Here is a 60,054-nt window from a genome sequence, read left to right on the forward strand (position 1 = left end):
GAGGAAACGCTGAGACCCATCTCTGCTCTGAGGAAACTAAAGACGTCAGCTGATGATGGAGACTAGTTTCCTGTCTCAGTAGCAAACACTCAGTATTCAGATCTTAGCTTCTTTTTTGTCACATTATGAATTATTTTCAGTGCATCTTTACACGTTTTAACAGCTGCGGCTCCAACACTTAAATCCATGTTTGGCCTTCCTGATCAGTTCCCATGGAAACGGGAAGCCTGATGTTTCCTGTCAGTACAAACAGGATCAAACGACTAAATCTGAGTCATAGAGGGAACTCTGGAGGTCAAAGGTCACTGTACAAAGGCCAACAGTCTTCACTGAGTCAGAGCTCAAACCTGCATATAAATCATCAGACTGAACCTTCACAGAAGGTAAAACAGTCGCTCTGAATCTGGAAACATCTGGAAGGCTACAGAGCCATGAGGTCACCGATACCTGCTCTGTGCTGCACACGGAAGCATCTACAGTCTGACTGGTTCAAACATGAAAACAATGAAACACACAAACACAGGATTATCACACTGCAGCGCTATAATCTGTGAATACCTGTATGAGCAGCGGGCGGCACACCTGTGAGGAAAAAACTGCTTATTGATCAGGAATAATGACACATGGAAAACATGTTTCCTTTAATTGGATCCATTTTATATTTAATGCTGATTTTCTTTGAAAGAGGCCAGTTTTACCTTTATGTACCTGTTTGAGACGCACAGCTCTGAGCTGACTGCTGAGACTCTGCAGATCAGAGGTATCCAGAGTTACCTGAAGTTATACAAAGGCAAAATGAACTAAATACTCAGCAGAGTGAGAAGAAACAGCTGCTGATACTCAGCTCTGAAACATCTGGGTATTTACTCTCTGGGATGGACTTCAGTGCAATACCAATTTGTACCATAGGATGGTGCACTGAGTCAGTGTTACCTTTATTTAACCAGGTAAGCCACTCAATCAGGGTCCCAAAATATCAACTGGGCCAAAAATGTGAGTGGATTTAATCAATAATCAGTTTTATATCATGGAAACCATCAGGTCTGCAGTCCGACCGTGACTCAGATTTTAATGAGCTATGAGCCCAAATTAAAACAAAGCCATGAAATATTTCAGAAAATATAAAGTTTACCTTTTTGAATTATGAACATAAAGAAACATTCTGATGGTATTATATTTTCAGATGTAACAGTATGATGCACCTTCATAGGCAGGCTGCTGAAACTCTCAGGTTATAATATTTAAAATATCTATTTAAAAAAAACTGTGCTGATAATAAAATCTAAAGAAATCCAAAGACCTAAAAAGCTCCGTTCATAAGAAGCAGACAGACGGAGGTTCATAACTTTATCTAACGTGCTCAGAGACAGAGGAGGAGGATCTGACTCTGAGACGCTCTGAGCCAGCTGAACATCAGCTGGCTCAGAGCGTCTCCTGAACCTCATCACAGCTGGATGAGGTTCAGGAAACCAGCTTTCACATCCTTCCTCTGCTGCAGCTCTGACGAGTAAATGATTTCTACGTATTTACAGCAATAAGAATATTTTATACTCCTCAAAAACTCAACAAAGTGATGAAGTGAAAGCAGCAGCGGAGCAGGAAGTTAGTCACTTCCTACTTTAGAAGCTCCACAGAGGAAGTTCTCAGTTACAGGTAGAGTCTGTGTGGAGCTGAATCAGAACGAGACTAATTTAGCTTTCATTTTTGTTTCTCCTCCAACCAAACGAGTGAAAGTCACTGCTGAACAAGGCTCGAGCTGCAGAGATCTTCCTCCTTCATACAGCAGTGATGGAGGTGACACGGAGCTGCAGAAGGTTCGGCTGAAGAAGAAAGAGCCGTGAATAAATCCAGAGTTTAAACCTACAGTTTGTTCCTACAGATCTGAACTTTAATGCTGTAACTGTGTTCTGTATGTTTCAAAGCTTTTATTGTGTAACATTGAATTTATTGAGATTTATATTCGTGACAGATGACTGCCCCTCCCTGGGCCTGGTTCTGCTGGAGGTTTCTTTTCTGTTAAAAAGGAGTTTTTCCTTCCCACTGTCACCAAGTGCTGCTCACAGGGGGTCGTTCTGACTGTTGTATTATTGTGGGGTCTTTACCTCACAGTATCAAAAGCACCTCAAAGCACCTCGAGGGGACTGTTGTGATTTGGTGCTTTATAAATAAAATTTAATTTATTGAGCTTCACTTTGAGGCTTGTTTTTTAAGAATGGTTTACAGTCATTTCCAAACCATCGATGAGCACAGTTTATCATCAAATATGTGTTTACACCAAGCAGGAACCCCAAACATGAAAAATGAATCCAGTGTAGGATGTTAATGTGTATGCCTCCAAAGGTGACTGAGGCTCTGCAGATGATGAAGTAAACATGTTTAAGGTGCCTGTCGGGGTGTGAGCCACACGGGCAGCAGTCTGAGCAGAGATGCTCCGCCCTCTCCTCCAGCTGCTCTGGGGGGCACTGAGGTGGAGTCACTGGACCTCTGAACTGTGTTTGTGCCTTTTGGAGATTTTTAATGGAATTATCAGAGAAATAATTTCTCACTATGGGGTAAAAGATGTTTGTGCTTCAGCTCTGAAATTATTAGTTTGTTACAGTAATCACCAGGTACAGCTTCAAGGTGGCTGTGTCCATCTTTTATGTACAGTCTGTGTTTTACACAGGGCTCATTGTTCTCTCAGCTGAGGGGGGGGTATCATTTAAACAACATGGCAGTGCTGACAGTCTGAGGCAGGAGGCAAAGCTGTGGGGAACCTTTACAGACACAAACTGATTGGTCTGCTCAGAGGTCAGAGGTCGTGACCTTTGGAGATTAAAGAAAATAAAATCACTTTTTTTTTCAGCTCTAATTTTTGCAGATTTTTGTTTTTTTACTCCAGTTATACCAAATATGTCACAACACAAGTCACAGTCATTTCAAACAGCCATTTTCATACTCTAGAAGACTCTGATGTTTCCACAGAAGGTCGAAGTTAGAGAAGCGTTTTTGGTTTACACACACACACACACACACACACACACACACACACACACACACACACACAGATCTGGTCCTATGCAGTCGATTCAAATTGAAGTCTTTGCAGAAAACAGGAAGTTCCATCAGCACAGCCACATGTTTCAGAAACAGCTGACCGGAATCTCAAAGTCCCGTTTCTCTGGAGGTCTTTGGGGGGGGGTCCAATGGGAGCCTCACCTGTGTTGTCCCTACCTGAACACTCACCTGTGTCTGAGCCGCTGCGTGTTGGTGGTTTAAAGAGCAGCAGGAAGTGTTGGAGGCGCCCGCTGGATCCGACACACACTTTGGTTTAAGTCACGCTGCTTTCATTGGCACTGACCTCACACACGTCTTCATCACACGAACCCCGACCTGACCCGAGACCCCCGAACATCCCAGACCCCGGACCCTGACCCGGGCTCTGAGAGACCGCCCCTAGGAGCGCCCCCGCCACAGCCATGTTGCTGTTGTTACTGCTGCTGCTTCCTGCGGCGGACACGCCGCCGTGCTGCGACGACAGAACAGACACCCCTCCCCTGGCTCCACCTCCAAGGATGCCTCCCTGTCCTCCCTCACCTGCAGACAGGAGGAGGTGAGGGGAGGAAATCAAATCTGGGCCGTCCTCACCGCCTCCTCTTCTCCCTCCGTCACCGCTGCTCCCGCCTTCGCCGCTCTCCCCCAGCCCGCTGCGCCTCTCGCAGTGCGAGCGGTGCCTCATGAAGCTGTCGCGCCACATGAACTTCTTGCCGCAGCCGAGGCAGTCGTAGGGCTTGAGGCCCGTGTGTGTCTTCATGTGCTCGGTGAGGTGATGCTTCATCTTGAACTTCTTGGCGCAGACGGGGCAGTGGAAGGGCCGCAGGTCCAGGTGCATGTTAATGTGGCGGTCCCGCATGCTCTTGTGGGTGAATGTCTTCCCGCAGTGACACATAAACACTTTCCCTGAAGCCCCAGAGCTGCTGCTGCCACCTCCACCTCCGATCCCTCCGCTCTCCGTGCCATCCACCCCCAAACCACTCTGCACCGACAGGTGGACCGCACCGTGCTCCATACCGGGACCTTTGAAAGACGCTCCTCCGATCATACCGCCTGCCATCCCCAGAGGGGGCGCTCCAGCATCCAGGGGGAGTCCGGAGGCCTGGCTGTAGAGCAGGATCTGGTTCCCCTGCATGTCCAGCGGGAAGAGCTGAGCCCGGGCCGAGGCTGCGGACTGAACCTGACCCAGCAGCGCCGAAACGGCACGGTTAGCGTTCTGGTTCTGACCTGCGGCGCTGTCGTGAAGGTGCTGTGCTAACGTCTGGTCCATAAGACTGCCTTCAAACTTGAGGTAGTCTTCTGAGGACTGGCAGTAGTCCACCTACAGACAGAGAGAGGGTTTTACATCTTCAACATAAAGATTACAAATATCCATAAACCGAGTTTATTATCTGTACACTGGAAACACAAATAAAAGGTTTCTGCTAAAAATCATATTTTTACACATTCAGGCTGTAATTTAGTCTCAACTGAAGAGAAATTTCTAAGTTTGAAATTCTTTGAGTACGATTTGAGATTCTGCGGGTTTGGCACCCTCTAGTGGTCATATAAAATCCTCCCCTCAGCTCGCACCAGGATAATTGAACACTGATCACACTACAGCTCAGGTGCTGCCCCGGCTCACCTGTGAGTCCATGTCAGCGTCAGCTCTGCCCCCCAGCTCAGCCGAAAGGCTCCTAACGTTGGAGATGTTGAAGTTGCTTATCTCCCTCTCTCGTGCCAGCTCCATCTCCCTCTCATCTTCGTCCTCCTCGTCTTCTCCTCCTTCCTCACCGGACACTACAATCAGGTCGTCGTCCTCCGTGCGTTCGGTTTTCACCACCACCCACTGTTTACGAGGCATGATGCTGGGCTGGCTGTAGGTGGGGCGCTTCTGCAGCGGTAGTGCTGAGTCCTCTCCATCCTTTTATTGAGATATTTCACATTGAGTACAGAAAACGAAGGTGTTTATTATTTTGAAGAGAAATTATTTCATAACCCAACAGGACCAAAGTTTGAACCAGCTTTGCTGTAACTCAGTTTAAACCAGATTAAATTCATTAATGTTTGTTTAACCTGCATTCAGCCACTGCTGTTGAACCTTGGAGTCATTTTTGACCAGGATATGTCCTTCAATGCACATATTAAACAAATATGTAGGACCGCTTTTTTGCATTTGTGCAATATTTCTAAAATTAGAAACATCCTTTCTCAGAGTGATGCTGAAAAGCTAATTCATGCATTTATTACTTCTAGGCTGGACTATTGTAATTCATTATTATCAGGCTGTCCTAAAAGCTCCCTGAAAAGCCTTCAGCTGATCCAAAATGCTGCAGCTAGAGTACTGACAGGGACTAGAAAGAGAGAGCAGATTTCTCCCATATTGGCTTCTCTTCATTGGCTCCCTGTTAAATCTAGAATAGAATTTAAAATCCTTCTCCTCACCTACAAGGTCTTGAATAATCAGGCCCCATCTTATCTCAAAGACCTCATTGTATCATATCACCCCAACAGAGCACTTCGCTCTCAGACTGCTGGCTTACTTGTGGTTCCTAGGATACTTAAGAGTAGAATGGGAGGCAGAGCCTTCAGCTTTCAGGCCCCTCTTCTGTGAAACCAGCTCCCAGCTTGGATTCGGAAGACAGACACCCTCTCTATTTTTAAGATTAGGCTTAAAACTTTCCTTTATGATCAAGCTTTATGATCAGGGGTGGCTGTAGCTCAGGAGGTAGAGCAGGTCGCATACTGAAGGTCAGCGGTTTGATTCCTGGCTACTCCAGGCTGCATACCAATGTACCCTTGGGCAAGATACTTAGCCCCAAGTTGCTCTCCGACGCAAGCGTTGGAATGTGAATTTTAGATAATAAAAGCACTTAGCTTAGTTAATTGTGGAAGTGCTTCTATGAATGGGTGAATGCAAATGTGTTGTATAAGCGCTTTAAGAGCTCAAAACAGAGTAGAAAAGCACTATATAAGAACTAGTCCATTTAGCTTATAGTTAGGGCTGGATCAGGTGACCCTGAACCCTCCCTTAGTTATGCTGCTATAGGCCTAGGCTGCTGGGGGGGGGGGGGGGGGGGGGGGGGTGTGCCCATAATGCACTGTTTCTTTTCATTGACCTTATTTACTTTGTTTATACCCCACTCTGCATTTAATCATTAATTATTATTCATCTCTGCCCCCCCCCCCCCCCCTCAGCAGATGACTGCCCCTCCCTGAGCCTGGTTCTGCTGGAGGTTTCTTCCTGTTAAAAGGGAGTTTTTCCTTCCCACTGTCACCAAGTGCTGCTCATAGGGGGTCGTTTTGACTGTTGGGTTTTCTCTGTATTATTGTGGGGTCTTTACCCACAATACAAAGCGCCTTGAAGCGACTGTTTGTTGTGATTTGGTGCTATATAAATAAAACTGAATTGCTGCTGAATTGCACTACTAAACATGAAAATAAGTTATTTCCCGTCTGAAAGCTGCTTTATGACCGTTGGACCAAAGAAAAGAACATTTTATATACTCATTGGTGAAAATTAAGTTACTGACAAAGAAAACTGTAAGGACTAAGGTGATTATCAGAATCATAAAACTTTTATAAAAGTTAAACTTCTGCCCTTCAAAATAAAAGCTCTTCAGACAGATTAAGGTGGGTTATACTTACACTGATGGATGCTCAGACCTCACCTGATAGGAAGACACCCCGAAGCTGTCGCTGACCCCGACTTCCTGCTCTGACACTGAGCTCATTTTCTTCCTCCTCCCGCTGCCGCCTCCTCCTCCTCCTGCACTTCCTCTTTTCCTTTGGTGGTACATCACCTCCTCCTCTTCCTCCTCAGCTTCCTCTTCTTCCTCTATAAGGAAGGCTTCTTCCCCACCTGATGGAGTACAGTAGCTGGGGGTGTTGCTAGCCCCGCCTCCATCCCCAGAAGCCCCTGTTGCAGGTGCACCACCTCCCCCAAAGCTGCTGCCATCCCTGGGGCTGAAGTAGTTGGTGCTGCTGGGTGATTGGCTCTCGCTCACTGATGGGCGGCTGGGAGGTACTGAGGCTCGCTGGGGTTCGTTAGACTCCCCACCTTGGGCTTGAGCAACACTTCCTGGATCACCAGCTCCAATGCCACCACCTGCACCACCGTCACCATTGCTGCTGCTACACCCGGGGTTGGCTGACCCTCCAGCTCCACCTGCTCCATCCTGCACAGCCCCCGCCCCTCCTGCTGCCGCGGCTCGGCCCTCCTTCAGCAGCTCCGTGCACTTGTCCACGATGTGCCACATCTGCAGGACGCTGCCCACCGTGAGGTAGTTGACGATGTCCTCGCGCAGCATCTGGAGCTGACCCGTGTAGGCGCAGCTCAGCACGCTCTCAAAGGCCAGCGGGTCCATCACCGCCGGGATGGAGACTGTGGACATGTTCTTCAGTAGTACCTGAAGGTGGATGGAGATCAGAACATCACATCAGTCCCGCCTGCCCCTCCACGTCTCTTCTCACCACAGTGAAACATTAACCACAGGGTCAGAGTTCATTTCCTGTGTCTGCAACCCCTCAGACAGGTGACAGGGGTCTGAGGAAACCTCCCACCAGTTTTATTGAGCACATATTTGGCAGACGACTAACGCTGCCTCAAAACAGCATAATTACAACATGTGTGAGGCTGCAGTAAGTCTTTATTATGGTGTATGATTAACCTGTGTGACTGCTGATGTCTCTTCTGTCTCGCCTGATTTATTCCAGCTTTCTGAGAGACACAAGAAGCAGCAGATGGCTTCAAACCCAGTTTGATGTCTCCAGGATGTCCACAGCTCAGATCTGGTGTCAGCAGAGTGAACTGGGAGGATAAGCTCACTGAAATGTGAGGAAGCCCAACAAACTGATCCTGTCACCTGTCTTTCTATAAGCAGGCTGTGTCCTAAAGTTTTGTTCAGGTGCAAACTGTGACAGCTACTCTCATTCAGTGCTGATAAAGAGCCAATAAAGCTTCTAATATTCAGGCTGCATGGATCAGAAATGTATGAATGGGATTCAGTGTGTTCGTCCACCTGGTCGTGGAAGTAGGGCGAGGACGCAGCCAGGACGCAGCGGTGGGCCTTGAACACTTGACCCTGGACGTGGATGGAGAGGTCGCAGAGGCTGCCGTCCTCTCTCTGCCGGTTCAGACTGTCCAGCACTGACGTTTGAGCGCTGGGGAAGCAAACCTGGACCACGGAGCCAGCGGAGCTGCTGCTGCTGCTTCCCACCTCCATGGGCAGAGACTGCATCTGTGAGGCACAGAAACGGTCATGGCTCCACAGATGGGGTAAACTCTGGGTTAAAGGTCGTCCTGTTACTGTTGGCTTTCTGCAGGTCGTGCTGACTTGGCACAGTCCATCAACACTGCAGCTACTCAAGCATGGAGCAGTTATAATGTGTCACATGACCGCACGGTGGGGCTGCAACAACAGCACACAATTATTTCCCACATCTAATTATTCACTTATTCACACTAATTATTCATCTTATAAAGAGACGACTGAAACATTCCCAGAATCATTTCAGCCGTTCTTTAAAAACAAAACTCATAATGAAATAATTATTAACATCCTCGTTACTGATGAACTGATTGTTGAATTAGATTTATGGTCACTTTAAAGGTGAACAGGTGTAATCTCAGGTGTTTCCTCATATTGATTTGACTTCTAATATAAAAGTGATCTTAATAAAAATGAGAAACATCTGGAAGTAAATCAAACACAAAACAGTTCAGCAGCATCACAAACGCAGCTTCAGGAATTACAGGTGAGACGATAAGTCTGTTTATTACAGGACCTGATACTCTGGTACTGTAGTACTCTGATACTCTGAACCAGCTTTCAGGGAAAACTCTGAAACTTCAGCATCCAGAGGAAGCGTTTCATCAGTGATTCGGTGTTTCTGAACTTCACTGAGGAGTTTCACACCTGACTATGTGATACAAATGATGAAACAGGAACTGCTGCAATCTCACCTGTCAGTCTTTGCTGATGTAATGATGCACAGGTAGGTTTGTCAGGTGATGATGATGATGATGATGCACTCTCTGAACATCAGTGTCAGTGCAGTAATCTGACTTTTTTAAACTATTAAATGAAAACTGGCCAACGTTACTGAATTACACTTTATTAATCCCACAACACAACGTCTGAAAAACCGGGTAAAATGACACTAATCATGTAAAGTGAAATATTTAAATAATGGAGCTCAGTAACAAACCTGAGTGCTGCATTATAATCAGATGAATTGACTTTATGCTGAATATCATATTTAACGTAGTTCTGAGAGCTGACATCATCAACGTCAGTGTGAACTTCACTGAAAGCTCCGAGCAGCACATCTGTGCAGTCTCCTTCATTAGTAATTCATTAACATGAGAAAATAACACGGCGGACCGACAGGAGCAAAATCAGCAGCTGGACTACAGCCGCACTTTGAGCGGACAGGAGCGAAGCTGCGGGCTGAATTCAGCTGTTTGCCGTGCAGATGTTTTCCCGTTCAGACCGACAAACGGACGCAGCTGGAAACCGTCGGAGCTCCGGACTCCGCGGCCAGCTGTGCCGTTAGCCTGCTAGCTAGCCGAGCCGAGCCGGGCCGCCGCCGGCAGCAGACTCACCGTTTTCAGTTTCCGCCGCAGCCCGTTAAAGTCCGGCCTCTGACCGGGGCGAAGGCAGCGCGTCCCGCCGGGTCATCCAGGCCCCGAAGTTTGGGCAGCATGTTGGAGGAGCGGCGCTCCGGAGCAGCTCTGCGGCAGCAGACGGCGGCGCGGCGCCTTTAAGGGAGACCCAGACAGGCGAGCCAGACTTGGGCCGACACAAATACACAAACACAGCCAACACACGGCTAAGCACAGACACACACACACGGCTGCGCACAGAACTACACATATACACAGGATTAAATACAGAAACACACAAACACACGGCTGCAGACAAACTACACAGAGGATTACACAATAAACTGAGGCTCATTTAAAACTGCGAGAAATGCAATACAATAAATTAAAAATTTCCTTTAAATTCCTCAAACTCCATTTAAAATTAAATTATGAAGTGTATAAACTTTTCCTTAGTTTTGCAGCTGTTTACCTGTGTGGGAGAGTACAGTTACTGGTTCAGGGTCAGTGTTCACACAAATGTATTTACACTGACATTAATGATGATTAATGTGTCACTGAGCTGTTTTACTCATTCTTGGAGAAATATTTTCATGTTTTGGGTAAAACACATTTAACAGAAATAATTTAATTATATTTCACGCAAACTTTTGGGGACTGTATTAATTAGATAACCATGTAAAAAATTACAGACAGAATAAAAATCCTATCCTTGTTCTCTCTTTAGCCCTGCGACAGGCTGGTCACCTGCCCAGGTGTACCCCACCTCTCACCCTGTGACAGCTGGGATAGACTCCTTACATAATTCGTAATACCTGCACAATGAACCTGCTAAACAGGTAAACAAAGCTCTGATGTGAACAGTTTGTGTTGTTTGTCTTTATTCTTAGAGATCATGTTTGTGTTAAAATAATAACTCATGAAAATCAACAAACACTTAAACGCCATAAAGTTGGTTTAAAATACTGAAACACATTTTCAAACACAGATTTTTAAACTTGGTTTTATTTGGTAAATATGTGTCATAGTGTACATGTTAAACATTTCATTTCAATGCACATTGTTAGTTTTATCCTTCTGATATGAAAAAAAAGTAAAAACTAAAAATGAGTAAAAGTTAAAATGCAGATGAATAAAACACAAACAGTGGTTCTACTTTTTGTTGGCAGTCGCCGTCCCGATGACGCAGTCGTTCACCTGTGAGGAAGAAAAAAAAATTATAATATCAGAATCACAGTTGAACTTCAGTCTGATCCTCCAAGCCTGAACTGGGATTTAAACTCCTGCAGGGAAGGCACACTGTAACTCCTCCCTGTGTGTTTCCATTTTTAAACACTGACCTTGCTAGCAAACCTCAAGGAGTTCAGAGTTTCCCCAAAGCTGACGGGCTCCGGGGCGATGTTCACAAACATCAAGCTGCAGATTAAAAAACATCAGAAATTAGCTCCAGAGAATAAAGAGATAATCCTGAGATCAGATCAGCTCCTCAGTTATTTAAACCCTGATGGTGGATGAAGGTCTCAGATCAGTTTGTGCTGTCGGAGACTCGGGAAGCCAAACTCACGTTTTGCTGTTTCCTCCTAAGCATCCCTGCAGGAGGTAGGTGAGCTTCGAGTTCCTATAGGGAACGTAACTCTCCTGGAACACACCGCAAGGACGCCAACATCATCATCACCACCACAAACATCATCATCATCACCACCACCACCACCACCACAAACATCATCACCACCACCACCACCACCACAAACATCATCACCTCCACCACCACCACCACAAACATCATCACCTCCACCACCACCACCACAAACATCATCACCTCCACCACCACCACCACAAACATCATCACCTCCACCACCACCACCACCACAAACATCATCACCTCCACCACCACCACCACAAACATCATCATCATCGGTATCCAGGGATACAGAAAAGGCTCGCAGACCTTATTGGCCAGAGCAGCGATGACGATGCCGAGGTTGGACAGCGAGCCGTTGATGGCGGTCATCTCTTTGAAGCGGTCGCCCTGAGACTGACTCTTCACCATTCGCTCACTGCCAGCCAAGTCCACCAGGCACAGAGTGGCTGCAAGCAGAGCAAGAGCATCCTCATAGAAGCAGCTTTTCCTTCAGTGTAAACTGTTCATACTTTAGAATAGAATAGAATGCCTTTATTGTCATTATACAGGATGTACAATGAGAAAAAAGCCAACACATTAAATAACTTTATGCAAAAACAACAGAAGAAGAAGAGACTTCCTGTAGCTTTGAAGGAGCTCAGACACATTCATGCTGAGTCATCAGAGCAGGTTTTGGTCCTCTCACAGAGTCGATAACTAACCACAGTCAATATTACATCGGGGGGCACTCACATTTGCACTTGACATCCCTGCCGGCATTCACACCCTCGATATCCAGTTGGAAGACTGAGTGGGAGCGAGACGAGCGGTCATTCTGGGCTGTCTGCGCAGTGGAGCGATTCTGATTGGCCAGAGCGATCAGACCGAGAACCTGAGAGGACAAAGGGATCAAACTGATGCATGATGCAGTTCTTTAATAAGCTGTAATAAAACCGCATGTGCGTAATCAGATTTCAGCCAATTAGATTTAATCTGTCGTCCGCCTGCTGCACCTGATCCTCGTTGGTGACCCGCTCGTAGGTCAGGTTGGTGATCGTCACTTCGTTGGTGGCCGTCTTGCGGATCTCGTGCTCGGGTCTCTTGTTGGCCTTGCCGGTGTAAAGAAGGTCCCTCAGAGTCTCGTTATAAATTTCAACAAAGCTCGCTGTGAAGGTGAACTGAGAGGAACAGGAATGAGTCCATAAATCAGCAGACAAAGACAACATCCACAGTGATGTCAGACTTCTGTGGCTCAAAGGAGAAAAGCTCATTATCAGCAGTTTAATCATAAAAGCTTGTATAAATGTATGTTTGCTGCTTAAAGGAATATCTACAGACATTGGTGCATTACTGACCAGATACCAACATTCATTTTTAAAAATGATCACGCTAATGAAAGCCCAGATCTGCACCATGTAAAACTACTCCCTCCTCCTCTTCAGACATTCAGACACAAACCTCCCAGCCTTGTTCCCCCAGTTTTCCTGCAGCTTTAAAGACCTGCTGCACAGCTCTGGGAATGACGCCTCTGGTCTCGTCAAACTCGTCTCCCTCCATCGTGTACGTCTTTCCGCTCCCGGTCTGCCCGTAAGCGAAGCAGCAGACGTTATAGCCATCCAGTGCGGACTGCACCAGGAGGGAGATCTCCTCGAAGACCTGAAGACAAAAAGGCACATTTAGAGATTCCTGAAAAGCAGTTTATTCTTTGACTCCATGTAAAACGTGATATTTACCTCCTGCTGGGAACACTGAGGACCAAACACACGGTCGAAGCTGAAGTTATAGTTCTTTTGGGTGTCGGCGGTTTTGCCTGTGTGAGACTGAAAGGCAGAAACTTCAGTTTGGTGATTTTTGCTTACTCAAAGCCCCCCCCACACACACACACACCTCTGTTCTACAGCAGCTCACAGACAGTTTATTTAAACATGTGTTTGTGGTGTGCAGTTCTTTCTCACCTCCTCTGTTTTGGCCAGTGTTATTGCTTTATTGTCACTTGCAGTGAGTTGTATGTGTTTGGGAAGGCCTTCTCCCACCAGGGGGCGCACTCTGCAGAACACTCTGATATTACCCTACAAGAGAAAGAAAGTTAGCGTTTGATTGGCTGCAGCAAAAACCAAATGATGGTCAGATGCTATCAAACCACCCAAAACAATCAGAGACAGAAAATAAAGTTTACAGTTTGTTATTGGAGTCAGTTTTGGGTTTGAGGAACATGAAATGCTGAAAGCTGCAGTCACTGAGACCAACGTGCCTTCAGTTCCTGGATGGTGTTGTGGAGGCGTCTGCGCTCCATCTCTCCAGCGTAAAGTTCATCCTTCTGCTGGGCCACAGTGTCTTTAAGAGACCGGACCTCCTCCTCGGTGTCCCGGAGGTTTGCCTGCAGACGGGCCAGAGTCGACTCCTGCACAGACAGCTTCATCTGGAGAGCAAAGAACGGCACAAATCCCATTAAGGTTTGGGAGGTGGGCCCACCTGTACATTTACCTGGTGACAAACAGGTAAAAATAGCTAGCCTCAGCTGCTGCTCAGCAGATCTTTTACCTTTAGAGTCTGCAGCTCCGTCTCTTGGCTGTCTCGGAGAGTCTCCATCACTTTATATTTTCCCTCCAAGTTGGAGAGCTCCTTCTGAAGAAAGTTCTTATCACTCAGGACTTTCTCCAGCTCCTCCTGGACGCCTGCAAGCACCTGCAGCTGCTTCTCATACTCTCTACAAGTCACAGGAGAGGACAGTGAAAATAAATTAGTTACACAACAATGATGATCAATGATGAGTCAGTTCTTAATTGATCTTCCAAATGAAATGGTCTTCACCTGATCTTGGTCCTCTGCTTCTGAAGCTCCGTCTCCATATCCACCATTTTTGTCTGGCTCTGGCTCATTGAGTCTTTCAGAACCTCGTTTTCCTGATTTAAGGATTTCACTTTTGCCTGGTAGTTTCGGATCTTATCCTCCATGTCGCTGACCTTGCCCTTCAGGTCCCAAGGGTTACGTTTGGGAGCCCCGGTCCCACCTGTACACAAAAGCAAAGGTGTGTCTTTTTGGCCTGTTAAATAAAAATTTCAGCAGATTAAACATCACCTGATGGCTGAATCCCATTAAGCTGCTTCACTTGCAGAGTCTTAGTTGTGCAAACTGGTTTTCAATCATAGCTTATTAATTCAAAAGCTGTCAGTTAGAAAGCGGCCCTGCAGTTCACCTCGTGCATTTTAACCTTCAGCTCATGTTCAGCTTTCAGAAAGAAAAGAATCGATTTCTCACCTGTTTTTGTGCCCATCGAAACAACAGACTGCTTCATGCCTCCCTTTGCTGCAGCTGAAGCTACAGACGGCTTAATGACACCTGAATGAAGGTGAAGAAGAAATGATCACACGTTCATCCAACACCAAACTCTACCTACAAGATAACACACACTGTCCTTTTAACAGATGTTAGTAACATTAAACTAATGCTCAATCGCTGCTCCAGATGTTTGTGACCACAACACCCAAAATACTGGCGCGCGCACACACACACACACACACACACACACTGCAGTGTGCATCTTACCTCTAGACGGAGCCGCAGCTACAGTAGCAGCTCCTGCAGCTCTGAGCGGCTTTGCTGTGTTAAAGAGAAAAGGAGGGACAATAAACCCTGAAGAATAAAGAGACTCCACATGACTTGAAAATGTGTTTTCATCAGATTCTTTAAAGTGCTGAGACATTGTGACACATTTAGATTGGAGACATCCTCTCAGCACAGTAATGAGGTGCTTCACTGAGCATCTGTTAGCTCTGTGGACGTAAACCATTCAGCGTACAGTACCAGTGGAGTAAAACAGAAAGATTTGAACACTCAGGTTTGAAAAGTTACTCACAGAGAGGTGCTCGGGGTGCTGCGACAGGACGCTTGGTGCCGATGACCGTGACTGCTGGCTTAAACACATCTGCATCCTTACGGATTCTCTTCTGCAAACAAAGACGCCAGCAGCACAAAGTGACAGCGATGACTCCAGTTTCAGGGTCAAAGTTAACATTGGTCCACACCATGCACATGTCATTCACACACAAACTCCATCATATGCATTAGATGGCAACATGGATGCTTAATACACAGACGAGCTTCATGTTTATAAGTTGGATTACTGGTAACTTCAAAGTGCTTCTTCCTGATGTATGACAGTATGCACATACGAGGACGTATACGAGGACTCACCACCTGCAACCCTAACCCACAGGTACTGACCCTTAACTTAGAAGACAGACCGTAGCAGTCAGAAAGGTAAATAAACTGTCATACACACCTGTGCAGGTGCCGAGTCCTGGGCGTTCTCTGAGCTGCTGCTCGCGAGAACCCTCTTGGCTGACATCACCGGCAGGCGGGACATGCTCTGCTGTAGGCTGAGCAGGAAATTATGGTTAAAACACACCCAAATGTTTACTTGATCAGGCCCAGTTTGTGATTATAAACACAAAATTCAAGTTACACATCTGTTCTCTTATTATAATAACGCTGAATATAAAGCTGTGAATGCCAAACAATAAATCCACCTGACACTTAAACACTTCAGTCCCCTGTATGAACAAAAACATGTTTAATGTTTCAGCTGTACTCATCATTAAAACGACCAGAAATTACACAAATTATAATAATTGTCACACTTGTATATCATGTCCACACATTTGTGTCGACAGGAAAAGACATTAGTGCTCTGATAAAGCCAGGTTTGGTTAGATCGCCCTAAAAATCACATCGGATTCTTAGATATGAGACTCGGTGTAGCAGCAATGATACACCGGAGCACGGTCACCTACACCTGCCGGGTACAAATCTCTGCGTACTAATAATGAAGCGTTTATTTAAAAAAATAAATAAATAAATAAATCATACGAACAAATAATATTTACATTTATTTACACTAAAAACCACACACAGTAAGGAAACCCTTAAAGGTTTATCTCAGGTAATTCACCCAGTAGCCTAAACAAAGCTACACTCTCCAGTGTTTCAACACTTATGCTAATCAAACTCTAGTCTGCCCAGTTATCGATTTAAATAGAAATGAAGACATAATGAGATGTGCTAAATTTGAATTAGCCGAATAAATCCAACCGACACTCCGTTCGTATAACTACTACCTTAGCTTGCGCATGCTGAGGAGGAAATACTACAAAGCTCCGCTCCTAAGTTTAAAACCGAGTTCGCAACAAAATCTGCTGATAAAAAAAACACGTTTATATGTAATTAATGAAACACTTTACCGTAAAAACAGGCTCCGTGTTCGCGGGGTTGCTCCACTATCTTCGTCCTCGACCGTTTAAATTTGAATTGAACTGCCCCGGTGAGCGTTCTGCCGTGATTGGCTGACACAGCCTAAACCCCGCCTCCGTACGCTTGTTTTTTCTTTCGGGGTTTTCTGCTTGGGCGGGATACGCGCTGTTTGCATGGTTGGCTCTAATGCTAAAGGCCAAATCCAACCACTGCTTAGTGATCAAACAAATCACATTTTACGCTCATGGTTACGTCATTTATACATTTTATCCAGTCCATTCTTGAACAAATACTTTTATAATTTCAGTATCGATGATTCGCTTACCTTTTCAAATAGAATCATTTTAAAAAATATAGTGTTATAGTGTTATAATCATTTTGTTTGAGCTACATTTTCTTTGAAATCGACTTCCTACGGTGGCCCAGAGGTGCAAAACAGCCCAGAAACAACAAGGATGAAAACGCAGCATTTCAGAAATAAATATAAAACACACAAAGCCTCAATTTACATGATTTCAGTGTTTAAAATTCAGAAAGTTAAAAGTATTAGTATAATAACATTAAATGACTGCCATGCTTTGTTTCTTCACGTTTCTGAAATGTGACTTTTCTGCTTTGTTTTATCAAATTGTGCTTTTCTTCAATGCTACAATAACCAGTATTTTATTTTAATTGTGTTAAAAATTAAGGCAATTAGTGCAACCAAGAGCAGGTCTGTATTAAGACTTTAACACTCAGTTTCAATAAAATTCTGTTTTTGCTTCAGATGAAGTTTTTAGTCGCTGATGAATTTAAACAGTTGTAAAACCAAAGCTCACACTGACCTGCAGCAACACAAACCTTCATGCTTCAGACATCTGAGTTCATCTCCTCAAAGCATGCAATCTGCAAACCTGCTTTTAATGTTTTCTTTTCATTAATATTCTGCACCATAAAACATGATGTTACACTGTTAGCACACACAGACTATAAAAATGTATCAAACTATGCTTTTGCTATGTAGTCTATATGTGTACACATATAGACTACATAGCAAAAGCATAGTTTGATCCACATCCTGTGGGAGCTCTTGTTGATGTTCTCATGTGCACATGAATCTCAAACCCTTTTTCCTCAGTTCATTGCAGCATAATACAAACATGAGGATGATTAGTTTTTGTTTCATACAGAGACAGATTCATTGGATTTCGATAGGCTTCAATTTTTCTGAGTTGAAAAGTGTTTCTTCAATGAGCAAAAAAAAAAATTTACAGCCAGTTTACAGTCATCTCAAAGTGTATATATACTGTGTAAGGTAAAGACCCAGTAATATTACAGATCCATTATGAGCAGCACTTGGCTAGGAAGAACTGACTTTTAGCAGGAATGGGACTCCAGGAAAACCAGGATCAGGATGGAGGGTGGTGGGCCTGGACCAGCTAAGCGGTGGAGGGAAAAAAGGAGCACAGAGGGTTGCTGGTTCAATTCCAGTCAGACATAAACGCCCTTTGGAGTGGTGTCAGGAAGGACACCTGGTGTAACAACCCCCGTGACAAAATAACTTTAATCACACCTCTTCATCAATAACCTGCAAAGTGGACTTCAATAAATCAATCAGAAATGGAGTGCTTTCATCATAAACAGGGTTTGAACTTTATTCTCCACGAGGGAAGAAACAGTCTGTTCAGATGAGCAGGAGGTGTAACTGTGCATACAGTATGCAAGAGTGTAGCATAAGAGGGCAGTTAACTGTAGTATCAGGAGCATCAGTAATAACATTAACAAGAATATTGAGAATGGGTTATTTTTCATAAAAAGACACAATGAAGTACAAGGAGAAGTTTACATGGAGACAATCAGCCGTCTGTGCGGGCTGAACATTTCTGATTGGGTGGAGACGGCGTGTGCGGTGTCCCAGGTCACCACAGCTTCTTTTAACGATGCTCAGTAATTAATTGATTTTATTATTCTTGGATGCATCATGGGTATCACATGGTTACTGTATTACTATGGTTCTCTGAGTGATTGAAGAACACCTGTACAGATGTGGGATTAGAGCTGGGAACCTGTAATGGTGTCTTTGTTAGGTGTAACATCCCTGCTAATAATCTTCTATCAGGGTACTGGAAGATACTCCCCTCAGTGCCTGGCTTACCATGACTGTAACAGCTGGCAGCCTTTAATTATGTGACTGAGTCACAGACACCTGGAAAAATTTAGGAGACTCGAGAACGACTTTTTAAGCTCATTGATTTTCATTACCTTACTATAAAACAGGAAAATAAAAACAAATTAAAAATCGGTATAACTTCATCCCATTTTCCATTAGTTCAGGAGCAGTACCCAGCGTCCTGCCCTAACCTATAAACACACACTGATGAGGAGCTACAGTTTCACTGACGGGCTTCTCTGAGGGCCCAGCAGCCTTTTAAATGAGACTAATTAAAGTCCACCTGCTATGCACTGATACTGCTGATATCTTTGACTCCATCGGCTTACTGACAAATAACCGTCTGAGTCTGTGGGTTCCCACAGACCTGCAGCCCTTATATCTAAATGTGGGACTGAGTTACAAACACACTTTGGAGTTTGTGATTTTAAAAGGCAGAGCTTTATATTTCCCAAAATGATAGGGGATAAATAAATAAACCAACGATCTGCATCTGTGAATCAATGTCACGGTGTGTAAATGGTGGCTGTGGTTGTAATAATGGGAATAATTATGTTCCCATCACTTCCTGGCTTTGCTGAACGCGGCAGCCTCACAGCCCTCAGCTTTAAGGCCGACCTGGGACACGCCGGTGATCTGGTTCATGTTCGTGTGAGTTCCTTTAGTTTTCATAGATGCTTTACACAAGACATACTTCCCTTTTACAGATGAAAAAGTCATTTCTATGTATTTTATGTACAGCATACTGCAATACCATAATGCCTCAGATTGATAATAATGTGGATAACATTCGCAATACAGTTATAATGAAACTAGTAATAATATGTATGAAAAGTTCTTAAAAAAAGATTAATAACAGTACCTGTCAGCCATTTTCATCACACAATCATTATTTCCCCAACAACCACCCTGACACCACCCTTTACTCACCGAGGACAGAAACAAAAAGGGACGACGCTCTGTTAGAACTGTTCTCTCTGTTGGGACTGTTCTCTGTGTTGGGACTGTTCTCTGGGTTAGAACTGTTCTCTGTGTTGGGACTGTTCTCTCTATTGGGACTGTTCTCTGTGTTAGAACTGTTCTCTGTTAGAACTGTTCTCTGTGTTGGGACTGTTCTCTGTGTTGGGACTGTTCTCTCTATTGGGACTGTTCTCTGTGTTAGAACTGTTCTCTCTATTGGGACTGTTCTCTGTGTTAGAACTGTTCTCTGTTGGGACTGTTCTTTGTGTTAGAACTGTTCTCTCTGTTTTAGAACTGTTCTCTCTGTTAGAACTGTTCTCTGTTGGGACTGTTCTCTGTTAGAACTGTTCTCTCTGTTTTAGAACTGTTCTCTCTGTTAGAACTGTTCTCTGTAGGGACGGTTCTCTGTGTTGGAACTGTTCTCTCTGTTGGGACTGTGCTCTCTATTGGGACTGTTCTCTGTTAGAACTGTTCTCTCTGTTGGGACTGTGCTCTCTATTGGGACTGTTCTCTGTTAGAACTGTTCTCTGTGTTGGAACTGTTCTCTCTGTTGGGACTGTTCTCTCTGTTGGGACTGTTCTCTCTGTTGGAACTGTTCTCTCTGTTAGAACTGTTCTGTTAGAGCTGTTCTCTGTGTTGGGACTGTTCTCTCTATTGGGACTGTTCTCTGTTAGAACTGTTCTCTGTGTTGGAACTGTGCTCTCTGTTGGGATTGTTCTCTCTGTTAGAATTGTTCTCTCTGTTCCCATCACATTCATGCGCTCACTCTGCTTCCTGTTTGTTCACACGTTTCTCTGTTGGTAGAAAAATACATACATATGATATACAAAAAAAAGATAAAGGATGAAAAACGTAGGCGTGAAGTAAAAGTTTCATCAAGTGCTTTCGTTATGACCCCTCCCACCCCCATTTCTCTCCCATGGTTCCTCAGTGCGCTCTCGATCTGGTTTAATACTTTGGGAAACGTCGACTCCTCTGAGGGGAGGTGGGTGTAAATAAGGACATCATGATCTGTGAAATGTACACGTTTAGCTTCAGCTGCAGGCTTACGCCCCAAACACAGCACCTTCTTCCTGCTGCTCCCTCCTGTCTGATCCAGGTCGGTGTTTCTGATGCTGACTGTGACACCCTGACTGAGCCTTTCACATACTGCTCAAACATTCTGACTCCCTCTGCAGGGTGAACCCTAACCTCCTGTTTCAGATGCTCTTATGAATCTCTGCAGTCTTCCATCACTGACTCCTCCTCTTCTGTTTTGGCTCAAACTAAATAGTGATGAATGTTCAGATTAATGTGATCTGAATGTCTTCAAATTTGCACTATTCTTTAGAGATTAAGTGCGCCAAGAATAGCGTATTTCTTCCATTTTACAGCTATGTTACACTTTTCTCCTCCAAAGATCCCTCAGAGCAGGACGGCTGGTTTAGGATGAGTGTCTCGAATTAGTTTTACAGAGCAGGAAAGTTGATGACTGGTCTGCAGGTTTGTAGGTGATTCAGAGTGCACTGAGACCTCAGATGCTTTGGAGATGCATGGATTTAAAAGCCAAAACAGTTTAGCAGATATATTTTTAGAAAAGTCGTCATAAAATGGAGGAATGTGGGTCCAGCCTGAGCTCTTAGGTGCTGCTGTCAGGGTCCCAGACCAGCATTTCTACTGAGAGATGGCAAATGGGCTCAGAAATCAAGAAGCACGAGTATCTGTGGAAGTAATTTATTGCTGCACTCAGGATTAAAGCTTCTTAAGTGGGTAAATTCAAATTTACTGCTATCTTTGATTGTATTGCATACACTGGTGTTTTTACACTCGCTGATGTGTCATTAAAACAGAATCACAGAAATTCACCCATCAGCAGTTTTTCCCTGATTTTAAGAAGCTCGAATTCTGAATGCATAAATTACTGATGGACCTCTTTTAACTCAACTAATCAGAGCAGGAAGACGCAGCCTATGAGTTCATGTGCTCCACCTGTATCGCTGACGTGGAGACAGTTAGGCAGAGGTCTTTGTGGGTCACTGGCAGGTCTGCCACAGTGACTGGTTTATACTGGATCTCGCCGGCTGCCACCGTCTTGTACTGGTGTAGATCAAACGGGCAGGGGACCACCGATTCTGCGGGCTGCTGCTGTGGCTGGTAGCTGCCTGGGGGGCCGGGGTTTGGATTCTGGTTGGTGTTGTTAGGGTTCGTCTGGCTTTGAAGCTGGCTCGCTCTGCCTCCTCTCCCCCGACCTCGGCCTCGGCCCCGGCCTCCTCCGCCCGGCGTAAGGCCCTGGGCCTGCTGAGCAGCAACTGTTGCTGCCACTGTTAACGGGTCGGGGTTGTGCTTCTTCATGTGTTTCATTAGATACGTCTCCTAGAGAAGGGACGACAGAAGAACACATGATGAGAAAAAAATAGGAGGAAGGGATGTGATTTATTTTTAGGTTTGTGGAATAAAATTGGTGTTTTTTCGTCAGTAAACATGCAGTCATGCTGCTGGGCAGAAAGGTTTCTGCAAAACATCTGGATATCAAAGTGCAGCTGGTATTTTTTAGCCTTCAGATAAATAATTTTATCCCTGCTTGATATTTCTGTCACCTGAAGACCAAATAAACACCTGTGTCCAATCTGAAGACATTTCCTTCAGGCACTCCTCAAACATTCAGAGGAGCAGGACGGACGATCATCGATGATGCACATGCATAAATTACTGTTACTAACAGCTGTGTTACAGCATCGTATCTGGGGCACAAATAACCACTTAGAAAAGTGTGAGAGGTGTTTGTGGGTAATAATCATTATATTATTCTAAAATATATTAAGACCTGAGATCAGAACTGAAAGCATGCTCATCAGACTCCACATGTAATGCCTATCAGACAGAATAAAGCATTAGAACCCAGCAGCGCTCTCCCAGCACCTTGTCTCTGACGCAGTGCAGCTTTAACCCATAAGGCAGAAGTCTTACCGAGGTGTAGGAGCGGTTGCAGAGGCCACAGGAGAACAGCTTGGCGTGTTTGACCGTGTGTGTGGACAGGTGAACCTCTAGGCTGGCAGCATCTGTGTAACCACGGTTACAGTTGTGGCACTTGTACGGCTTGTCTTTGTTATGCTGCCGACGGTGAGACTGAGACAAACACACAAAGGAGGGAAGTAAAAACTGGAAACATGTCATTTCAACTTGTCTATAATAGAAAAAGCAAGAAAATCATTCCATTCAGAGTAGAGCTGATATATCAGCCAATATTAGATATTTGCCAATATATCGATATTGGCATTTATAACAGCCAATACATTCAAATTAAAAAGCATAAACAAATATGACCTGTAGCAATAAAACAACAGAATATTTAAACCACATTGTCCTATTATCTTAGTAAGGCCTCATAATTAACTACACATAACAAATGTTAGAGGAATCTGTTAATGATCTGAGTGTCTGAAAAATCAAAGTATCGGCCGATATGTTGAATTTTCAAATCACTAAATATCAACATTGGTATTAAAAATCAGCCCGGCTCTAATTCACACAGACTGCTTTTCTTGGTGCCGGTGCCAGTATTTGAACCATTCAGCGAAAAACGGGTTCAACTCGGGCCCCGCAAGCTAGCAGGTCTCGTACCAAGAAAGCATGACGAAAGCGGCAGAAGGGCGTGACTCTGCCATCTCAACATAAACTTTTCTACCGCTGTTTCACTGCATGGTGTGTATTACATGAGAACATAAAACATGCCCCACCTGTGGGACCTGCCCCACAGGTTGAGAACCCCTGGCTTACAGGTACATATCTCTCAGTATCACCAGAGTCTCACTGAGCTAATGTTGATGTCAGTAACCTGTGAACGTACCTGGAGGTTGGACAACTGTGTGAAAGCTTTTTCACAGCCGGGATGGTTACACTTGTAGGGCCGGTCACCGGTGTGAATCCTGGAAAACACCAAACAAAGTTTATGTATATATTATATAAGTGACACACTGCAGCACTGTTAACACAACTCTGTGCTACCATCACTGACAAATAGGATATTTCATTATATATCAGCTCAGGCCCTTGCTGCCTCATGTTTCAGTTTCCTAAACTTCTACTTTCACTTCCTCGAGAAGGAAATTTTAGTGTGACCTTTGGTAGCTATCTGTGCCATTTAAAATGATTTACTGTTTTTACACACTGTCTGATGAAGCTGTGAAACAGAGTTTTACAGCAGAGACGAGGCTGTGATCAGTCTCTTCATCTGTGTTAGCACCTAAACCCTGATCCAGCCTTCCTCCTTCATCGGGTCGACCTGTTCTGCAGTTTGTTTTAAACTCGTTTATAGGTAAGGTTTTCCTTAAATACTCGTCCTTCACATCTGGCTGCTTCCATGGAAGAACGTATGCTTCAGTGTGTGTCTGTATGAATGCTACGGTGGGATATCTACGTTTCTTTAACCCTTTATTTACAACAGGCCCCCATTAACTTCAGAACTGCAACCATTCTTGGACTTTCTGCAAAAATGACTGTAATAACCCGATGGTGGGAGCAAAGCTCAATTTCTCATCTTTCAAAAACCGCTTGAATTTTTCTGATAGGACAAACGGTCACATAATCACAGTAATTCAAAGTGCGTTTGATCAGACGTCTCAGGGGTGATATGATCAGCATTAAACAGCTGTTCACAGCAGGTAAGCTCAGGTAACGGGGGCATCGATGGCAAAAGCCACTGTTCTGTTACATGGCACTGAACAGGAGTGGCCCTCCAATCTCACTGTACATCCTGTATAATGACAATAAAGGCATTCTATTCTATTCTATTCTAAAGTGTTAATATGTGGCTTTGAGCATTTTGTGTGTTTAAAAACGTGACATAAAAATTATTATTCATAGTAACAGTATTACATTTAAAGGCAGGAAATTACTCTAAGTAAAATACTGTTTGGCTGACAGCTGACCTGATGCCAGTGTGAAACTTCATGAAATTTAAAGCCTTTGTAACAAGTTTTAACTTAATAACTCTGGTTTGAATTGTTCACATTATTAATTTTTAGTATATACACATCTGCTAAAATCCCTGATGTTCATATAAATCATAGAAATCAAAAACTCAGGCTTCAGTCTGCTCTAAACACTCAGCTTCAGGCAGTTTTTTGGATCTGTATGATGTCACAGAGAGTGGATATCCTTATATGGTTGACTCAGACACAATTCTGGCTGCGAGTACAGAAGCTCCACCCACCTGTCTTCAAATCTTTTCTTTGGGAGGGGTTAGTGAGGTGGAAACAGCTTGTTTGAGACAGCAGGTGAGCTGCGCTGTGGTTCAGTAACCATAAAGATGGATTCTTCTGAACTGTGAGGCATGCAGAGCTACGCTAACAGAGCTACGCTAGCAGAGCCCGAGAATTACAGATGGAGCTGGACGAAGATCCACTTAAACTCTCAGATATACAGATACTATAAATACACAGTCACTGAAAGATAAACACACAAGCACAATGACATAACTGTCCATGCACCTGCTCCCATACATGCACACATTCAAATCCCGCCCAGCCCAGCCCAGCCCAGCCCGGCCCAGTACCGTGTGTGCTGCTGTAGGTGACTGAGCTGCCTGAATGTTTTCTGGCAGTAGGAGCAGGTGTAGGGCTTGGCCCCGGTGTGGATGCGGATGTGCTGGGACAGGTAGCTGGAGTTGGCAAACGACTTGGAGCAGTGGGGACACTTGTGGGGCTTGGCCTCAGTGTGGTTTCTAACACGGGAAACCGGGATTGGAGGGTTGAGGGGATAGGAGGGAGAGAGAAACAGAGAGAGAGAGAAACAGCGAGAGATTTTTAAGCTACAGCATGACCAAACTTCACCATGAACCGAAGACCAAATCATGCAGTAAAGTTCAAAGGCTCTGTGATCAATCACGTATTGATCAGAGATGATTACGTTTGACAGTGTGCTCTTTGTGCTGCGTCTGAGTTGTGAGAACACAGAACAAAACATACAGCAAGCACAGTCACGCCTCTCTCTTTCTCTCTCTCTCTCGCAGTCTCTCTCTCCTTTCGGTGTGCCCTGCTTTGACTCAAGTGTGAGTGCGTCTATGAGTGTGTGCGTGCATCTATGAATGTGTGAGTCTGCTGCAGTCAAACCAAAATGTACATTCAAGATGAGCACCAGGCCAGCGGAGCACAGCTTCCTCTTTAAAATTTAATGGCCTGAACCCCCCAGAGAAAACCCGGTGCATGGAAATGAGGGAAATGAAAGAATGAAGGTGAGCGAGAAGGTCAAACACAAAATTAAGACATTTATCAGAAAGGTGGCAGCATGGATGACAGAAAGATTTGATCACTCATATCATCACATTCAGTGAAATGGAGTAAAAGTAAAACCAATTTAGTGTCTGATCAGCAGAATAACAAAGGTGTGTAAAACATGCAGGTTAACGTGGACGTATAATCTCACTGTACATCCTGTATAATGACAGTAAAGGCATCTATTCTATTCTGTTCTACTGGTGCAGTACAAAAGCAGGATGGATTTATAAGGACAGCACACACAGTTACATATGCAAAGAGTACTTAGATGTAATCGTGTATTTCTGTGTATCTGATCATGTATTCTTAGAAAAAAAACAGCTTTAGAGCTGTAGAGACTGGAAAATAAAGGTGATGCTTTAACAGGACCAGAGTAACACAAACAACACAAAGGTCTGAAGAATCAGTTAAATATGGTAACACAGTCCTGATGATCAAGGGTATAGATTAGTGATTACAGTTAATGATACCCTGCAGTGTGCATCTCCTCAGACTGTGACAGGATTTTAGTTTGTTAGTGAAAACTTATTTAAGGTTAGCTCAGTCCCACGGTCTCGTTTACCGCTGGATAATTTATTAAATCACACGTTCTGGTTCATCCAGCCTTCATCAGGTATCTGTATATTTTATATATATGATCCATCATACCAGCATCCACTCAGGGACAAATGAAATGAACAGTTTACCTTCATTAACCCCACGGGGTTTTTATGCTAGTTTATCTCTAAGACATCCTATCAAATCACTTAATAATTCTTTATTAACTTCTGTGACCTTCCTGATATTTTAATACATAAGAGTTGGTACTTCTGATCTGTTTATAATATGAACTGAGTGGTGGATACTGTAATATTATGATATATTAAATATTTAACTTTAAAAACATTTGAACTGTGCTCTGAGTTTGATGTTTGTTCTTGTTTAAATTACTAAATTAGCTAAAACATAAACATAATTACTCTGACTGCATGTTGGTTGATTTCCTATGTTTGTGCATAGACTCACAGGCTTATTAGCCATACCCTGCTAGTACTGGGTTGGTACTGGAACAGTACTGGGTTGGGACTGGAATAGTGCTGGGTTGGTACTGGAATAGTACTGGGTTGGTACTGGAATAGTGCTGGGTTGGTACTGGAATAGTACTGGGCTGGACTCCCTTTAGTCTTAGTTTCGTTGCACAGATTCACCAAAGTGCTGCAAATGGTGTTTGTGGACTCTGCTCATTATCAGGTCCAATAAAAGCCTCTGAGAACGTTCCCTCATCCAGGTAAACTAATCAGACGGATCGAGGACGTTACAGGAAATCTGGAGCTTCAGCTGAAAAACAGAGCGGATAGTTTCAGCTCTGGATACAGCTGTGATACCTGTGACTCAGGTGTGTGCAGGCTTTCAGAGGCTCGGCAGGCGTGCCAAATGATGGATGTCAAAATACGACAGGGAAAAATGTCGGACTTTTGAATCAGATTTAAGACTGCAGAGGAAATAATTAATCTACAAACAAAACAACACTTTGTATAAAGTCTGACGTTTTGCAAAACTCAAACATTTTGTTCAATTATTTCTGAGATTAAACAGTGATAAAATTTTACCAGCCCTATTTCACATTTTCATTGCCTGATTTGTAACATCTACTCTTCCAGCCGCAGTTTATAAAGAGATGAAAATAATATTGAGCAGAAGACTCATCGGGCATGCTTTGATCATGTGATTAAATATCTGTATTAACAAGCAGCTGAATAGGTGGACCTAATAAAGTTTATATGTGAGTGTGGATATGCTGCCTGTGTACCTGATGAAGGTCAGAAGGATGCTGTAATTTAATAAATACTGCAGTGAGACAGTGAGCACAAGTTCTGTGTAATTACCTTTAGATACACCACACTGCCAAAAATATTCACTCACCATCCAGATCACTGAGTTCAGGTGTTCCCGTCACTTCCACAGGTGTATAAACCAAACACCCAGGCATGCAGACTGCTGCTACAAACATCAGTGAAAGAATGGGTATGCATGGTACTGTGATAGGATGATACCTGTGCAACAAGTCCAGTCACTCCTAAATATTCCACAGTCAGCTGTTAGTGGGATTATAACAAAGTGAAAGCGATTGGGAATGACAGCGACTCAGCCATGAAGTGGTAGGCCACGAAAAATCACAGGGTGGGGTCAATGGATGATTGACTCACACTTCTCCATCTGCCAGTCTGATGGAGGAGTCTGGGTTTGGTGGTTCCAAGTGTAAAGTTTGGTGGTGGTGGTGGTGGGGGGGGGGGGGGTGGGGGGGTGGGGGGGGGTTATGGTGTGGGGGTGTTTTTTAGGAGTTGGGCTTGGTGCCTTAGTTCCAGTGAAAGGAACTCTTAATGCTTCAGCATACCAAGGCATTTCAGACAATTTGATGCTCCAACTCTGTGGGAACAGTTTGGGGATGGCCCCTTCCTGTTCCAACATGACTGCACACCAGTGCACAAAGCAGCTCCATAAAGACATGGATGAGCCAGTTTGGTGTGGAAGAACTTGACTGGCCTGCACAGAGTCCTGACCTCAACCTGATAGAACACCTTTGGGGTGGATTAGAACGGAGACTGTGAGCCAGGCCTTCTCTCCAACATCAGTGTCTGACCTCACAGATGTGCTTCTGGAAGAATGGTCAGAAATTCCCATAAACACTCCTAAACCTGTGGAAAGACTTCCCAGAAGAGCTGAAGCTGTTATAGCTGCAAAGGGTGGACCCACATCATATTAAAGCCTCTGGATTAAGGATGGATGTTACTCAGGTTCATGTGTGTGTGAAGGCAGAGTGAATACTTTGGCAGTGTGGTGTATTTACTAAAGAAAGAGTTTTCTAAGTTTGACAGTGAATCCAGGTTTTTAGAAATTCATGAATTTTCAAAGACAAACAGAAAAAATAAAGTTTGGTGCACGTTCAAAGGTGATTGTGCAAAAAGAGCTTTACACTGTCAACGGTTCCCCAAACAACCTAGTCAGGTCCCCGGGTCACCAGCCCTTCCTTCCTTTATCCATCACACACACACACACACACACACACACACACACACACACACACACACACACACACACACGTCAGTACCGTGTGTGCTGCTGTAGGTGACTGAGCTGCCTGAAGGTCTTCTGGCAGTAGGTGCAGGTGTAGGGCTTGGCCCCGCTGTGGATGCGGATGTGCTGGGACAGGTAGCTGGAGTTGGCAAACGACTTGGAGCAGTGGGGGCACTTGTGGGGCTTGGCCTCGGTGTGGGATTTGGCGTGAATCTGCATGTCTGACTTGCTGAAGAAAGTCACTGCACACATCCGACACCTTGGCAGGCGAGGAAGGAGAGAAGGATCACAGTGTGAGACTACAAGCATCTGAAACAGCATCACTCTTCCCCAATCTAAACACTCGCTACCTGTAGGATTTGGGTCCGTCTTTGTTGGTATGGTCATCCTCATCATTTGACAGATCATATGGGTCAGCAGTGTGGTGCTGCAGCACAATAACACCAAAGTATTATTATAGAAGGAAAAAAGCCTTCAGAACTGGTTTTATAAGAGGACTCTAGAAGGAAGCTCACCTGTCCACCAGCAGCAAGGTGTGCCAATATTAATGCATCACTTCCTGGAGGAAGGACCCCGCCCACTCCGGTCACTCTGCCCATCATCTGTTTGCTTTTTCTGCCTCTCTTTGACGGTGTCGGCATGACAACAGCAGGGGGGACCGCAATGTCCTCCTTCTTATCTACAAACAAGAGAAACACAAAAAGGAGACAGAGAGGAGAGGAGGAGGGGAGTGTTGAGTAAAAACTGTGCAGAGTGTGCTGCACAGACCAGCAGCAGCACCAAACAGCTGCACAGATGTGTATGCTTGCTGGGGTATGGGTGTAACAATGCTACAGTATGCAAACATAAATAGATTCTGGAGGAAGCATCTGAAATAAAATGCTACAGAGGAGCCCTGAACCTCATTATCATTAAGCTGAAATGATTGAAGTGATGGTGACCTGCACCTGTGCATTACCTGAATTTGAGGGGTGCACTGCAGACACTATCATGGTGGTGGCAGTGGGGGGTCCAGCTACAAAAGACTGCGTGGAGGCGGTGGGGACCAGTGTGCCCTGTGGGGTGGTGATCACTAACCCCGCTAAGAGGAAAAGAAAAACTGTGATCTGGCCGTCCAGATCTCACCCTGTTAGGCTTTCATGCTAACTAACAGTTAATGCAGTGAAGAACCAGGCAGTGTGGAAGCCACACCAAAGCCACAGCACAAGGTTCACACTCAACATTTGACCAATAATTTTAAACAAGTGTGCATACAGAGGGGGCAGAAATGCTGACAATGACTCCAAAAAGGCTTGAATGGAAACAGAAAACAAACTGTTGGGACTGAAATTAGTGTCCTTCACTTTTATCTCTTAAGACACCAACAAATATGAGGTGTGCTCACAAAGTTCGGGGAGCAGGTCTATAAAAACATACCTGCTTTAAATCTGGTTGATCTCCCATTCAAGATCATCTCTTCTAGGATCTGCAGACAGTTTCCAGCAAAGCTGCTATTTTTATTTTGCTCTCATTCTGAATATTTATACTGAGCTCTGTGGTTTAACCACAGGGACTCAAGCTCATCAAGGTGCATGCTTGGTGATGGAGCAGCTTCAAACCAACCACACTTTGAACAGCTTCAGTTCACACCAGAAATCAAACATCAAGCATTTAGTCTCTCCACAGGATTTTATTCTGAAAAATCACCAGCTTTCCACTTGGTTCCTCTGTGACTTCCTGCTCTTCTCATCTGCTCTGAAAAAATACAGGTGGCCCAACTTTCAACCACTGTGCTGAGTGGGCGCGATAAACTCCAACAGAGGGAACCTGAACTGTGGGCTGTGTCAGTGTGTCCCCTCGTGCTGTACAAGGAGGGCACTATTGGGAACCTAATGGGAACTATCAGCCTTTTCTTCAGAGGTCACTCCCACCCCAACTTTCAAATGACTGAACAGACTGCAGCTGATTTTTGGACAAGCTGGCTTCACCTGGTGGCTGCATTCAGACACCTTCTGGTAGCGGTACATTAAATGGTACCACGCACAGGCAAAAAGCAGGAAAATATATATTTTAAAATAAAAACTCTTTTTAAACTGTAATGAATTAAAATAGACAACAAAGATAAAACACAAAAAAAACCAGAAAAAAGATTGAAGAAAATAAATTCTGTGCATTAAACAGCTGACACAGTATCACCACAGCTTCAGTAAATCTCATACTCAGTAAACCATCAATGATTTCATTTTCACAAAAATTCAGCCCATAAAAAATTGCATACTTGACATTTGTTAACAATGTTTAAAAGTATTAACACCTCAGTCACGTCGGTAATAATCATAATAATTATAAGCTACCTGAAATGCACAGCTTGCTCACAGGTGTGTGTGTACCTTTCAAATCTTTGAAAATCTCCCAAAACTTCTGTAACACAGAAGCACGAGTACAGAGAGACATGACGGCTTCCTCTGAGAGATCTAACCATCAGTCCAGAGGTGCACGAGAAGATGACCTTTACCGGGAGATCAGCCAAATTTAAATCAGGCAGGTTTATTTTTATAGACCTTTTCCAGAGCTTTTCCTTCACACTTTGCATAATAAGAAAAAGAGAAATGATCTAAGAGATGTCATGATTCAGGCAGGTAAACGCATCAGCTGCTCACTCACCTGCAGTCATGATTCCCGTGGAGGGAACAGGCACGACGGTGACGTTCTGGGAGGTGTGTGACTGGTGTAGGTGCGCCCCCACTGCACTCAGGGGTCCACCACCGCTGTTGCCACCTCCTCCTCCTCCTCCAGCACCTCCGCCTCCTTCCTGTTTAGGGACCACACGTACCCCAGCCCCATCCATTGAGCCAGGGATGGCGAGCACAGCCGTGGGGTAGTGGGGGGAGGAGGTGGAAGACGCAGAAGAGTGAGGAAAGGAGGGCGCACTGGCCTTCTCTGGACCTAGCTGCTCCTTCGCCTTGTTCAGGAACATGGCGTTCTCGATCTAGAGGGGAGTGGAGGAAGGAAAGAAGGAAGGGTGTAGGAATTAAGGGGGAAAGGAGTGTGAGATGGTGAGGGTGACATGTTTCATGAAGGTGGTGGAGAAAGTATAAGACATGTAGGATCAAAGGATGGAAGAAAGGGAAGGATGAAATGGAGGAGAAAGGATGCTTGGAAATATGGTGAGGGTGTTTGGAAGAAGGTGAAAGGTCAGAGGAGAAAATGTGGAGAAGGGTCGATATGTTTATGTGGGGAGAAACAGGACGACCAGAGATGACACAGGCAGAGTGGTTATAAAGGTGGGTCATGAAGGTCAATGAGAAAACAAATCAGAAGGAAAACGAGGGGTTAATAATGGAATTAAGAAACAATGATGGGAAGGAGTGAGAAGAAGATGAAGATTGAGGAGAGTTAAGGGTAGGAGATCGTGATGAGAGCAGAGAGAGAGTAAGAGGAGAAAGTAATGGAAGAGAAGAGAATGAAGGCATGGTGAGATGCAAAAAGCAAATGAAAAAAGGAAGATTGAAGAATGAGAGAGGAGAGGGACAGGAGTGATCATGTGATCAAGTGAACCCAGCAACAAGTCAAATAACTTCATCAACTTTGCCAACATTATTAGGTGGTGTTAAAAACAGCATGTTCAGGTTGTGATGTAAAGTGCTTCTGGGTATTTTTTCCAATAGTACAGACCACTATACCATGTGTAATTAAGACAATTCCAACAATAAGGTTGTCTCTACCTGTCCTTGTACAGTGGGGACGGGAGAGACCAAAGTATGATGAGTTGAAATGGGAATCGTCCATTATTCTGTAATTAAAAAGCAACACACTTAGAAAACACCTGTCCTCCTCCTTCTCGTTTGTGTTCTTGTAAATGAGACCACGCATGGCTGCATGTCAGTCATCTTAGTCCGCTTCCTTTCTGAGGATCCTCTCCTCCGCGGGCTGACACGAACACATCAGGATCACTGTGCAGCACTACATTAAACTGGGCCACAGCTAAGCTTTGATTTCAGGGATCCCAATCAAAATGTACACATAAATGTGAGTCACTTTAAACGTATGCTGCTGTGGCCGTTTCTTTAAATAATTAAGCTCTGCAGAGAGGAGGATGTGAAAGGAACCAGGCAAAGATGGTTAATCCCAGAAGGGACGGATATCAAAACTCTGTCTAGACCAGTGGTTCCCAAATGGTGCGTCCTGTCTGCCAAAACATTACTGCAAAAAAAAATGAGTGGAATGACATTTACATTTTCTGTATAAGTACACATCAATACCCTGACACAACAAAACCCTTGATAGGAAAGGGGGATAACATTGTGAGGAGGTAAAACTGATCTTTATGTGTGTGGGAAACCAAACAAAGCACCTAAAGAAACAAAAACATTAGAAATTACACCAAAAGCGTCCTGTGATAAGAAATGCTAAAATGGTACCTGGAAACCAAAAATCCCTTCTTGAAGAACACTGTCTGCTGTGAAAGAGCTCAGGATCTGAAGCAAGAACAGTCGTCTCAAATGTCTGATGAGGCTGGATCACAGTTACATGCTCATGCTCAAAAGCACTACTGTCACTGACCTCATTCCAGATGACATAAAGGCCTGCTCTCTGCAAATATTAATCAAGGTGTGCCTCGAAACCTTGCTTTTTACTTTGGCCACATAAAGTTTGAAAACCACTGGTCTAGAGGGCAGCAGAAGCAAGAATTAAGAAAACACTAACGATGATCAGCTTTCAAGAACTTTATACTCTTCTGTAACAGCCCATGCACGTGTCTACTAGCCTGTTACACAGCATGAACAAATCGGACAATCTTAGGGTGCGTGCTTTATCAGCAGCATGTCAGTGAGGCTAGGTTTGCAACAAAATCAGATGTGTGTGCACCATTAGTTGAAAATAAAACCCCTCCCAAGCGCACACACAGCTTCTTGACTGCTCCAAAGACCACTGTCCATTTCATCAGTATTGAACCTGTAATCTTCCATTTCCTGATTATGTCCCACTAACACAGGCAAAGAAGGAAGTTTCATTGTTCAGTGTTGGCATGCATATGCACTTTATTTTAGCTTTCTGAAACACTGTGAATGCCATGCAGTCATCCTGCTCACATACCATTAAAAGCATGCATGTAATTACATGTTAGTAAAGCCCCAACTGGCGTTTAGTAATTTATTATAACTGACATTTGGTAAGCACGGCAGAGGAGTATGAGAGGCCCATAAAAAAAAGGATCACAATTACAATTGAGCTAACACCATATTTCATGCAAAACGTTTAAAACGCATAACTCCGGGCATGTTTTGCATTGTTTTTCATGAGCCTGCTCTCCCCTCTGAAGCGAGGTCTATAAATAGAGAAAAAGCTTTCAAGGCAAATTATTTTCCCTCTGCAGCAAAGCATCAGTTGCAAGGGGCCGATGTTAGTGCAGTACAAAGTCAATGTTTCAGTGCTCTGAGAGACTTTTTTTTTTTTTTTGGACGAGGGGGTGCAAGGTGGCTCCAAAAACTGCTAGCTCCGGGCTAACGTTAGCTGTGTTTCATGAAATATTGCAAAAACGAATTTGTCATGAATCGCTAAAATCAGGGTGCTTATTTTAATGCAATGGGCTCAGGACAGATGTGTTAAACTGCACCCAAGTGGCTGCCAAAAGCGTAATAGCCTATCTGGGTTATGCACAAACATGGCTAACGTTAGCTGGAAAACGCAACAAGACGAGGGCAGCTAGCTAACTTGCCTCCATTAATTTTCTCCTTTTGTTCGCTGGCTCGCTCTAGCTACAAGGAGGCCTGTATATTCAATATGCTTAACCAGCCCGCCGCTTAGTAAACACAAACATCCGCGCTCTCCCTACGCCTCCATTCCTCACTCCCTGCTCATCTCACTGAGAGAAAATAAAAAAAAGAGAAAAAAAAGTCTCGAATAAAAAAAAAAAAAAAACGAAGACAGGAAAAAAAAAAGTCGACGCCGTTGCCTCTGTAGGAGACGCAGCTTCATGCAGACTTCCGGCGGTTGGGACGACGGCGCTCTCAGACACACTGAAAAAAACACTTAATTAACAACCGACTAATAACTCCTGTGTTAATTACCGGTGAATTCGACTCCCCGTCAACCCCCCCGGAGCTTCCTCGGGTCGGGACAGTTGGAAAACTTTGTCCAAATCCGCCCCTCAAACCCCTCAGATATGCCTTTTTTTTCTTCGTTTTTTCCTTTTTTTCCCTCCAGCTCTTCTCCGAGGAGTCAAGGCGGGCTGCGTTAAACGACTTCCGCCCGCACCTTTCAAAGTAAAACCAGCGAGCCGCGCTAGTTAACCAAAGCCAAACTTAAAGTGGGAAACATTTAATAACTAAAATACGTTATTATTCTTAATTTAAAAAACGTACATTATGTACTCACAAAGCCAGCTAAAAATAATAATATGTAGGAATGTTTTAGTTTTTTGAATTTGTCACTTTGGTCAGTGAGGTTCTGGTCCCGATGTGTATGACTTTGAGTCAAAATCTCATCAAAAACAGTTGTTTTTGTATTGTAATATTTATTCTCAACTATAAGCTCTCAATTAATACAATTTAATGTTTGAAATTATAAGAAAACTACAAATGATACTGAAACTAATAAAAAACTAAACACTTTCAAAACTAAAAAACAAACTCGAAGTCCACTTTGAAACCTAAATGAAAATTAGCTGAGCTGAAAACAAAATTCATAATAAAACTGATGAGAAAAACTAGAACTCTTCACTGCACAAATGGAATAAATAAAATAAACCAAACAAATATTTATGAATGATTAACAACATTTTCCAATAAGCTGGCTCTTCTGAGAGTTTTGAATTACAGCATGTATGATGAGCATTTAAACGCCTCAGATCCTCAGACTGTGGCGTCTTACTTTTTGATACACCTGGCCTGAACTTCCTGTACTGGTTTGGCTTTTTCCGGTTAACTTGACAACCTGCCCGCGTCCCTGCAGTACCTTCCGGTGTATTAATTATCCAGCCCGTGAGGACGTCGTCTCACTTTCTGTGTGTATTTCAGTGCTATGCTTTCTCAGTTAGCGTTACACAGTTCTCTGGTTAATGTTGGCATGTGAGGCTATTAAAGGCTGCTTAATATCCACCTCACTATAATTATACTGCCCATTTAGCTCAGGCTGCGTCCGTCATTTAAAGTGGACCTAAGCTACTTTTGTCAGCTTACATTAAGCCAAGAACTGTGGTGACGGTTGCTAGTTGATTCCTGGAAAAGCACCGTTAGCATTTTACTGAAAGATCAATGACAATAAAATGATGATGAACACGTTTATTAGGATCCCATTATGCATGTGGAAGTTGTTTATTATGCAGAGACAATAAAAGACCTCACAGCTGAAAAACTAAAACAAAAACTGGAGGAAACATCTCAAATCAGACGTGTAAAACAGGTGTAAACGTGTAAACAGGTGGAGACACGGCAGTAGATTTATAAGATATGATTCTGCTTTCAGAGACAGATAAGATATTAAGTCGTTTCCATTTTGCATTTTAATGATAAGGATTTCGTGCACAGAAGACCAGAACAACATTTTCCTGAAATGAATAAAAAACTGAAAATGCAAACATCACACAGCAGGGTCTGAACCAACAACAACACATCGTAATGAGTTATTCGAGCTGTTAGTGGTGATGCACACAGTGCTCTGCACTGATACTGTATCAAATATAAACTGTATAAATATATACATATGTTTCCATATGCAGTGCTGATTCAGTAATGAAAGCACAAAGATCACACTAATATTTCTATCACTGGGTCATCGACTTTGGTAACTCTACAGTGCAGCTGCACACCTACTGTGTCCTGACTTGAAACATATCCAGTATTACAGTATAATAGTGACAGGTACTGATGCATGCATAATAATAACAGTAGTTCTCATAGAAATAAAATGTGTCCTCAGAAAGTTCCTGCAGCACACTGCTGCTGTAATCAGGAGTGCAGAGGTGTTCAGGGCATCATGGAGATAAAACTGCTCAAATCAGAAATCCATCCTCATTCTTTGAATCCATTGGATGCATTAAAATTATCCCTGTGTAGTGTTTATACTACCCAGCCCCAGAGGGTATGGTGAGGTAGGTAGGGTGACGGTGTGATGGGTAATGATATAAGGCAAGTAGGGTACTTTACAGGTACTACAGTAATACTTCAGAGCTAGTATTACAGTATTAAAGTATTAAAGCACAAACTACAGCAAGAATAACACAAACATAAGGAAACATAAAGAACTGAACAGTAACATCCTGGTCCCTGAAGTCTGAGCTGCCATCAGTCTGAATATTTAGCATCGTAGCCACAGCTCTTCACATTACACTAAGACATAATACACTCACACATAGTTTAAATACACTGGAGTATTCCCATTGCTACTACCACACAACATTTAGTTTGATGAGCTACACCATTAAGAGAGCTGCTACATAACTGGCCATGATCACACTAGGAACCACTTTATTTAATATATGCATATCATGTGTTATTGGACTGCAGGGTAAAGACTTAAGGCAACTTCAGCTCCGGGTTGGGAAAAGACAGAATCCCTGTTTTTCCATCCTGACCCAACGGCTCGGGTCAGGATGGAAAAGAGAGAATTTACCTGCTGTGGTCACCTCTGCTTCAGATTAGGAATAAAGAATAATTCACTTTGTTTATGGTCTGTAAATCTTAACCTTCCTCACTTACAGATGGTATCATTACACTCTGGTGGGCGTCAGTGAGCTGAATTTCCAGTTTCCACCATTTTAATGAAGTGTGAAGTTCAAAGGTTTTTCATACTGATATGATTTAAATAAAGGGCCCCAATAGATGATACTTCTGACAACAATCAAACAGAAAACAATGAGACATTTAAAACTGATACACACCAACGCTGCAGATTTACAGATCAGAATATTCTGACTAAACTCTAAATGAACACTCAGAGACTCACTGATGGTAAAACTGCACATCAGTGGATCCACTATATTATATTTAATGTTAGCAGGATCAGGGAATGAACGTTTGGGTGCAGCTTTCTATCACACTCTGATGCTAAGAAGCACTTCAGGTTTGGCAGCAAGGCAGCGCACACACACACACACACACACACACACACACACACAAACACACCCCCACACACACACACAAGTGACAAAGATGAGAAAAAGTTTGTAAACTGTAAAAGTGAGAAAGTGATGAGTCACATCTGCTGATTGTATCAGTGCAGTCTGACCAAATCATCACAGAATAAATGCAACATAATTATCCTGTGAGCCTGAGCTGGAGAAGAAGGAGATGGATGGATGGATGGATGGATGGATGGATGGAATGGATGGATGGATGGATGGATGGAGGAATGGAGGGATGGATGTGATAGATGGGTAGGTGGAGGAATAGGTAGTGTTGAGCACAAGAACAAATAACTTGAACATGTATAACTGCAGTCAAACTATTTTCTAAGCAGAGGAACATCAGGAACCAGCTGAAACAGGTTGAAGCAGCTGAAACAGGTGTAACAGGTGAAGCAGCCACCAGAAAAGAGCTGAGACTCATGCAGGGAATCCAGACAGCTGCTGACACTAGGGGGCGACGTCTGCCTGGTCACCGGTTTGGCTGATGCTCCTCAGCCTGTACAAGAGGTCACCTTCAGAACAGAAAGGTCAGCGTTTTACAGTTAAAAGTATTATTTGTCATTCTGAATACCTAAATGTGACGTATGGCTGACCAGCAAGTGAGTTGTGCGGTAAGTGTAGGTGTGCGTGAATGAAGGTTTGTGTAACATGAGTCTGAATGTGTTACCTGGGAGATGCTGACTCCAGTCAGTTTCTCCACCGCCTCAGGGAGGTGGGTCATGATGTCCAGCACCTCTCCTGACAGTTTGGCCGCACCCACACTCTCCACCTCCGCTGGACACCCATGGTAACTTTTTTGGCTTCACACAGAGGCCTGCTGATCTCTTCTGCCATCTGGTGGAAGACAGACGTTATGCATAAACATCCATAATTTAATCCAAGTAAATAAACAAACAACACTCAAGTCCAACAGTCTTAAATGTGCTTTTCTCAGGACCATAGTGGACTTTAAGGACGGGTGTGTGACCACAACACAAACATCCATCAGTGATGTTGAAAATAAGAGGAAGGAGCCACAAATGTTGTTATCAACTACACATGATGTTCTCTCACCAGAGGCAGTTCTCCAGCAGCATGTCCAACCATGGCTCCCTCCTTGTACTCCTGAAGGCCTCTGCCTTCTTCGCCATCTGCTCAGCCCTCAGCACGCCCTTTGGCCTCCACTGCAAACGCTTCAGCCTCACCTTTAACCCTGAAGGAAAAACAGGACAAGCTTATTGTAACACAGAATCTCCTGTTCATATTCCACAAATGAAGTCTACACAGTAAAAAGCCTGCAGGGTCATAGCCAGAACACCCTGCAGGGTGCGGGCTTGCTAACTGTAGTGATAGTGAACTGTGAAATTCTCAGCCCGGCGTTAAGACGACCTCAGCACGACGCAGCGCCGGGAGATCAACCCTGCAGCCTGCATGCACACAATCAGATTACACTAAATCCTGCAGAAAGTGCAGTGTAATATCTACTGAACCAATAATAGTGAATATTATAGGCATTAACATCTGGTACCAATCTTAATTATGTACAACACAAAACAGAAAAAGCAGTTTGCAGCATGGTAGTATTCAGTAGTATATGGGCACACCATTGCAGTAATTTTGATATTTTCTGTATATTCTGATGTTTTTGAGTTTCCTTCTGAACTGTAAGGGTCAAAAATGCTGCAGGAGCAGGAGATCACCCGCAAGGAGAAGGAGCTGGAGGCCAAGGTGAAGAAGCCTGCAGAGAATGTTTTAGAGTCACTGCTTGGAGTGGACTCATCTACTGCTGTGACCTTTGCTCCTTCCATCCAGCCAAATATTCAGGACATGCACAGTAACACAGTAATACTGTAATAACGTGGACACTGATTCACATTTAAACTTCAGTTCAATAATGGGATAAACGTTCCATCTCCTTATATTATCTTTGAATTTGGAGTTCAGAGGTCAAAGTTTAATGCTGCCCAAGTCTGACAGATTTCTGGGAACATTTACACTAAAATATCTCACTGAATACAGTTTAGATGATATTTTTGGATAATATCTCTCACAGGTTGTAATTAAGAGCCAGGACTCGTGTCGTTGATACATTAGGCTGGCAGTCAGACATAGAGCCATGCTGGGACTGCAAAGGTCAGTCAAGATGTTTTAAATCTGCGACTCACCTGATGGACTCAGCTTCAGCCTCGGCCTCCATGATCAGCTTCAGCCTGCAGAGAAACGTGGTTAAAGCAGTCAAACATGTCAGCCACACACTTCAAATATAATGATGAGTTTTATATCATAAAATTTTAGGATGCAACATCTTCATCTTATCATAAAGACCATCCTCTCTATGTTTGTTGAGTTATTCCTTTTATTTGCCACTATGATAATATGGAAATCAAGGGCAAAGATGCACCTGAGCCCCGAGTTTCCTGGTATCTTTGTCAGTATCATCACTAAGGAAGTCTACATACAGTAAAAAACAAATATATAATAATGTAAAACTAAGGCTCTAAGTGGGCAGATGAAATGTGCCAAACTACACACATTTCCTCTTCAAGCCTCGAATACCTGAAGGCCTGATGCTGCGGTTCAGAGTCAGGACGGAGCTGTAACTCACCGCTGAGCCTCAGCCAGCCTCTCCAGGCGGTACCGCTCAGCCTCTGCAGGCTTCTTCACCTTGGCCTCCAGCTCCTTCTCCTTGCGGGTGATCTCCTGCTCCTGCAGCATGATCTGCTGTGCCCGCTCCACCACCTGCACCTGCATCTTCTCACTCTCAATGCACTGCTTCGTCTTTGCTACCTGGCAAAGGAAAACACATCATACACGTATGTGTGCACACAATAAGCCTTCTAAGCACTTTACAGTTAGAACTGCATAAACACTGTGCATGGTAAATATACGCAGCTTGTGCACACGTGTACCTGCAGCTGGTAGGCCATCTCTGATTCAGCCCGCTTCGGTTCACTTCAATGTCATAGGCCGGCCTTCTTCAGCTCATAGTCCCTCTGGGCCTTTGCCATGTCGATCTCATTCTTGTACTGAGCTGATATCTTCTCCTGCATGGCGTGAGCTTCCTGCAGAGAGGGAACAGGGAGAGGATGGAGACCATCAGGGACCAATGGGAGCAGCTCTACAATAATCAGGATGAAGAAGCTAAAATACAGTTTAGAGAAATAAGACTGAGGAAAAGATCCACACTGAGTCCTCTGTAAGCAGCCTTCTAGGTGATTTAGACTGCAGACTGGACTTATCTGTTTCTCAAAAGAAAGAAACCATCTTCAAACTGCATCAACAAACCTTAATGACACCTGCTGCAAAGAGAGCACTGAGCTTTACAGCAATGCAACCAGAGGCAACGTGACAACCTCACCCTGATCACAGCGTCTCTCTCTTGTTTTCAGCCTCCTCCGATGCGAGCGTCTTTCTGAAACCTGGGCTGTTCGGGCCTTTTCCCAGAGAATGCAGATAATCCTGCGTGCCAGAGAGAGGACAGCTGACATCATTCATTCACCGGTTCGATTTTAACATCCAGGAATACTACAAAACTAGAAAACTAAGGATCTGTAATGTAGGTCTGATAGAGGACAGCAGTACCTGGTCATCATGAACATCTTTGAGGGTGTAGCTGACCACGCTGATGCCCATGTTGACCAGGTCAGAGGAAGCCACCTTGAAAACCTGCTCTGAGAACTTCTTACGGTCCTTGTAGATCTCCTGTGAGAGGAACGTGTTTGCTGAGAGATGGAGAAGCTTCTCCTCACAAAGACCCTCTGAGAACGCTCACACATTACTGAGCTTTATCCCAACAGCAGCTGTTACATCGTTCAGGCTCACGGAAACATGTGAACTAGTAACATATAAATGTATCTGCTCATGTACATGAACACAAACTGTCAGATTTTTACATTTTAAAAGAAGAAAATATTGATTTTATCTACATGGAGCGAAATCAGTCACACAGCTGTGGTCAGAAGTTTACAGACTCATCATGAACATGAATGTCGAATCATTTTGTTCAGCTTATGTCTTTAATGTCTTTTCTCTGATCCACACAGGGTCAAATTTATACATACACTCATTTGAGTCTCTTAATAAGTGCTGAAGGTTCTACAATATCATTTTGGCTTGAAAAGGTTGAGGATTATTAGCTTCTCGTTAGCGATCATGATCATCAGCCCGAGGAGCTCAGTGAAGATCTAAGGACGAGTTTTTCAGATGTGTCACCACAAAGTCTGGAAGAAGAACCAAACTGTCCTCATCAGATGAGAGAAACTGGTTATTATATTCAGGAACCACCAAGGCCTAAACCTGCCATGAACTGGGAACTGCTGCAACACCAGCATCACTGTCCTCAGCGAAGAAAGGTTTGGATCTCCATGGACTGAGAAAGAAGCCTCTGCTCCAACATCCACACCTTCAAGCTCGACTGAAATTTGCAGCTGCCCACACGGACGAGCCGAATACCTTCTGGAGGAAAGGTGAGGCTTTCAAACCTAAGAACACCATCCCAGCTTCAAGCATGGCGGTGGTACCATCATGCTCTGAGGCTGTTTTGCTGCCAGTGGTGCTGGTACATTACAAAAAGTGGATGGAGTAATCAAGATGGAGGACTGCCTCTGAACTCTTCAACTTCACCTCAAATCAACAGGTAGAAGGTTGAAACCTGGATATAACTGGATGTTCCAGCAGAACAATGATCTCAAAGCAGGCCAACATTAAGCTTCTGAACAGCCTTCCCAAACCTCCGACCCCAACTGTATTAAAAATCCTGGCTTAAAAGCCGGGCAGCATGGTGGCGTGGTGGTTAGCACTGCTGCCTCACAGTTAGAATACCATCTGGAAGGCCTGGGTTTGATTCCACCTTGGCCCAGGTTCCTCTGTGGAGTTGCATGTTCTCCCCGTGTCTGCGTGGGTTTCCTCTCACAGTCCAAAGACGTGCAGTTACTGGGGTTAATTGGTCACTCTAAATTGTCCATAGATGTGAATGTGCATGTGAAAGGTTGTTTGTCTCTCTGTGTTGTCCCTGTGACAGGCTGGCGACCTGTACAGGGTGTACCCTGCCTCTCGCCCTATGACAGCTGGGATAGTCTCCAGCCCCCCCGCGACCCTGAACAGGAAAAGCGGAAGTGGATGGATGGAGGATGGCCTAAAAGCCAGGATGTGGCAGGAAACCAGTTTAAATGAACCAATTCTCCCAGGAGTGGCCAAACATCCAGCCAATTTTATCCAGGAGACTGTTGATGGCTACAAAAAGTCGGGGTGAGGTACAACAAAGGTGGATTTAACCAAATATTAGTGGGGGTGTATGTATATATTTGACCCTGTGTGGATCAGACATGTGCCGCACAGTCGTTCCACCCTGGAACAAGAAATGACCAAAATCCATCCATGATGGGTGAACTTCTGACCACAGCTGGATGAGACCGGACAGAAGGAACGATTGTTCAGGAACAAGTGGAAAATGTCTCCATAAACACGATCAGTAGATCAGAGACTAAAGTGACTATCTCACAGGCTGCTGTGAGACTGTGACGCATCAGAACAGGAAACTTTAAAGCATGAAAACATTTTTACTGTCACTCTTTTGTATCTGTGTGTCCATGAAAACATTTTTACTGTCACTCTTTTGTATCTGTGTGTCCATGAAAACATTTTTACTGTCACTCTTTTGTATCTGTGTGTCCATGAAAACATTTTTACTGTCACTCTTTTTTATCTGTGTCCAATCAGAACACTGATGACTATAATGTGCTTTTAATAAATAAAACAAATCATCAGATTTATGTGAAACATTAAATCAGCAGAAGTTAAAATGCTGTTAACAGAACATCCTGTGTCATAAAGAAGAGCAGCTTTTATTGGCTGATATAATAATGACTCCTCATTCTTACCTCGACAGTCAGGTGGGCGATGATGGCTCGCTGATGTCCTTCAAGTGTCTCCAAGGCGATCTGAGCAATTTCAGGCTCTGACTTTCCCATGAACATCTGGCAGGCTGCAGCCAGCATCTGTTTATTCTGACCCTGGATCTTCATCTGCAGGAAACAGCTGGTGGTTTATCATTAAGACTCAAACACTGACAGAAATACTGGGTTCATTCCCCACACTGACAAACAGGAGGGTTAGCTAACCCTAATGCTAACGTGCTACATCAGCTGCTTTAAGCAGATGCACAGGACAGAAATCCCTTGTTTGTTTTTGCTGTTCTGATTATTTTATTTTAAACATGTAAATAAAAATAATAAACTAACAACAAAATAAACTCTAAACTGAAAACAATAAAAACTCCACACTAAATGAATCTTAGCTGCTGAATGTGGGAATCAGGATCGACATCCTGCCCGAGGAAGTCCGAACCTTTGAGCCACACAGAGGGTTTCAAACCGCTGCCTCTGAGAGAAAACTGACCTGGGCTATCCCCGTGACAGAGATGGGCACTCCGTGGCGGGTGTAGACTTTATCGCTCTTCACATTCAGAGTCAGAGTGTTCAGGGAGATCCTGGAGAGGTCAGGTAATGGGAACAATGATTATTGATTCATTAATGTCTACATTAAGGTACATTTCCTCTTTGCTTTTTTTTATACTTAGCTGCAAACACAGACTGAAGGAATATAGCAGAAAATAAAATGAAAACTTCACTGAACACAGGAGGAGGTGCCGGGTTAGGGCGGGACCCAAACATGGAGGCTAACTCTGATGATGTTAAACATGAAGCTAGTTTTTATTTTTAATGTTTTTGCTGCTGTTTGCCTTCTCATTGTGTCTGTCAGTAAACTCGGTATCTGCCAACATCAGGAAGTAAACTCGTGAAGGTGAGGAGAAGGTAACCTTTGGGGTTTTCCTACCTCTGTATCTGCTGAATGCATGGGATGACGAACACTCGGCCTCCAGCGATCATCAGAGGAGGAGAGCGACAGAACCCTGCGAGAGATCAGAGCCCACCCTCAGCATCATTACTTAGTAATAAAAACTACTTAGCAATAAAAACTACATGGTGCTTGTCCCATTGTTATTATAAGGCTAGTTCAACAAATTCCCTTTACTAACCAACTGTTTCAGCTCAGAGGTTCACAGCCATCAAATCCTGCTTTATTTCCATGCACATAAATCCTATTTTACATTCCTTATTTACTAATTAGTGACAGCTGTGATATCTTCTCCCCAGGGCGCCATGTAAAGGTTTATGAATATGCTGAAACGTGTGTGATAATCAATGAAAAACAAGCGTCAGATCCTTGTTTTATGGCAGTTTTTAGTCGTTTAGATGTCAGCAGGCAGCAGTTTACCTGACACCACCATAGCCTCGTTGGGACCGCAGGTGTAGAACATGTTTGATCCTCCTTCACACTGAAATCCAGCAAAAGTCAAAGAATAATTAATAATACTTAATAAAAAAAAAAGAATAATAAAAAAAAATTAAAAAACTAATAAAAACACTTTTTTGTTTAGGAAATCAGGAAACACATACGATCAGACCAGTGAGCAGTCTATTATATCTATCAAATATGATAAAAACATCCTCAATATCTTTCTATACAGAGGCTAAAATTCATAAATCCCGATGACCGGATGCTCCCAGCAGTGAGGAGGGAGGGGATGTGATGGTGGCCGGAGAGCAGACCGGGGAAATCGAATTACCGCAAACACTGCGCAGGAAAAAGCTCCAGAAAACCCGCAAAAACACAAAACCCCGCAGCTCACACACACAACTTTAGACAAGGTGAAGACCTGAGCATCTATAAAACATAAAGGCGTAGGTTGTGTGTCCGTTAGCTTTCAGCCACATCTGTGTTTACAGGCGATGCTGCTGAGAAAATATGACGTCACACTCACCGGTTAGAATATAAACGACGCGGTTTGGGTGGAGCACCGTGACAAACAACGAATAATTAGCCGTTCAGATTAATCAAATGATCCCAGGTGATATTTTTGTGCGTCTGATGCCAGGTGATGCGGTCCGCGGATGATACACTGCTGCTCACTGGCTCCAATAGAGCACGCCCATTGAGCAAACTGTGTCCGTCCGCCATCTGGTGGCGAGGTGGGGAAACGTCACCCACAGTCATCAGCTGTTCACACGGCGGAACAGTACCTGAGTACATTTACTCAAGTACGGCAACTTTGCACTGTATTATCATACACTATGATTATTGTATATTTACCATTCTTTTAATTTTACTTCAGTTTAACTTCAGTTAGGTTTGTTTGTTTCACTTAAAGGTGGGATTTTATTACTTTTTGGAGGCAGAGATCCCAGCCTCCAAAACACAGTGTGTACCAAAGTCTCCGCAAATGACAAAGACTAAAAACTAAAATAATTTATTAAGTACATTATTTTAGTTTTCCTTTTTCTACAGTTTTGTTTTATTTCAGTGGACTCAAATGTTTTTACACCTAGTTCTTAGTTGAGTTTTAGATCCATGGAGTTCACTTCCTCTTCTAAATGATGCAAAACTGCATTTCAGAAAAATGAGCTGCCAAAGAAATTTGATTTAAAACACTAACAGTAGCAGTATGTGTGTGAGTCCTTAGTAAACATATTACCACTGGATAAATATATCAGTGTATGAAGGTTTGAACATGCCTGGTCATCAGTTAGAGAGTTGTGGGTCAAATGTTTGGTGGTTCCTAGAAAACTTTGTTCTCATAATCAGACATAAAGAATGGTTCTAAATCCTTATGGAGAACACTGTAAATTACAACAATCCTTCACTACTTTAAAGTACCCGATCAAGCAGCCGGAGCTGTTTCATTAGGACGATGCTGGTTACTGTGAGCATCCACACACACATATATATTGTTATCTCCTTTGTGCGTCTCTCTCTCCATCATTTCATCATTTCCTCCTTTCTAAACACAGAGAACTTCATTATTCTAATATTTATATCATAATCAAATCATGTCATGCTCAAGAAACCAGTTTGAGATGATCTGAGCTTTGTGACATGCTGGAAGCAGCCATCAGCAGATGGGCGCAGGGGCCATAAAGGGATGAACAATACTCAGGTATGACTGTTTAAAACATTAAGACCTGAAGCTTCAGAGGGACTGTGGTGTGTGAGCCCACTGCGCCCTGATGGATGCTGATGTGACACCTTTGGGTGGAGCAGATGCCACTTTCTCCTCTCCATGTTAGAAATCCTCTGTTTCACTGATGGAGGGGGAAAGATCTCCCTCTGACGTGCAGAGGAGGACAAACAGGAAATACTCGAGTACAGCATCTTAAACCCGCTACTTCGTTACTTTTCAGCTTTTGTTTGGGGCTCCAACGAGGCAGTGATGACACCACCCGGCACTCCTTCTCCTCTTCCGGTCCTTGCCTGTGAGGGAAGGAAACCCCTTTAGAGCAAAAAAAAGCTCAGCCTTCCCCCAATCAGCTCCAGCGCTGCATCTACAACAGCCAATCGTCAGCCCGGACCGCGCTGTGCCCCGCCCCCTGAGCCTTGCTTCCCTCCCGCCGGTCTCGACGCTGCCACACACTCTCCGCCGTCAGTAGGTCAGCAACCTCCGCTCACCTCCGCCACCCTTCGCTCCATCACCGACCCAACATCCATCATGAGGGAAATCGTGCACATCCAGGCCGGCCAGTGCGGGAACCAGATCGGTGCAAAGGTAAGAAAAGCTGCTGAGAGAAAAAAACAACTTTATTCTCATTTTCAGCAGTTTATGAAAGTTTTTGGCCAAAGTTTTAAATCTCTTTAAAAAGCTTTTTGTTTTTGACACTTTCAGGAAATAATTGAATTAATTATAAATAAATACACGGATTAATGTGTGTATCTTACTAGGAGGGTTTATTTTAATGTGATAAAGCTGGAGCCCAAACCGCTGAGAGCTCTATTGTTTCAGCCTGTCTCTATTCTTTTCTACTTTCACTGACCTCATTAATCCAGAGGGAATGTGGGAATATTTCTGCCATGTTTTCCTGTTGGTCTGTTTGCTGCTGGAAGCGTGACAGAGCAGATCTAATCTCATTAGAAATGAACAGTAAATCAGTCAGGAGTTTTTTATTATAATGGAGCATTAAAGCTGAACTGGAACACCGGGATATGAGTGGTGTTTCTGGGATCTGGACTCCTGGTTTCCAAACTTTCTCTGCGTATGGGAACAGTAACACTGACACGTCTGTGACTGCAGTCAGTGAGCCTCACAGGCCCAGCTGCTGCCTGCTGAGTTTGTGTCTTTGTCTGTGAGGAGAAAACAGAGGAAAGGAGAACTTCTCTGAGGGTGGAGGAGGAGGGTGGAGGGCAAGACCATATCAAGTGGTTCAGTGTCTGAATGCACAGATGCAGTCATTTAAATGACTGCCTTTTCCAGGCAGTGTGACACATGCATACGCTCCGGGCCCCCAAACAGCACCCACTTAATCCCTGTTTACGCCCCACCCCCCAGGGGGCAACAGCAAGTGTTTCTGTTTATCTGCAGTTTTTAAATGATCTCTCAGAGCTGCAACAGTGCAGTGACACGCAGTGAAATATGGGTGTAAAAATCCCCCAGACCACCCCAACCCTAACCCCCAGCAGGGCCTGAGGTTCAGATCAGACCCTCGGGGAAGGGGGGGCAGAGAAACTGAAAAATGGTTTTAAATTGAGCTCGAAGTCTTTTTACTCACCAGTGATCAGAAAAATGTCAGTGCAACAAAAATAAACTCTTTATCCTCCATTTGACAGGAACTAAAATCCATCACAGCTTTAATCTGCATTAATATCTCAGTATGAAATAATTCATGTTGGGATGTTGGTCTCCTTTATTGAACTGCCCCCCCCATTAAATCAGTTCAACAATTAATTATTTCAGACACGTTTTTATTAAAACAGCACTCAACACTTTAATAAAACTGGTAACTTTTGTTTTTCCTTAATTTTTTACCTTGTTGAACATTTTTATTGACAGATGAGTTAATTAAGGAGACAATGCACAAGTTTTATACTGTTACATTATTATACATATAGTCAGTGCTTCTGCTGATATTCAGTAAACTAATTATACCAAGAAGCGCTTTAGTTGACTGACTGCGTTGCAGCAGCAGAACAGCCACGAGTCCTGTAACTTTGTTACTGTTACTCATATGACTCAGATGCTGTTAGAGCAGCGTCACAGCAGCATATGGGCGAGTTAGTCCTGCTGCTCAAAGGTCCTGATCGCTGAGGAGTATTTACAGCAGACTTAGTGAGCCTGAGATCATTTCACACGGATTAACTGCCTGAATTCACTCGCTTACCCAATCCAAGCTCACTGTGCTGTGCTGGCCCAAAGTCCCGGAGAACGTCTCAAAGTCCCGGAGAACGTCTCATAGAAATGACTGAATGAAGGCTCAGGTGGTTACACAGACTTCAGCACCTGCAGCTCACCAGAGATTCATAACCTCAGGAATCCTGAAGGGTCTCTGAGCTGTGACTCATGACCTCAGACTACCCCAGCTTTCCCTCACACACACACACACACACACACACACACACACACACACACACACACACACACACACACACACACACACACACACACACACACAGATTAGGGTCAGCTGGCTGAGCTGCCGTCCGTCTGTCTCGGCTCAGGTCGGTGTCTCAGCCTGTCTCAGTCCTCTGTGACTAAAACAAAAAGTTTGCTTTCAGCTTTTATGAGTTCATGTTTGATTCTCTGAGCCAGCAGGAAGAATCCAGGTGGGGGTGATTAAAGGTCTTCCTCCCTCCTTCCTTTCTGGCTGCAGCTGCAGTAACGTTGGAGGAGATCAAAGATCTCTGCAAACAGGCTGTAAGTTTGTGTCTTCATGCAGAGAAAGATGGATTCATCCTTTCCTTTAAATAAATGCATCCACGCCTGCAGGGGCGATGATAACACATGAATATAAAACGTCTGCAGTCTGAAATATTTCCATTAATGTGCCGTTAGGTTTTAAGTAGCCATGAAACTTTAAACTTTTTCTTTGTGTATTAACGTCAGAGCTCAAACAGCAGGAAAACAGATGAATGTGTATCAGTTTATCCTCTAAGGTGTTTGAACATATTAATATTTGAATGAGTGAATTATGACTTTGGAAGTTTTCCTCAGTGTTTTGGATCTCAGTAACTGATCAGTGTTTAAGCTGTGTTCTCCACATTGTTGTGTGATTAGCATCGTTGTGTTGCAGTGTGTGTGTTTGTCTGTCCTTCAGTCTGCAGCACTTCCTGCTGATTTCCTGTTCAGGTGTCGGAAGTTTGAACTTCTTCCAGGAAGTTTCCCTCAGAGCAGAAACCAAATATATCCACGAGGCTTTGATCAGATATTGATCTAACCCTAACCCGTTTTTATACCTTCACACAGACTGGCTGGCAGGTGAAGGTCCTTCCTGATCCCGGCTTCAGTTTGCTCAGAAGGATCATAAATCACAGTTATTATGGTCAATAACTTCATATTTCAATTTCAATTTTATTTATATAGCGCCAAATCACAACAAACTGTCGCCTCAAGGCGCTTTGTATTGTGGGTAAAGACCCTACAATAATACAGAGAAAACCCAACAGTCAAAACGACCCCTTATGAGCAGCACTTGGCGACAGTGGAAAGGAAAAACTCCCTTTTAACAGGAAGAAACCTCCAGCAGAACCAGGCTCAGGGAGGGGGGGTCATCTGCCGCGACCGGTTGGGCTGAGGGGAGAGAAAGACATGCTGTGGAAGAGAGCCAGAGATTAATATCAATTAATGATTAAATGCAGAGTGGAGTATAAACAAAGTAAATAAGGTGAATGAGAAACAGTGCATTATGGGAACCCCCCAGCAGCCTAGGCCTATAGCAGCATAACTAAGGGATGGTTCAGGATCACCTGATCCAGCCCTAACTATAAGCTTTATCATAAAGGAAAGTTTTAAGCCTAATCTTAAAAATAGAGAGGGTGTCTGTCTCCCGAATCCAAGCTGGAAGCTGGTTCCACAGAAGAGGCGCCTGAAAGCTGAAGGCTCTGCCTCCCATTCTACTCTTAAGTATCCGAGGAACCACAAGTAAGCCAGCAGTCTGAGAGCGAAGTGCTCTGTTGGGGTGATATGGTACTATGAGGTCTTTGAGATAAGATGGTGCCTGATTATTCAAGACCTTGTATGTGAGGAGAAGAATTTTAAATTCTATTCTAGATTTAACAGGGAGCCAATGAAGAGAAGCCAATATGGGAGAAATATGCTCTCTCTTTCTAGTCCCTGTCAGTACTCTAGCTGCAGCATTTTGGATCAGCTGAAGGCTTTTCAGAAAGCTTTTAGGACAGCCTGATAATAATGAATTACAATAATCCAGCCTAGAAGTAATAAATGCATGAATGAGCTTTTCAGCATCACTCTGAGAAAGGATGTTTCTAATTTTAGAAATATTGCGCAAATGCAAAAAAGCGGTCCTACATATTTGTTTAATATGTGCATTGAAGGACATATCCTGGTCAAAAATGACTCCAAGATTTCTCACAGTGTTACTGGAGGCCAAAGTAATGCCATCCAGAGTAAGTATCTGGTTAGACACCATGTTTCTAAGATTTGTGGGGCCGAGTACAAGAATTTCAGTTTTATCTGAATTTAGAAGCAGGAAATTAGAGGTCATCCAGGCCTTAATATCTTTAAGACATTCCTGCAGTTTAACTAATTGATGTGTGTCATCTGGCTTCATTGATAGGTAAAGCTGAGTATCATCTGCATAACAATGAAAATTGATGCAGTGCTTTCTAATAATACTGCCTAAGGGAAGCATGTATAATGTAAATAAAATTGGTCCTAGCACAGAACCCTGTGGAACTCCATAATTAACCTTAGTGTGTGAAGAAGACTCCCCATTTACATGAACAAATTGGAGTCTATGAGATAAATATGATTCAAACCACTGCAGTGCAGTACCTTTAATACCTATAGTATGCTCTAATCTCTGTAATAAAATGTTATGGTCAACAGTATCAAAAGCTGCACTGAGGTCCAACAGGACAAGAACAGAGATGAGTCCACTGTCAGAGGCTCTAAGAAGATCATTTGTAACCTTCACTAATGCTGTTTCTGTACTGTGATGAATTCTGAAACCTGACTGAAACTCTTCAAATAAACCGTTCCTCTGCAGATGATCAGTTAGCTGTTTTACAACTACTCTTTCAAGAATCTTTGAGAGAAAAGGAAGGTTGGAGATTGGCCTATAATTAGCTAAGACAGCTGGGTCAAGTGATGGCTTTTTAAGCAGAGGTTTAATTACAGCCACCTTGAAGGTCTGTGGTACATAGCCAACTAATAAAGACTGATTGATCATTTTTAAGATTGAAGCATCAATAATTGGAAAGACTTCTTTGAACAGTCTAGTAGGAATGGGATCTAACAAACATGTTGCTGGTTTGGAGGAAGTAACTATTGAAGTTAACTCTGAAAGATCAACTGGAGCAAAAGAGTCTAAACAAATACCAGCAGTGCTGAAAGCAGCCGAACATGAAGAATAATCTTTGAGATGGTTATGAATAATTTTTTCTCGAATGTCTAAAATTTTTTTCATATCCATCTGTTTCCCTGACTGAGGGTGTGCACATATACTCGTGTGAATAAATGGTAAATGGTAAATGGACTAGTTCTTATATAGCGCTTTTCTACTCAGTCAGAGCACTCAAAGCGCTTATACAACATGTTTACATTCACCCATGCACTCCCATTCATACAAGCACTTCCATGTTTACTAAGCTAAGTGCTTTTAATTAGCTAACACGCACACACATTCATACTCCGACGGGACGGTCGGAGAGCAACTTGGGGTTAAGTATCTTGCCCAAGGATACATTGGCATGTAGCCTGGAGTAGCCAGGAATCGAACCGCTGACCTTCCAATCAGTAGGTGACCCGCTCTACCTACTGAGCTACAGCCACCCACAATAATACAGTAAATAAATAAATGAGGAGCCCATGGAGCGTCTGCAGCTCCTCCTGGTGCGGAGCATTCAGACCTCATTCTGCTGGATGGGTTTAAACAGCTGAGGCAGAAATCAGCTGATCACCAGGTGACTGTTTATCACAGGAAACCTTCCTGCTGTTTTTAGGTGATCATGTGAGTGCTAACATGATCACATGGTCTGAGTTTGCTCACAGTTACGGCCTTAATATCACCACAAAGACACCTCTGTGTGAGACGTGTTCTAACTTTGTAAACCAGTCTCAGGAGTTTGGTTATGGCTGCAGATGGAGGGTTCAAAGTAGGGATGGCACGATACCACTTTTTTATGTCCGATACCGATATTTTACATTTGGATATCGGCCGATACCGATATAAATACGATATTTAAAATTGATCCAGGCATTTAAAAACATTAAAAAAAAAAAAAGAAGCCAACAGTCTCTCACACAACAAAATCAAAGTCTTTTAGTTGTCCCACATACAAGACAAAGGACCAGGGCGGGCGGAGCTTTTTAGGCAGTGGCACCAAAGCTCTGGAACTGTTTACCACTCCAGCTCCATTTAGCTGACTCTGTGGCATCATTTAAAAAATAGTTGAAAACTTTTCTGTTTAACCAGGCTTTCTGGTTTCTGACTTTATTTTTTATTCTTTTTCTTTTAATATGGTAATATTATGTTTTTAACATAGTGTTTTCTGGGGGTGAGGGGGGGGGGGGTGATATTGTGTTTTAATTATTGTACAGCGCTTTTCTGTCTGTGAAAAACGCTATATAAATAAACTTTACTTACAACAATAACTATCACCTGAATCCTGTTGCTTCTGTGTGAGAAGGTGATGCTTATGGCATGTTGCAAATTTCATTAGGGCTGCAACTATCGCTTATTTTAGCAATTGTGTATTCAATTTTATTGATTACCCAAGTAACTGGATAAGAAATACTTTTTCATATTAACAGTTCATCTGCATATTTAACTTCCGTACTGCAGTTTTTCCCTGTGTGAAACAAACAGGGTGGATGGAGCAGCTACAAAGTTCTCTTTTCTTCACTTACTGATCAGGTGGTTGATGAAGGATCTCCAGCTGTTTCCCAGTAAAGGTTTAATGGAGGTTACAGGGACGAAAAGGCTTCTTTTGGACACTAGAAAAACATTTCTTTCTGCTCCATGTGAGCGCGCCGGCTCCGCCTCTTTCCGCTTGTGCAGACAGACTGCACGTAAATCAGCTGACTGCTGCTGTTGCGTCATCAGTGTTCACGTGAAAAACTAGGGGCTGCGTGAGCGCAATCTTGTAATGCTTTATATTTACAAGCATTCTCCTAAATACGTTTCTACTGCAGGTCTATATTTAGTCACAAATCAGGGATTAAAGTATCAAAGATATTTTGACGGGGAAGGGGTCCTTCCGGTACCGGACGGTCACCAGTGCTAATAGCTGCGCTCGCTAGTAGTATGTCCGGGAGCTGAAGTAGAGAAAAAAATAACAGCTGATTCTCAGCACAGCGAGTACAACAGACAAACAAGGCAGCGGAGGCCGAAAAAAATGTCAGCGATGATCGCTCAGTGTCAAAGGGAATCCGTCGCAGCGACAGAGGATCTGAGGGGGTTGTTTTCTAACTCCTGATCCCCCACTCCATTCCAGTAGGTGGCGGTAATGCAGCTCTAAGCTGGTTTGGTCAACCGCAAACCCACACGAAGAAGAAGACGACTGCGCCCTGTCATGCAGCTAATGTGAGCGAAACGTTATTTAATTTATCGGATTACATTTTTTAAATTTCTTTCCGATATCCGATCCAGTAATTTAGGCCAGTATCGGACCGATACCGATACTGAATATCGGATCGGCGCATCCCTAGTTCAAAGGTCACAGAATAAGGTTCACTGTGCTGGGTTCATGTGCAGAGACTTCAGTCTGCATGTAAGAAGATCATGAAGGCTCAGAGGTACTGATGTTTATGTTTCCATTACCATCTCTGCAGTTCTGGGAGGTGATCAGCGATGAGCACGGCATCGACCCCACGGGGACCTACCACGGAGACAGCGACCTGCAGCTGGACCGGATCAGCGTGTATTACAATGAAGCCACAGGTGAGTTCATCCCCACTGCACCGAGGTCTGTTTGATCAAAGGAAACAGGACATCGCCCCCCTGTGGAGACGCCGGTTCACTGCAGCACAGAAGAAGAAGCAGATAAACATAAAACCATGAGGCATGAATGAGCTGTTAGCTAAACTGAATCTGCTACAGGTGAGGATGGGATCCACCAGCATCACCTGGTCACACGATTCATTTAGGAGGGCAGATTATCTTAAAGAGACAGTAACACCTGTACCTGAAAACCATTTAGATTATTCTGCACTGTGTTAGAGGCAAACATCAGACCTAATGGCTCCAAGTGAGGAGCATCAAAGGCAGCCCGGGGGGGCCAGGACCAGCCCACTCACAGGACCTCAGATCTGAGTTTAGTTCTCATGTCATGTCTCGTGTGTGTATATGTATATGTGTATTGATATTGATATACATTTTATGTATCTAGTGTTTTTCTGTTCTATTTTATTTCATTTGTTCTGTTCATCCTTTCAGTTTCTCTGTACTGAGCTGCTGTAATGTGCACATTTCCGCTTCGTGGGATCATTAAAGTTTTATCTTATCTCTTATATCATGTCGCATCATTTTGGGGTGAGAATGAATCTCTTGGTGTTGTAAGTATAAGTTGTTTCTCAGGGATTTAAAGTATGCAGCCAATCATACCTGACTGCAGCCCATAAACTAAAATCAGTCTGACACCTCTGCCCTGAATGGTTGTATAAACCTAATTTAAGCTGACAGCCTGAAGTGAAGTCAGAATGTTACAGATTTACTCAGGAGCTGAAAACAGACTAAATAACATCTGACAGCGTTAATGAATAGAAATGAGTTTGATGAGCTCACAGGTCTGTTAAATGGTCTCTAGTTTAGCCTCAGTGCTGAGTTCAGTCAGCCTTTAACTTAGTGATAAATGACCCCATCTAGTGGCCACATTAGATACTACACCACAGTCCCCTTCTAGCCTCCTCTGAAGATCAGGTGGTCCACCTATTTACTGACATCAGAAACTAAATGAAGAGTTACAACAAATGTGATCAAAGCAGCTGATTCCACAGGGACTGACCCAGAGTCACAGAATAAAACCCTCTGTCTGTGCTGTCAGGTTCAGCTTTCTGTCTTTTTGCAGTTCTAATATTTCTCATAGGTGTACACTCATGCTTTGTTACTCTGTGACTTTTATCTGTATTTGTGTGTATTTGGATGCAGGTGGGAAGTATGTGCCCAGAGCCATCCTAGTTGACCTGGAACCAGGAACCATGGACTCGGTGCGCTCTGGACCCTTTGGGCAAATCTTCAGACCCGACAACTTTGTGTTTGGTAAGAGGAGAACCTGCTGAGGAGCAGTTTGAGGGCTGCAGTGAACACATGAGCATGAACTTTGGACTGTTTCAGAGGAACCAGGTCAGGTATTTTCCACAGTGTTCCTGTTTTTCCTCACACAGCAGGAAACAGTCTAGAGACGCTCACATTGTTGACAGTGTGCTGTGATTAAGGTGAAGGAGCTGCCTGGATAACACGGGCAGTACGCAGCACATTTGTCTCCCACTCACTAACTTTAAATGCACTGGACAGTGAGCTGCTCTGTTTGTGCATCATCACAATCCAGGATCACTGCAGTGAGGAGCAGGTTAGAACCAGCTTATGTTTGATGCCTGCTCCTCTTTCAGGCAGTGCATGTGTGCAAACATCTATAAGAATATCAGCTGCTGCTGTCCATGCTGTCCATCAGTCATATTTAGCCCAGCTGACCGTCCTCTATGGGACACCATGCTCTCCTGTCTCAGTGTGAAGCCTCTGGGACTTTAGCTCACTGACTCAGTACGTTGCTTCACAGTGAGGGTGATTTTCCTTTGTTGCTCCTTCCTTTTAAAAACAATCAGAAAAATGTTTTATTAAAAAGTGAAACCGTAGAATCAGCTTCACTTTGGTTTCCAGGTCAAAGTGGGGCAGGAAACAACTGGGCCAAAGGTCACTACACAGAGGGGGCAGAGCTGGTGGACTCGGTCCTGGATGTGGTGAGGAAGGAGGCAGAGAGCTGCGAGTGCCTGCAGGGTTTCCAGCTCACGCACTCTCTGGGAGGAGGCACCGGCTCCGGCATGGGAACGCTGCTCATCAGCAAGATCCGAGAGGAGTACCCCGACCGCATCATGAACACCTTCAGCGTGGTGCCCTCCCCCAAGGTAAGATGTGGCCCCACAGTCTGAGGTTATATGAGACTTATTAAACAGTATTTATTCCTCTGTGTTTATATTTATTCCCAGATAATTTTAGATAAATGAATCCTTTATTGTTGTTTTGTTATAAATCAGTAATAATGTTTTCTCCTCTTTCTCTGAAACAAATAATTACTGCCATAAATACTGGTAACTAATAAATCACCTGCTTGTTTATGATAAAGGTTACGGTTCAGGGTTAGGGGTTAAAGGTTAAGGGTTAAATGAGTACACCGATCTTTCCTGTCTCCGCCTCCAGGTGTCGGACACCGTGGTTGAGCCGTATAACGCCACGCTGTCGGTTCACCAGCTGGTAGAAAACACCGATGAGACCTACTGCATCGATAATGAGGCTCTTTACGACATCTGCTTCCGCACCCTCAAACTCACGACGCCCACCTACGGCGACCTCAACCACCTTGTCTCAGCCACCATGAGCGGCGTGACCACCTGCCTGCGCTTCCCCGGTCAGCTGAACGCCGATCTGAGGAAGCTGGCCGTCAACATGGTGCCCTTCCCCCGTCTGCACTTCTTCATGCCCGGCTTCGCCCCCCTCACCAGCCGGGGGAGCCAGCAGTACCGTGCCCTGACCGTGCCCGAGCTCACCCAGCAGGTGTTTGACGCCAAAAACATGATGGCAGCCTGCGACCCTCGCCACGGCCGCTACCTGACGGTGGCTGCCGTGTTCCGCGGCCGCATGTCCATGAAGGAGGTGGATGAGCAGATGCTGAACGTCCAGAACAAGAACAGCAGCTACTTCGTGGAGTGGATCCCCAACAACGTGAAGACGGCCGTCTGCGACATCCCGCCGCGTGGCCTGAAGATGGCCGTCACCTTCATCGGCAACAGCACGGCCATACAGGAGCTGTTCAAACGCATCTCCGAGCAGTTCACCGCCATGTTCCGCCGCAAGGCCTTCCTCCACTGGTACACCGGCGAGGGCATGGACGAGATGGAGTTCACCGAGGCCGAGAGCAACATGAATGACCTGGTGTCCGAGTACCAGCAGTACCAGGACGCCACGGCCGAGGAGGAGGGGGAGTTCGAGGAGGAGGTCGAGGAAGATGCCTGAGTAACAGCAACACAGAAGGATGGAGGAGAGAGAAAGTTCATAACCAAAAACAAAAAAAAAAATAAAAGTAAAAAATCATGAATGAAGGAAGAAGAGGTGAAGAAGGTCGGTGGAGGTCTGAGTCTGTCACCAGGACAGAAGAAGAAAGATGATGTCATCACCAAATGAATGTGCCATGGTTTCCTGTTTCATCCAAACGAGTCTCCCAAATCTTTTTACTCCACGTCAAAGCGAGCAGCTCCCACACAGACGTGTGCTTCTTCAGTTTCCTAAAAACTGTGAAGGATCCAGCTGAGTGTTAGCAGTGCTGTGACATCACTTCCTGCTGATCTGCATCCATACGTCACACAGATGGGTTTATTAGTTTCTCCCATAAATGTCTCATCCTCAGTGGGAAACATCGTCTCTGGACCTCTGAGCTGATTTATGGAGCAGCCCAAATATTTCTGTTGTGTTTCTAAATGAATCCAGTCTGTGGGTCTGAGCCTGATTTAGTAGCAGTAACAGAGCTTCATGAGGCAGCTCAGGTTTGACATCAGAACGTGATGTCGTTCCGGAGGTTCGAGCGCTGTGACTGAGGCTAAACCAGGTCTGTAAGCTTCTAATGAGTCACGCCATCATCAGTATTAATGACTTTACTCAGTTCAATAAACACATCAGCAGAGTTTTAATGTTGCAGCAGCTGATTTTTCTCAGACGCCAGCCAACGTTATGAGGAGGAACGCCCACTGCACATGCTCAGAACGCAGGTCAGGTCATGGAGGGGCCCTCAGAAGCTCGGGCTAACACAGTCGCAGCTACTCGGGCTCAAAAGCACGTCGACTGTGCTGGATTCGAACCATCTGCTGAACTGTTTGAAAAGACTATCAAAGTTATGAGTTATAATCAGGTTTTCAGGCACAGTGGGACTCAGTGCTGAGAAGCTCAGACTGCAGGAATGATTTGTTCCCACCTCACTGTTAGAGACCCAAAACATTCAGTCTGAAATCCACCCGTAACATTCTTTAAAAATAAAATACCCAGGTGGTTTTATTTTGAAAGAAAAACACTACTTTGCAGTTTTATTTTTCATCCTGTGACGTATTTCCTGTCTGAGCCACAGTGTGCTTTGTGTTTGTGTTCAGTGTGAGTCTCAGCTGTGTGTTTGTGTGTTTTATGTTGTTTTAAATATATTTTAAAGCTCTTTTGGAACGTTTCATTCGATCCTGTTGACTGTGAAACATTTGGGAGAAATAAAAACACATTTATAGGAACAACAAACACCTGCAGTGTCAGTCATTATTAATGATCAGCTCTTAGTGTGCTTGGAAGCTATCAGCTTTCAGGAAGTCTGTTATTATAATGGCAGCTAATGGAGCCGGGGGGTGCAAACATCCAAAACAAAGTTAGAGTCCCTGAGATTCTTCTCTCTGTATGCTTTAAGCTGAAGCTGCTGTTTCTAAGATATAAGGAACTGATGAATGATTCAGGTAACGTGTGCTCGCCTGCCTCAACAGGTGAGACATAAACAGACTGTGTTCAGCACTGAGATACTCTGATACACAGCACTGAGCAGAGGTTTGAGGTGCTGAAGGAGAGATGTTTTCAAAGGTATTAGTTTTATTTATGGGTCATAAAAATAAATATAAAAGGCCAGTAGAGCCCACATTCGTTACTGACCAGCACTGGAAAGTTCAGATGGGGGCTTTAGGTAGGAGTCAAAAAGGTCTCACTGAAATAAAATCATAATTAAAATAAAGTAAAATAAATAAATACTGCAGCTGTCATCTCCTCGCTCTACTAAAAATACTTTCCAGCCTCCTCTGCATGGATCCAACCACCTGCTGTGAGG

At 44.0% G+C, this 60,054-nt stretch overlaps 4 protein-coding genes and 1 pseudogene across 4 annotated transcripts; 1 reads left to right on the forward strand and 4 right to left on the reverse strand.

Annotated features, from left to right (window-relative positions):
* Positions 1-2,213: 2,213 nt before the first annotated feature.
* Positions 2,214-9,805, reverse strand: zbtb22b (zinc finger and BTB domain containing 22b). The gene is made up of 5 exons (XM_030741793.1): positions 9,620-9,805; positions 8,034-8,252; positions 6,684-7,421; positions 4,658-4,936; positions 2,214-4,354 (listed from the first exon to the last, which is right to left on the reverse strand). Exons 2-5 carry the CDS (start codon positions 8,250-8,252, stop codon positions 3,311-3,313), a joined length of 2,280 nt encoding a protein of 759 aa, XP_030597653.1. The 5' UTR covers positions 9,620-9,805; the 3' UTR covers positions 2,214-3,310.
* Positions 9,806-10,606: 801 nt separating this feature from the next.
* kifc1 (kinesin family member C1) lies at positions 10,607-16,663 on the reverse strand. The gene is made up of 17 exons (XM_030741313.1): positions 16,481-16,663; positions 15,523-15,619; positions 15,097-15,187; positions 14,787-14,840; positions 14,499-14,579; positions 14,052-14,250; positions 13,782-13,947; positions 13,492-13,659; positions 13,196-13,309; positions 12,974-13,060; positions 12,699-12,896; positions 12,254-12,418; positions 11,994-12,132; positions 11,568-11,707; positions 11,184-11,257; positions 10,960-11,035; positions 10,607-10,816 (listed from the first exon to the last, which is right to left on the reverse strand). The coding sequence occupies exons 2-17, from the start codon at positions 15,604-15,606 to the stop codon at positions 10,772-10,774; spliced, it is 1,881 nt and encodes a 626-aa protein (XP_030597173.1). The 5' UTR covers positions 15,607-15,619; positions 16,481-16,663; the 3' UTR covers positions 10,607-10,771.
* Positions 16,664-19,821: 3,158 nt separating this feature from the next.
* On the reverse strand, positions 19,822-32,690 carry znf384a (zinc finger protein 384 a). The gene is given in 11 exon segments (XM_030740988.1): positions 19,822-21,951; positions 22,546-22,704; positions 23,426-23,504; positions 25,133-25,300; positions 28,942-29,166; positions 29,258-29,334; positions 29,423-29,586; positions 29,866-29,988; positions 31,551-31,875; positions 32,612-32,638; positions 32,640-32,690. Coding segments are annotated over 11 exon segments (1,788 nt in total). The 5' UTR covers positions 32,676-32,690; the 3' UTR covers positions 19,822-21,546.
* Positions 32,691-36,170: 3,480 nt separating this feature from the next.
* Positions 36,171-45,989, reverse strand: LOC115788478 (flotillin-1-like; annotated as a pseudogene).
* A 1,451-nt stretch (positions 45,990-47,440) lies between these two features.
* On the forward strand, positions 47,441-59,483 carry LOC115787592 (tubulin beta chain-like). Its single transcript, XM_030740339.1, has 5 exons — positions 47,441-47,593; positions 54,830-54,938; positions 56,145-56,255; positions 56,874-57,118; positions 57,411-59,483. Exons 1-5 carry the CDS (start codon positions 47,537-47,539, stop codon positions 58,221-58,223), a joined length of 1,335 nt encoding a protein of 444 aa, XP_030596199.1. The 5' UTR covers positions 47,441-47,536; the 3' UTR covers positions 58,224-59,483.
* Positions 59,484-60,054: the final 571 nt, after the last annotated feature.

This window comes from Archocentrus centrarchus, chromosome 11 (genome assembly GCF_007364275.1).
Source record: "Archocentrus centrarchus isolate MPI-CPG fArcCen1 chromosome 11, fArcCen1, whole genome shotgun sequence".
Lineage (NCBI taxonomy): Eukaryota > Metazoa > Chordata > Actinopteri > Cichliformes > Cichlidae > Archocentrus > Archocentrus centrarchus.

Excerpts from the sequence above, each read along its gene's own strand:
- kifc1 (XM_030741313.1), bottom strand. The coding sequence starts at position 15,606 with ATGTCCCGCCTGCCGGTGATGTCAGCCAAGAGGGTTCTCGCGAGCAGC. Across the intron at positions 13,660-13,781 it reads CGGAGCTGCAGACTCTAAAG|ATGAAGCTGTCTGTGCAGGA; the intron begins GTAAAAGATCTG and ends TTTGCTCTCCAG. Across the intron at positions 11,036-11,183 it reads TTAGGAGGAAACAGCAAAAC|CTTGATGTTTGTGAACATCG; the intron begins GTGAGTTTGGCT and ends TTTAATCTGCAG.
- LOC115787592 (XM_030740339.1), top strand. The coding sequence starts at position 47,537 with ATGAGGGAAATCGTGCACATCCAGGCCGGCCAGTGCGGGAACCAGATC. Across the intron at positions 47,594-54,829 it reads GGAACCAGATCGGTGCAAAG|TTCTGGGAGGTGATCAGCGA; the intron begins GTAAGAAAAGCT and ends CCATCTCTGCAG. Across the intron at positions 57,119-57,410 it reads GCGTGGTGCCCTCCCCCAAG|GTGTCGGACACCGTGGTTGA; the intron begins GTAAGATGTGGC and ends CTCCGCCTCCAG.
- zbtb22b (XM_030741793.1), bottom strand. The coding sequence starts at position 8,252 with ATGCAGTCTCTGCCCATGGAGGTGGGAAGCAGCAGCAGCAGCTCCGCT. Across the intron at positions 7,422-8,033 it reads CGCCCTACTTCCACGACCAG|GTACTACTGAAGAACATGTC; the intron begins GTGGACGAACAC and ends ATCCACCTTCAG. Across the intron at positions 4,355-4,657 it reads ACGCTGACATGGACTCACAG|GTGGACTACTGCCAGTCCTC; the intron begins GTGAGCCGGGGC and ends CTCTGTCTGTAG.